We start from the raw sequence: 72,089 nt of genomic DNA, 5'->3' as shown, positions 1-72,089 counted from the left end.
ACAATAAATCTCAAAAGACTTACTTGGATTTGGGATAATCAATATTGGTGCATTTGTCAACCTTTGCTTCAATTCCAGGAACCTTTTCTCACACTTATCCGTCCAAACAAACGGTTGATCTTTGCGAGTTAGATGTGTTAAAGGCGCTACTATTTTAGAAAAACCTTCTATAAATCTTCTATAGTATCCAGCTAAGCCCACAAAGCTCCGTATTTCCATTATAGTCTTTGGTCTCTACCACCGTAGCAGTACAACTTTGGTTAGATCCACCGCTATGCCTTGAGCTGATATAACATGTCCCAAGAATTGCACCTTTTGTATCCAGAGCTCACACTTTGACAACTTTGCATACAGTTTCTTTTCTCTCAAGAACCCAAGCACAATTCTTAAATGCCCACCATCTTCTTCTCGACTTTTGGAATAAATGAGTATGTCATCTATAAAGACTACGACAAACTTATCTAAGAAAGGTCAAAAGATTTTGTTCATGTAATCCATGAACAAAGCTGGAGCATTAGTTACCCCGAAAGACATAACTACATACTCGTAATGCCCGTATCTCGATCTAAAAGCAGTCTTCTGTACATCTTCAGCTTTAACCAAAATTTGATGATATCTAGACCTTAGATCTATCTTTGAAAATACTTGAGCTCCATAAAACTGATCCATCAAATCGTCAATCCTAGGCAGAGGGTACTTGTTCTTGACGGTTAGCTTGTTCAACTACCTGTAGTCGACACACAATCTAGAGCTACCATTTTTCTTCTTCACCAGCAGTACCGGTGCCCCCCATGGTGATACGCTTGGTCGGATGAATTGTTTTTCTAACAGCTCTTCAATTTGCTTCTTTAGCTCTGCCAACTCTGCTGCGGCCATTCGGTATGGAGCTATCGATACTGGTCCAGCTCCAGGTATTAAATCGATGGAGAATTCTACTTCTCGTTGAGGTGGAAATCCTGGTACTTCTTTGGGAATACATCACTAAACTCATTAACTATGGGAATATCAAGATTTTGTTCATTTTTCTCAACTTCCACATGAGTCAAGATAATGAAACACGAAGATCCTTCTTTTACTTCTTTTAACACTTGTTGTAATGACAACAACTCCGCTTCTTCAGGATCAGGGAAAATCAACTCTTTCTTGTTACAATCTATAAGGATATGATTGGCAGATAACCAAACCATTCCTAAGATTACATCTAAACCTTGTAGAGGTAAAGATATAAGATGTACTTTGAACCTACGTCCTTCTACAACTATTGGACATTGAGGACACATCCCCGATGTTTTTATCAATTTAGAGGTCGGTGTAGATACCATAAGATCATATTGCAGCTCTTTCACGGGTAGATTCAACTCTTGAATAAGAGTTTCAGACAAAAAGGAGTGTGTCGCTCTAGAATCAAACAACACATTTAAGTCTCTACTAGCTATTATACAACATCCAATGATGAGGTTACCTGATTTGGCAGCTTCTGCTCCCGTCAAAGCATAGACTCTTCCAGTCGCTTGTGGCCTATCGTCAGTCCTTCTCTGTTGAGGTGGTTGTTGAGGTTGAGTTGTTTCTCTTCTGTTAGAGGGACAATCTCTGGCAAAATGTCCTTATGCTTCGCAAAGAAAACATTTGTTGCGCACAGTAACTTGTGGACAACCGTTCTTCAAATGAGGTCCTCCGCAGATGTAACATCGGATTATTTTCTGTTGGGGTTATTGCTGATGAGAATTCCTCTGAGGTTGCGGTCTTTCATAAGGTCAGATCCTTACATTCTATCCAACTCGTGACCCAGATGGTCCTCCCACCCTTTGTGACTTCTGTTGTACTTCAATCTCACTTGTTAACCTTTCCGCAACTTTGGCATGTTCCACTAAAGCAGAAAACTCTTTAATAGCTAAAGGGTTCACGGCTAATTGTATGTCTGCTCTCAAGCTCTCAATCCATTTTTAAATTTCCTACACCTCCATTCTTCATTTGCTGGTTGGGTGTAGAAATGTCCCAAATGTTTGAATTTGTCTGCATACTCAGCTACCGACTTGTTACCTTGCATGAGCTGCAAGAACTCCACCTTTTTTGCGTATCTTACACTGTCCGGAAAGTACTCAGCATAAAACTTATTCTTAAAAAGTTCCCAGGTAATAATCTCACCACCTTCCTTTAATACTAGCTTCATGTTGTCTCATCAGTGTTCTGCTTCTCCAAACAGCTGATACTCGGAGTATGCCAACCTAGTTTCTGATGAACAATTTTTCGCATAAAAAATCTTTTCCATATTTCTTATCCATAGATCAGCCTCATCCGGACTTGTCCTCCCATTAAAAGTAGGTGGACGGTGTTGTAGAAAGTTTTTTAAGGTCCATTCCTGAATCCTATGAGGTTGAGCTTCCACAGACGTGCCATTCTCATATAGTTGTCTTAAGGCTTCCACATGTTTTCTTTGGCAGGCTTCAGAATTCAGCCTGGCCGCTTCTAATTATTGCACAGTCGTTTCGTGCTGTTGCACTAAAGCAGCGCCCTGTTGTTGAAGAGCAGATGTGATAGCCTCCAAAGCCCTTGCATAGCTAGGCATATTAGAGGTTTCACAGTTGGGTTGTGTGCATGTCATTTCTCTGTTCACACAGAGAATTATTGTCATTATGATTCATAATATGAGTTCGTAGGATAAATCCACAACTCTTAGGTCGTCTTAAGGACGAACCGCTCTGATACAATTAATGTAACATCCCATAATCTCATACTCGACATTTAATAGATTTTATAAATATTGTAACATTTCTACACTCGATCACACGGTAATATACATACTTCACACTTGATAATTCATAGTTGATATATTGTAGCATTACACCACCACTCATAATGAATATAAAGGAGTTCATACAAGATATATATATATATATATATATATATATATATATATATATGTTTTAAACTCAGATTTCAACTAAAAACTCATAAATATAACTCGAGCTCTTCTAATTTATTCTTCTATCTCTTTCTTCATTGGCACTGAATGGGACGATATTCCTTCATCTGCTCCCGTATAACGAATTATACGATCATCGCACAAACACAAACACAAACAAGTAGGGATGAGCTAACATGAAGCAAATCATTTGTAAAACATGCATAATTACATTGATACACTTAACAAACATCATACAATAATTATGTCATACACCCTTATACTATCATACAACAATCGCACCATAGACACTCGTCCCCTCATACCACAATCCCTAATAGACACTCATCCCACAATACCCAATGGACACTCATCCGAATGATACGTTGATGAGCGGTCACGGGAGGTTATGCACTTGTGATGACTTCTACTTATTCTTACAAATACACGTCCAAAATATTTTATATCATCCACAAGGTTAGTCCTCAACACTATGTCCAAAACCGGCACGTAGACCAGGACCTCCTGCCCCTCTCACCACATAATTCATCCTTCTCTACTTAAGACTGGATGATTATTTGAGTATCAGGATAACCTCCAACAACAGGACCCTCAACATCAACATATACACTAATACGATATCATTACAGAATCTCTCCACGCGACTCATATCATGTTCATATTCATCAACTCATACCATGCTCAAATTCATAATTCCATATCCACCACAATAACATGAATTCATCAGAAATTTTCATTCCAACAAGATATGTTGCACAATAATTTAACATTACATAATATGTTCAATAAGATTTAAGTTAAAAACTTGTTGAGTAGACTTCCAGGAAAGAGAGGTGCGTCACAATCGACAACTTAAGTACCAAGTCTTTCCTTAGCCAAAGTGTTCCTCAACTAGTTTTTAACAAATTTCTTATTTACAGATTCAAAACAACAACATATAATATTAACACAGAAATTCAATATAGATAGATATATAACAAGCACATATGTTTTTCATTAACAGTATTCACACAAAATTTCAAGACATGAATAGTAATAAAACAATACTAAATCATAATATAAAAGCTTAGAAAGGTTAGCTCCCCCTACCTCTATTCCAGACTTAATCTCTTGCTCATAATTTGTTTCCCCGAAAACCCTCCAGAACCTCTACTCTTCTTGCAACTAATAATTTCTTCCTAACTCTTTCTTCTCTATTTCTTAAGATTTCTCACTTGATTCTTCCTCTCTTTGTGCACAATAACCTCCTCTCTCATGGCTATTTATAGTCCAAAAATTTTACTATTTAACAATTTTTTAATATTATTTATTATTTTAATATTATTTTATTATATTAATATTTTAATCACCACTATGATCCCTCAATAAATGACTTCAAACGTGGAGTGTTTATCCACTATCATTATTTTTTAATTTTTTTTTACAAAACCTTCTAAAATAAGTTCTCAAAACTTCGAACCCTTCGTTTTAAAATTACTATAATTTTATATCAAAAATTTTAATTTTTCTACCATAATTTTTTATTTTATTATATTTGCGATCCATTAAAATTATTATTACTAATAAAATGCTAAAATTTACTACTATAGATATTTTCATGGGTCTTACAATATACTTAATATAGTAAGAAATTTGTTATCAAAAACCTAGTGATGGAGAGAATGCAAAAAAGAGAAAAATTTTCTAAAATTAAAATTTTAGAATAAACTAAGAAATAAACCTCGATATTTTATTTACATAATTTAGTATCTACTAATTTTAAAATTTATTATTAAAACATTCTGCACCTTACATTTATTATTTATCAGAATTTTTTAACTGCTTTTCTTACGTATTTATATATAAAACTGTTTTATAAATACTTCTTATTGTTTTTCTCTTTTGAACTTAATTAAATTTCCTTTATTAATTTCACTATATATCGCTAAAAAAAACTACCAAAATGAAGTTATACAAATTAATGAAATTAATTTATTTTTATAACAGTCTTTTATGATCAATTTTTTGAACGTTAATAAACTTTAAAAATATTTTTATTTTAATAACTATTGTAATTATGTTTTTTAATTTCTTATTATCATAAATAAAATCACAACTTTCACTTGTAATTATAATAAATCTACTTATCAACCATTCTCTTTATTTCTTTATTCACTTTCTGTTTTTTCTTTTTTTTCTCTACCTTAGTATTCATTATAGTTACATCGTTCAAAACTATTCATGTTATCGATTTCATTTTATCAATAATACATAATTAATATAATATAAGAAACACTTAGAGTTCCAACCTTCTTACATTCCTACAAGTATACACATTACATTTACAAAACAAATATTATATTAAACATATACAATTTGAGTATGTGTATAAATGCAAAATATCAGAATCACCAAAACCATATCAAACATAAATATCATCTTAATATCCACTAAAATCTATGAAAAAAAAAATTATTTGATTTTATGACGTTCAACACAATAATCCCATATCCTGAAATTGTTTATCTTCCATTTTGCAGGCACCTTGTAGAACTTGTTTTGTCTCAGCAACACCATGTTGAGGCCCCCAAAAGGACTTCGTTCGCTTACAAACGAAATCATGTTCTTCATATGTTTTCTATGTATCGCTTACAAACTACCTTCCTACTAACCTACTTCTCACTCTCTCCTACAGTTTTCAGGTCATGGGTTTTAAACAGATGATAGGATTCAGACACCCGCAAGAATAAGAAAAATTAGCCTTTAACCTTTTTCCATAGCTAGACCTTATAGTTGAGTATTAGAAAAATCTCTTGGACATCAATCCTTCAACCTGAAAATTTAGACTCAATTGTATTTCCAACAATTTTTTTTTTAAGAATAAGTTTTTTTATGTTTCTATGCTCCTCTTTAAGTAAAAATATTTTCAACCATGCGTATTTATTCTGTATCATTGTTCATTTTAATAACACACTTGTTTAAATCAGAGTTCAATTATGTAAGGAATTAATATAACATCTAACTTAAAATTTTAAGATAATTATGTAAGGAATTAATATAACATCTAACTTAAAATTTTAAGATAATGAGTTTGAGATATATTTATTTAACTTTCTCGTTTTTATTCCATATGAGACTTAAATTCATATTTAGATTCCAACAATTGAGTCAAAATAATATATTTGAGCAAAGATCAAAATTCCTATACACTTTGTCTTACGATTTTGAGTTTGAAATGATATTAATCTATTATATGGATTGGACTCATGTTTCATTGTTGTTAATTCTTTCTAGTAAAATATTCTCTCGATATATTTGTCACTATGTAACACTAATTTAGTTGTAATATTTGTCTCAAACATTAAATTCAACAAATCTTCCATCATATATCTCTTATATTTTATTTTTTAAAATGTTTAGAATCAATTCTAATAATGATCTTTTCTGTTAGCATTCAAAAAATAGGTTGAAAATTAGCCAAATCAACTAACATAATTCGAAACTCGATTTACTAAATTAATTCGTTGAAATTAATTCATCGAACAAAACGGATATTGAACTTCGAGTTAAAAATGAATGAGTATATTAAAAGAAGGTTAAATTTAGGGCATGCATAGTTTAATTTGATCGGTTCAAGAATCAACGTAATATTCATATATACTTTATATATATTAGTATTAAATTTATGTAACTAATTTCATATTAGTAAAAGAAAATTATGCCTAAAATAATTAATAGTTTTAAATAAAGTTGAAATACCAAACTCAATGAAATCCTTTGCGAACTTAAACTAAAACAAAAATCAAAGTTAAAATTATGTTTCAAATCGAGTCCAACTAAATCAAAGTGGACTTATTTTGAATCCTTCTCCCAAAGATAATCATAAAAGGGTGAGCAACTCCATGAATTGCCCTTGGGATAGCTTCACTCGTTTCCCCATGGTGGCTTTGTCATTGTTTTCCCAATGGTAATGAATACACTTTCTTCATCACCTTATTTGCATGCGGTAGATGCGTTCATTAATTTATTATTGCAAGTTTCCAAACACACCTTAATCATTATTCTAATACCCAATGCAAATTGCAAAGGATAACTACGACAAAAATGGCAACGCCAGAGAATCTTTACTGGTCAAAAGTGAAACACTTGAGTTAACATCAATATTTTAAGAGCATATGATATTGTTGATATGGACGACCTAATTTATGTGATATCATTATAGTTTTCTTGTACGACTCAAACTCATACATGAGTTACAATATTCTTACACCTTACTCGTGAGTTACACTCCTTATTACTCTTTCCCAAGTAGATATATTACAATATTAGTGTCTATCACCTACCCTAGACATTATTAAATACACTTTTTATTCTCCCAAAATATGTAAAATTTAATTTTTAGGTTTTATGTTATTGTTGGTCCCCTGATTGGTCTAGATATTTAGCTATTTATAACAATATTTTAATGTTTGCATGTTGTTGTTGGGAAGCACTTGGGTAATGAAAGAGTTATTAGCAAAATAATATGAAATATGTTGGCATCAATGTCAGTCAGAACTTTGTGTCTTTTTGCCATCAATGTTGTCAAGGAATCCTTTCATGTCATCTACACAGTACACTATAATACTCAGATAAAAGTTGGAATCTTTTATACTCTTAGATCAACCCTAAAAGAAAAAGCTTCACTTTGAGAACTTAATCATGGATACTATAGCTTTTCTTTGTCGATGAAGGAAATCATATGATCTTTCAGTTCCAAGATCATCTCATACCAATATTTTAAATATTCTTTAATCAATATCTTGTTTAAAACATATAAAAATAATCAATCATAGTCCAAAGTATGGACTTATATATATTTATTTATTGATTTTAATATAGTAACGTATTTTTAACACATGTACTTCACAACATATTTGCAAAGTAACTAGGGTTTCTGAATTGTTATAACTTGAACTGCAACATAATAATGATATGTAGGTGGAAGATTTCATAGTCAAAACCCAAAGCCAAAGAAAGGTTAGGTTTCCCCATAAAAGTCATTGAGATGCAACACGAGGCAGGAACAAAGCACCAATTATTTTATTTATTTGTTTATTTATTTATAATATACGGTGCAAGTAATCGAGAAAAATAAAAAGGAACAGTGTGCGAGTGCGAGATTAACCTGTCACGTGCACACGTGCCATGCCAGAGTCGGTGCATCGTTTCTCATAAACAACAAGGAACAGCACAAATTACGGGGTTGCTCCACCTATTTCTCTCACGCGCCTTTTTCTTACGCGCCGCTGATCAAGCCACACGGACACACCCTGAACGGTATCTGAAACTTGAAGTCGGTCACACGGGGTGTTGTTAACACGCGCCTTGCTTAGTACGTGGATTGACAAATTGATGCATCAGTCTAAATCCTCGGTGTCTCTCTCCTCCGTATTGGACGGCTCAGGCTTCGGTCTGGTCCCCACGACCGTAATTTTGGTGGGACCTGCTTTAGAAATGCTTAAATTAAACCCCTTCTTAATAAACCCTAACCCTAATTATTATGACCCAAGAGAAACAATTCACTGAATTCACGTTATTAAGTGTACCAGTGGAAAGTCCATATTTTTTTAAAGAAAAATACACTGAATATAATGTAAATTTTTGTATACGATTATTATTACATTAAAAATAGTCAGGAAATTGTTTTGTATTTTTTATTTTTAATTCTTTAAAAATGGTTAAATCATTAAAAAATAATCATTATTATCTATATTAATAAATAATTTTTTTGTATTTTAATTTAATTATTTATTTTAATTCTTTAAAAATATTTATCTTATTAAAAAATGACCATTATTATTTATATTAATAAATAAAAACTATTATATCTTCACAGTTTATATATCTCTTTATTTATTGTCAAAAGTAATTACAAAAGTATACTAATTGTCAATGGTAAAATACTCAAAAAAAATATGTTTACATTAAAAATGTAATTACAAAATTGTCAAAACTAATTAATTTGACAGTTAGAGTTTGACCTTCTCAAGCAAAGCAAACTCGTAATAAAGGAAATTTAATTATCAGTACACGCACGAATCAATTGTATAACATTATTTAAACTCAGTCGATAATTTCAATAATAATTAAATAATGTTATGATTACATTAAATAAATTTTTTTATTATATTTATATAGATTTTACTTTACTCGAATGGAGTTATTTGCTTTACAAAAAACTCATGATCTCATTAATAAAATATAAGAGATATTATTATTTTTATTTAAAAACACACACGCACATAATAATTTTAACCATTATATTTTTATTAATTAAATCTCTAAAATTAATATATATATATATATATATATATATATATATATATACACACACACACGTATTTATTATTAATACATATATTAATTCAGCATTGTGTACTTTTCATTGTTAAATTACGATTGATTTGATGCTATTTTAATAAGCTGGAATTTTAATTACGCCACTTATATCTGTGCTTATAAAATATTAAACCTGCCTTATTATTATAAGTTGTGAGTAAAGTATGATCAGTCATAATTTATATTATAGTTTGCTTCAATCGATCAGCCTCTGCTATGTTCAGTCTTTTGTTTGTTTGATAGTGTTGGTTGAGATTTACATTTTGAAAGAAAACAAATTGTTCTTTGACAATATACATAGTTTGTAAAATAAATAAATAAAAAATAAATAAATGTGCATGCAGTCTTAGTTTGGAGATTGTGATGTGAGCAATGTTAGAAGAAGCCAAAGTCTAAGATATAATAATTATGAAGTAAATCTTTTGAGATTTTGATTTATATCTTGTCTTTAAGTTAGGTTGCGTATGGGACAAAATCAGCAACTCATATGCATATGTCTTAGCTCACTCACAACATCAATTTCCCTAATTTTTTCCTTTTCTGTGTTCCAATTCACTCACAATTGTTGAATTCTGCTGTCGACTCAAATAGGGGTATTATGAATTCGGTTTCTCCAAACTTTCTATTTCAAAATAAACAAAAGGCAAACTAGTATTTTTATAATTTATGTTTAAATATTGAAAATATCACTAGTATTTTTATATTGATTGAATACAATATTTTAAACCGATTTTGAAATTAGTACAGAAATAAGAATATAAAAAGTATTAAACTTTTTAAACTAGTTATGAAATTGGTTTAAAAAGTTTATTTTCTATGCTGATATAGAAACTGGTTTAAAAGTTTACTTGAAAAATAAAATTTTATATATATGTCCAGATTTTTTAAACTGGTTAAGATTTTAATTGGTTTAAAAAGAGCACATTTTATATATATATATATATATATATATATATATATATATATATATATATATATATATATATATATATATATATATATATATAAAAGACATTTAAACCGATTGAGATTTTAACTTATCAAAAAAATTCACTCCATATATCTATTAATAAATTAATTAGTATAAAAACTCACAAATTTTTTTCAAATGACAAGTTTGTAAGTATTTTCTACCACGAACAAACTTTCATACAATACAATCCATAACAACTAAATTATGTATATGGGTGGGCAAAATGAAATGCACGGTTAAATATTCTACTAAATCAAAAATTAGTTAGCTTGAATTCAAATAAACTAAAAATTAGTTCAGACGAACTGAATTGAATTATTTTTTTTTTCTATCAAACTACACTACATTAAACAACACTAAACTGAACTACTATGTACTTTAACCTATTTTCGAACTTCACTAATTTTGAACCAAATTGTAATATTTTTGAACCGAATTATACTAATTTTGAACCGAACTACAATACTTTTGAATTAAAAAACTAAAAGAGACACTATTTACCCACTTCATTCATAATATAGGTTCCTTATAAACAAAAAAAAAAAGACATCAAACTAAGTAGATAGAAAATATTTGTCTCTACTCAAGAACATAGGTTCTCCCAAAACAAATTTCTTAATAATTCTATAACAATTTATTTTCCTATAAAGCTCTGTTAATAAAAATTAAGAAAATGATTTTTTTCTTTATATACATTAAAGTTTAGAACCAAAAAATAGTTCGTATGAACTGAACTAAACTACTTTTTGTTCTAACAAACTAAACTGAATTATCATTTAAAAACTTTGAAAAAAAATTAATTAAGAAGATGAGAAATATTTCTCTTCACTCAAAAAAATAGGTTCTTCCATAAACAACAAAATTAAAAAGTTGAGATGAGTCCGGTCAGACTAAAGGATGAGACGGGCCAAGTCGGGCAAAATGTCGAAAGAGGCCGAGGTCAAAATTCGGTCGAATTCGACCGAGACGGGCACAGTAAAAACTCAGTCGTGTCAGCTCAGCCTAAAATTAACCGAGTTAGGCCAAGAAGGCCACAGACGGAACTCAGTCAAGTTGATCTCGACCGAAATTTGACCGAGCTAACCTTGGTAAAAAAATCAGACAAATTCAGTTGGAACGACTACGGTCGAAACTCACTCGATTTAGTCTTTATCTAAAATCAATCGAATTTGGCCGAGTTCGCCCTAGCCGAAAATCGACCAAATTCGGCTGGGGGCTGCCATGACCAAAACTTGGTCAAGTTGATCTTGATTGAAATTTTCCAAATTCGATCGAGCCAGCCCCAACCAAAAATTGGCCGAATTTTGCTGAGTCGAGTACGACCAAAACTCGATCGAGTTAGTCTCAACCTAAATTTGACTAAGTCAGCCCTTGCCAAAAACTGGCCGAATTCGACTAGTCAGCTTTGGCTAAAAATCGACCGAATTCAGATACTTTCAAAGTTTGGTCTAATCGGTAGTAGCCAAACTAAACTGCAACTTTAGATACTTTCAAACAAGTAAAAAGTATAAAAAGAATTAGTTTTAAGTTAATGAATAGTTAACTGAAGGTTTAATAGCCAATTTTGTCCCTAGTTTCGTTGATAAATCTCAATTTAGTCCCTCGTTTTAAAAGTGTTTGAAATAGGTCCTTACTTTCAAATTTTTGATTCAAATTAGTTCCTTCTGTTAAATATGACCAAACGACGTTAATGGATTGATGATCTGGCACAATGCAATGGTGACGTGTCGTTTTTAAATTATAAGCGTGGTGACGTGTTACGAAGTTAGAGTTGAGCTGGATATTAAAGATTGGGTATTTGAAATTGGGGGAAAATTGATTTTAGGGCATTTTCATTTCTGCGAGATTAGGGCATAGTTTTTCACCTACATTGCATAGAGTTGTTCACCTCCATTGCGAACACAGTACAATTGCTCTTCTTGTTTATCTTCTTTTCGTTTCTGTTGTTGTTTTGGGTTTCGATTTGAGTGCTTTCTGTTGGCAGTAGTGTGGTTGGCGAAGAGGTGTTCCCTCTTTCGGAGTTGCTTGAGGAAGTGTTTAACGACCCGAGACGAAACTAGCAAACACGCCACCACTGATTGTGCCTCTGCCATCGTGAGAGCGAGGACCACCGTGACGTAGCGTCGTCGTGACGCAACGTGACTCCTTTCTCGAGCAACCCAATAGGTGCAAAGCACCAGATCTCGCAAACGCATCTGAGTCGCTGTCATTCACGAGCGAAGTTGTTTCTGCGTTGGCAACGAAAGACGTTGCCAATCGAAGGAGTCATGTCTTCACCAGAGGAAACTATCGCAACTCTGACAACCATTGTTGCACGAGAACCCCATCGCAGACGAAACAGGCCAGCTTGAAAACCCAAACCACCACGACCCAGTTCTCCTCCGTGACAAAAAACGTGAATGGAGAAGAACAAAACCATCGAACCAAAAATCAGAATGCAAAGGCCATAAGCGTGGTGAATAACACCGAAGAAGATGAAGTGAGTTTCGCAAAACAGAGGTGCGACGCACCAAAAGGCCAAGAATCATTCCCAATTTTAGGGTTCATAAGCTTAGGGTTTCAAATTGGCAATTTCCCTTTCTGGTTTTAATTAGGATTCTTAATTTAAGGTTTTTTGAATAATTAAAATTGCATAAACATAAATGGATTCTTAATAAAAAAAATCCAGATTTCCTTAATTAAAATCAATGAAAGAGCATTTATGAAACATTTATGAAATTGATTACATAAGCGATATCAGAAAAAAGGGTAACTTTTATTAGGATTAGAAAAATCCTACAATTCATAACCTAATATCCCACAAATCAAAATGTCCTAAATAAAAAACGACATGTCACCACTGCATTGTGCCAGATCATCACTTCATTAACGTCGTTTGGTTATATTTAACGGAAGGGAGTAATTTAATTCAAAATTTTGAAAGTGAGGACCTATTTCAAACACTTTTAAAACAAGGGACTAAATTGAGATTTTTCAACGAAACTGGGGACAAAATTGACTATTAAACCTTAACTGAACTATAACTTTAGAGGTTCAATTTTCTGAAATTGAACTATAAAATAGTACATTTTAGTTTTTATTATAAATAGCTCAATATTTTTAGTTAATATAGTGCAATTAATTAATAATTCAATGCAGTTCAGTTAATTTTGTGCACCCCTAATTATGTATAATAATCCAAAACAACCAACCAAGATATATATATATATATATATATATATATATATATATATATATATATATATATGTATATATATATATATATTCATTAAATGTGGTAATAATTAAATAAAAAATAATACAATTTTAACCTCATAAAATCACCTAACATAATCTATTATAAACACTTAAAATAAACGAAGCCCACTGCTCACGAAATTCCTTTCAGACCTCTTTCTCCAATGGAAATGTGTCACCGAAAATCTGTACAATGAATAGTTTGAGTTAACTTATAATGATAAATACTAAAAATGTTAATTATAAATTGTACACATTACCAAATCCCATGAGTCAACAACATTTGCAGATATGATCTTCTGCATGCTTCTTATCACATAAAGCTTCATTGGAATTGAGTTTCATGAATCACATCATGATAAAACTTTTTACAACATATCACTGTTTCATTCAAACATTCACATCAAGGTATACTAATTCTATTTCCTTAAGAACAAGTTATAAATATATATGCTAAATTACTAATTCCTTGGTTCATTCAACATACAATTTGCAGTAGATTCAGATGTATAGAAATGACCAAGAAGAATTAATACCATCTCTAGAACCAATTCTCTTAGGTATTATATCTATGTCCATGTTCAAAGTTACCTTCTAGTAATCAGAGACATTCAAATTGCATTATATTTTCATACAATGACATTAAACTTAAGACAAAGCATATGAACGAACAAAGATTTTATTGCACAGGAAATTTACACCAAAATAAGTTCACTACATCCAAGTTTGATGAAAATTGGTGGAAGAACAACGTCTTGATGCTTTGAAGTAGCCTTTGACAATTTCCATGAGTTTCCTCTTGTTTCCACAACCAAAATTGCCACTATTTCTTTCTTTCTCAACTAAATAATCACTCCCAAAATTAAAAAATTCGTGCAGCGAGCAAATATGCATTCGTTGGGCGAGAACTTAACTGCTTCACTGTTAATTGATCTCACTCGCTGAGCGAGCTACTATACTCAATGAGGGAATGTCCTTCTTTATTGAGCGAATTAGCTGTGGTTGAGCGAGAAGATTCTGACAGCAAACTCTCATTCTCAATGATTCTTTATTTTCCTTGTTGAGAGGGGGAGCTCTCTCAAGTTTGGTAAAATGTGTTTTTGATGATGAACTTGTTAAATGTTCTTTCTTAGGTGATTAGATTGTTATATTAGGATTAAATTCAGTTAAGATAAAATATTGGTTGAATAGAATAGCAAAACTGCATAAATATGGTGTGGTGCTACTAACTTAATCGATTAAGTTAGTTCAAAATCAACTAAAGTGAGTCAAGGGCACACCAGGATTGTGTTGTCTATTTTAATCGATTAGTATATTAACATAATCGATTAAAATAGAGAATTGAGCCTAATGGATTAAGGAATTAACTTAATCGTTTAATTGTATCAGTTTTGCATCTTTTGCTATATATATTTGTGTAATTCTATTTGAAGTCACGAGAAACATTCTCAGAGTTATCATTTGTGAAACAAAAACACTTTGTGAGAATTCTTGGAGAATTCTTGGAGGAGCCAACATAAATTGTGAAGATTCAAAGGTTCAAGCTTTCAAGAGTGATAGGAAAGATCAAGGAAGTGTCTAGATCCTGAATTCTTTGTAAGATCTGCACAAGGGGTGTACTAGGTTTTGTTTTTCTATAATTCTTTGTGAATTGTGATTACCTTTGTTGTGTAGGCAAGGTTCCTAGAGTGAGTGTGTGTAGCCTCACTCTTAGGAGTGTGTTCTTGGTTCCTAGAGTGAGTGTGGGTAGCCTTACCCTTAAGAGTTTATTCTTGTTGTGATTTGAGATTTAGAGTGCATAAGTGAATCTTGTATTCTGCAAATCTTAACATCTTTATTAGTGGATTTCTTTCCAACTAAGGCTGTTGGAAGAAGACTAAATGTAGACTCTTGAAGAGTCAAACCAGTATAAATCTTATGTTGATTTTTTTCATTGTTCTAGCTTATTAATCTGTTAATTCTTTAAAAGGTTGAAAAGTTCATCTTTAACATATTTTATACACCTAATCTTTCCAATAAGGGTAAAGTCAGTTTTAAACCAATTCATCCCTTTCTTGATTGAGATATAAGGGCCTTTATTTCTACATTCTTGTACATTGAACTAACACAAACGTACCTAACTACATAACAAAAGAAGAAAATATTACATCTTTCTATGAGGAAAACACATAACCCTTGAATAAATACAAATTTGAGAGTATTAATAAGCAAGAATAATAAGTATTGTTCACACTTATCATAGGTTCAAGCAATATTAGATACAATTAAGTTTTACTTAAATATAATTTAATTTATTAAAAGCTACTTACTGTTGCAAATAAGGTGTTAAGTATAATTTTCTTTTTCCTTTTCAAAGGCCTCTAATAGGAACTTTTCACTTCTTTACCGTTATTCCTAACTCCTTGAATGATAATAGGATCAATAAATCCATATATGTAGTCATTCTTCCTCTCAATGCATGCACGATGTAAATACCTTAAACATTGAAAATGAATATTGTTAGAACAACCTATTGAATATATTCAAACTTTATAAAAGTAAAAATTTACTTATAACAACCAAAGTTGTAATACTGATATACATAACATATCAGTGTTAAAGAGAACTTTAAAAAATCCTTCTTATATATAAAAAAATGGAGGCTAGATATCTGGTTTGTGACTTCAGAGACATTTAACTCTATAGGTGTCAAAAGATATTTGCTGCTATTGCACCAAGTTCTTCTAGAATTTTTTGTTGTGGCGGCTGTGACAAACAATGATTCATTCACATCTTCCTCTCCTTATGCTCCAGCCTGGTATACATATTTAAAGACTTAAATAATATTAATATACACCAATAAAAACATAAAAGAAAGTGTATAATTAAAATAACCAAGGACAATTACCTTCTTTGTAATTTTTTTTCCAATTTAATTGGCCAAAAGAAAAAAATGTGGTGGTAGTTTTGGCTCATTCAAACAATTAATACACAGGCAATAAAATCTTGCATTATTATCTAGAACATTCATCTTTACAAATTCAAGAAATTGATTTACTCCAGTCTCATACTCATTTGTTGTGCGTAAAAAAATTAACCAACTTCGATCCATTGTTGTGCTTATAAACCAACACCTCTACCTTTAGGTGAAGCTAAGAAACAAACAAACACACAGTCCACTTTGTAAACTCAACTCTACCACCAAACCACAACACACACAATTAATCAATCCATTTGGTGTTTACACATCAAAATCAATGTTGTGTATTACTTACCTCTTTTATTTTGTCTCATGAAAGGATATTAGGTTCGCATACCCTTTTTTGAGGCCAGTGAGAACTGACTAGGGTTCAAGGAGGTTATCTTTGAAATCAAAGTAGGGTCCTCCTCCTTATATTATTTTGCATTCATCGTTAGAAAGGTCGAAGCAAGCTCAAGGAGGTCACATAGAGGAAAATGGTCTCTTTTGTGCCCAATCCCTAATCCTAAACCAAAAATGAACCATAAAAACAATGGTGTGTCGTGAGTGACGAATGTGATCGTCAGTCTCATTGTTGTCAGTCTCATACGAAGTGGGAAGAAAGATTATGTTTTAGTGTAGTAACCTAGGTTAAGTTGTGCCTGCCATGTTGGTTGTGGTTAAATGAAGAAACAAAACATTTAAAAGTAAAATGGGTTGCGAGTTGGCTTGCCTTGTGGCTTGGTGAGCCAGGCAGGGTGGGTTAAGCGGGCTGGCTGGCTCAGATATGCAACTCGACCCACCTTTTTCTTGGCAGACTAGTAGGTTGACCCGTCAAGCTTAACTCGCTTTAACATTCCTACTTCTAACACACCTCCATCATGATAAGGTATATACATCTTGAGTGTGATACTAGATATTAATGAGTGATCTAGTAGCAGTTTAATAGCAAGTAGAACAATAGATCCAACCAACAACAAACTTCAATAAGATAGATTCTAACTCATGGCTTTGATACCATGTTAAGTCGTAATCACTATTTTTCTTATACAATCAATTAGTAAAAAGAGAAAAAATTTTAAAAGGCACAGTTTTTATCAAGTAATCAATTCCCCCCCCCTATTGGTTTTTGTCCGTCCATGAACATTTCACTGCGTATTTCTAACAAAGAAGTAGACTTTAAGTCTAACTCAACTTTACAAAATTCTTAAACATAGTAGTAGTTAGCTAACACGTGAAATAATAGATCTAACAAACAACAAACTTCAATAGATAGACTCTAGCTCATGGTTTTGATACCATGTTAAAAAGTATATTTTAAGCCTAACTCAATCTTACAAAATTTGCTTGTAATGTGGAGTTTGCATCTACTTATTTATTATAAATTAATCTTATCATCAGTCGATGTGGAACTTTCAAACCTAAAAATATTTCTACATATGTTATTATTTAAAAATTGTTTTTAATTTTTGTGTAATACTTCAAATATTTTTTATTAATTAATAATAATTTTATGTTTTAATTATTAATGTTTATTCTATAAATTCCAAAACAAACCATGTATTTATTTATGAAATAAATATAAATGATTATCTAATTATCCGTTAAAGAATATTTTTGAAGTAATAGATGGTTTTAACATTTTCTTTCAAGCGAAAATGGATTATGTATCATTGTTTTTTTTCTTTTAATCTAAAATGTAATCAATGATTAATCTTCGTGATATTTAAATTAATTAAAAATTAACTTTAATTTCTCATCATGTCATATATACTTAAAAAAGTATGAAATTGTCTAATAATCATATAGTACCGTGTAGATAAAAATATATAAAGCAAAATATTAAAAAAATAATTAAAATACATTGATAATATTAACAAGTAAACTTTAAGTCAAATTCAATTTTACATAACCGACTTATATTATAAGATTTGCATTCACTTATATATTATAAATTTGTTTTATCTTTAACACACTCCATTATGCTGAGTACATTTCGAATGTGAGACTAAACATTAATAAGAAATCTAATAACGAATGACACGATAGGTCAACAAACAACAAATTTTGATATGACAGATTATGTTTGTGGTCTAAATCAACTCTACAAAATTTGTTTGCAAAATAAGGTTTGTATATCCACTTACATACTGTAAACTTGTCTAATAATGTCATTATTTTGGCTATTTATTTTCTTTTTACAAAATTGTAAAAACAAAACAAGTGTCACTTTTTATACAATAATACACAATAACAATTGTTTTGAAATTTATACAATACTTTAATTAGTTGATTATGTAACAATTAAAATTCATAAATAAATATGTTACTATGTAAATGCATGACTTAAAAGAGTAATTGATGACAGATAGTACCTAACTGCGAAGATAAGTCTAAATTGTTGCTTTGAAAAGCCATTTTTTAGGTAAGAAAATGATGAAAATGGTTAAAGTATAATTAATCTGCATGAAATCACATTGTCGGCAGCGCTAGTGACCTATATGGCAACTACACATATTCATGCAGTAATTATGTTTATCATAATAATTGCATTCCTAATTATAGTTTTCATACTGTTTTTAAGGAAACATTAGTGAGGCTAATGCCCCACAAATTATACTATTTGAATGTTATATATTCTGTTCATAAATTATCCATGTTAATTATTTAAAGAATATTTTTTACTAATAAATGTACACGTTAGTTTTTCTAATTAAAACAAAATTAGTGCATTTTTAGTAAAAAATTTAAAAAATCATATAACTTTATATTTGAACAGAGTTTTTCCATAAAAAGTTTAAGGAAACAAGAATGAGAAGAAATTAATTTTTTTATGTGTAAACTAATTAAAGAAGTTATATTTCTTATAGAATTAAAAAAAATAACTTGTATATATATATATATAACTTAATTTATAGAGAGGTGTACTATTTATTTATATATTTTTCTCCTCTGATAAATACGTTTGGCAGATGAACTGTTTTAAAACAAACTAAAAAAGTGCAATTAAAATATGTTTTTTTTATGTTTGAACTAAATACTGTTTTTAGCGACTTGATGAGGAAGAATATTATGAAAAAGAAAAGCAAAGAAACACAAAATTAAAAACGGTGCTGGTCCAAAAATGAATGCATATATTTGTAGAAGTGCGTTTTTGACTCTTTGACTTGTTTAATCGCACAAGTTTTTGCGTTTCAACGTACTTCCATATTTTGACCTAAAGCAAAATGAAGGAACATAAAAGCTGGTCCACCTAACAATTATGACCACTAAAAGCTACTTCTTTTGGGTAAATTTTGTTATAAATAATTTTGCAACATGAAATTAAAAAAATAATAATTTACACAGAAATTAAAAATATAATAATTTACACAGAAATTAAAATATAAATTTTTAAAAAATAAAATGAGAAAATTTTACAAATTAGTTAATACAATATTAATTTCAATTTTTGAAGAGTTTGTTTTCTTGTTTTTTCGAGAGTGCTTGTGGAAAGTATTGACCTATAGCTTGGTTTACAAAATCACTTAATATATGTATGTATATACATAACCATATATATATACATAACCATATACATATATATATATATATATATATATATATATTTAGAGTTGTCAAAATGGGTCACAATCCGCGGGTCAATTTGGCCCACTACGGGTTTGAACTGGGTTGGGTTTGAAAAAATTATATTTTTTTTATGCGGGTCAGATTTAAACCCGACTCATTTAAACCCGGCTCATGCGGGTTGAATTCATGGTGGATCGGGTTGGCCCACCAACCCACCTACCTAATTTTATTTTATTAAAATTTAATTTTAATTTTATAAAGTGAAATTTTTTTAGATTTGAATTATAAAAAGTTTGCAATTTTTTTTATTTAAAAAAATTGTAATTAAGTGAGCTAGTGAGCTAACCCGTTTACCCACCAACCCGTGGTGGGTCGGACCGGGTTCGAATTTTTCTAGCTCACTAATAAATGAGTCGGGTTGGGTTGGTTCACTAAATGACCAACCCGTGGTGGGTCGGGTCGGATCCGTTTTGACAGCTCTATATGTGTGTGTGTGTATATATATATATATATATATATATATATATATATATATATATATATATATATATATATATATATATATAATGAAGTTTGAAATGTGAAAGTTATGATACATATTTAGAGACGAAAATTAAATATTTTTTTCATATTTTAATTGAAGAAGTATGTTTTTAATAAATTTTTATTAAAAAAATTATTTTATTTAGTGTTTAATACTTTTTTAAAATTTTTAATTTAAGTATTTATTTATTTTATTATTAATGAATTGACATAATCATTATTTTTCTTTTATCTTAACTTATTTATTAATTTATTTGTTAACTTGTTCTTTTCCTTTAAAAAAATTATATAAGTTGAAGATAAAAAGAATGAAAATAATATTTATAATATTTTGTTAATGGATAAAATTAAAAAATATCATATTTAAATAAAAAATATTTTGAACATTTAATAAAACAAATTATTTTAATAAAAAATAATTTATTAAATATTTAAAATTTAATTAAGTTTTAAATTATAAAATTTATTATTTTTTTATAATCACATCAATTATCCTAGTTATCTCTTTTTAGTTTATTTTAAAAGAAAAACATTATATTATGTTACTTACCTAGCTAGGTATTATGAAAACTCCTATTCTATCTAATGAACTAATCAATAGTTGGTCAAACTTTTAACTAAAAACAAGTTAAAGTATTTTTTAGGTCAACACTGTGGTAAATGTTCTTTTTCTAAGGTCATGCTCATGCATGTGCATCACAGAAATTGGAACCAACTTAGAGGCAATGCATTATTTTTCTCTCATTCTTTTGGAACCCAAATTCAGGAATTTTTAGGTTCAACGGTTTTTTTTATTAAGTAATAGATTATGGTTGAAAATAACCTTTTATAAAAATTTAAATTATGTATGATAAATTGAAATTATACTTTTACATTTCAATATAAATATGATTAAAGGTAGTAAGTCAATTTTTTGTGTAAAGATTAGTATTAATGAAACAGTAATTACTACTACCAATAACATGATAATAGAAAAATATAAAGAGTTTTCGAGAGAGATGATATTTAAGTTATAATATTACTAATGGATAGGGGTAGATATATAGATTGAAATTTTAAAGATCCAATTCAGATCAATATAGATCCAGATAATTAAATCTAATTTTGGATCTAAATTTATTTCTTCTGAAAAATTAGTTTGGATTTTTTCTTTTTAAATCTAGATTCAAATGCTTACTTAAATAGTAAAATTGATAAAATCATTATTCTAAATTTTTAAAAGAATTATTTAAAGGATTAAATTGAAAAATAAATATGGATACCAAAAAAAGAATCTCCTTTGTATATACTATACAAATGATGTTGCACTGTGTATTTGCATTTTTTAGTATCTATAATATATTATATCATGAATGACAAGTATATGCATTTTTTAAATATCTATAACATATTATATTAGAAGTTGATAATATTTATAATTTTATGAGAATATTCAAGTCATACAAAATTTAAAGGTGAATAAGTAAATTTCTAAAATAATATAAATATTAAGAATTATATATAGGTATAGATAAAGATGATAAATTCTTCTTCAAAACTCAGTTACAATTAATAAGTGAAGAAAATGTTAAACTAAAACATAAATTTTAAATTATTGTTTTAAAGTTAAATATAAAAATAATTTAATGACTAATTTAAATTAATGTTAAGAATAAGTTTCCAATACAGGAGAATATTGAAATGAAATAAAAAAAAATTACATTATTACGTACATATTTTTTAAATATCTATAAATCATTTAAATTTCAAAAATTGTAATATAAAATAGTAGAATTAGGAAAACAAAAAGTGTATATATTTATAGATATAATTATAGATAAAATAAATTTTAGTTATTAAAATAAAAAATATTATTGATAATATTGTGTAAATAATATTATGAGTAATTATTTGAATGCAAGAAGTTAGTTACTAAAATGATAAAATTGAAAAAAAAAGTATTATAAATAATTATTTAAATTTAAAAAGTAGTAAAGAGAAGAAAAAAATCAAAGAGGTGTATCTTCTTTATATATAGTTATAGATATAAATATTGTGTAAATAATATTATGAGTAATTATTTAAATTTGAGAAGGTAGCTATTAAAATGATAAAAAAGTAAATAATTATTTCATAATAAGTAATTATTTGAATTGTAAAAGTAGTTACTAAAATGATAAAATTGTTTTTTATTAGGAATAATTATTTAAATTTAAAAAGTAGCAATTGAGAGGTAAAATTGGAAAAATAAAAGAAGACAAATCATCTTTATATATATATATATATATATATATATATATATATATATATATATATATATATATATATATATATATATATGGGTTTGCTAACGCGCGTACGCCTGTTTTTCAGTTGGTACATTTTAGCAATGTGTACCGGATTTTAGTAGACAAAAATATCCTTATATATTATGGATTCCAAGTTTTAAGGTTAAGGGTATTTTAATAATTTTCATTTTCAAAACTTAAAAAAAAGAAACCCCCAAACCCTTACTCACCTCTCTCATTCCTCTCAATCGTTTCTCTTTCATCTCTCTCACTCCAACCTTTTCTCTGTCATCCCTACTGTAGCCCCAATTGAAAAAAATCAAAAACACATGCCTTTAAAAAATTTCCTTTGTAAAGAGTTGAGTCATTGACATATTCACCTTCAAGGCAAAGGTTCATTCAAGATCTCTTCAATTTCACCATCTTCAGTAACCTCTCTAATTTCATCATCTCTAATTTCATCATCTGTATTTGTTGAATCATCATCTCTAAAAAAACCCTCCAGGCCAATTACCAATTCTTTCTGATGTCATTATGCTTGTGAAAATTAGATAAAATTATATACGACAAAAATTATAAAATGAAAACTCATTATAAAGTCATTTTTTTGTAAGAAATTGTTTAACAACGGAGTGTTTCTGATTTTTTTTCCAAACCAATTACCAATTCCTTTGATGTCATTATGCTTGTGAAAATTAGATAAAATTAAATAAGACAAAAATTATAAAATAAAAACTCATTATAAAATCATTTTTTGTAAGAAATTGTTTAACAGCGAGTATTTCTGAATTTTTTCCACGTCAATTACCAATTCCTTTATGCTTGTGAAAATTGGATAAAATTAGATGAGACAAAAATTATAAGATGAAAACTCATTATAAAATCATTTTTTTGTAAGATTGTTTAACAGCAAGTGTTTCTGATTTTTTCAATTGAGGCTACAGTAGGGATGACAGAGAAAAGATTGGAGTGAGAAAGAGGAAAGAGAAAGGGTTGAGAGGAATGAGAGATGTGAGTAAGGGTTTGGGGGTTTCTTTTTAGTTTTGAGAATGAAAATTATTAAAATACCCTTAACCTTAAAACTTAGAATCCATGATATATAAGGATATTTTTGTCTACTAAAACCCGGTTCACATTGCTAAAATGTACCAACTGAAAAACAGGCGTACGCGCGTTAGCAAACCCCATATATATATATATATATATATATATATATATATATATATATATATATATATATATATATATATATATATATATATATATATATATATATATATATATATATATATATATATATATATATATATATATATATATATATATATATATATATATATATATATATATATATATATATATATATATATATATATATATATATCGTGTAAATAATATTATGAGTAATTATTTAATGAAAAAGTAGCTAATAAAATGATAAAAAAGTAAATAATTTTTTATAATGACTAATTATGTGAATTAAAACATGTAATTACTGAAATGATAAAACTGAAAAATTATTTTCTATTATGAATAATTATTTAAATTTAAAAAATAGTAATTAATAGTGTAAAATTGAAAAAACAAAAAAAAACACACTAAAAGATAGGGTTAAATATGTTTTTAGTCCCTAAACTATTGACCGTTTCTGGTTTTCGTCCCTCTTCCAAACTAAGGTACAATTTGGTCCTCAATCTTTAAAAAACGTTCGTTTTAGTCGAAAAAACGAACGTTTTGAGGACTAAAACGAGGACTAAAAACAAAATTTTGAGGACTAAAACGAACGTTTTTCTAAAGAATGAGGACCAAATTGTACCTTAGTTTGGAAGAGGGACGAAAACCAGAAACGGCCAATAGTTTAGGGACTAAAAACATATTTAAACCTAAAAGATATATATATATATATATATATATGTATATGTATATATATATGTATATATAATCATATTTTATAATTTATTGTCAAACACCTAATAAAATATATATAGTATATTGAACTTTGATCTAAAAATATTTAACAAACAATTAATACACATTGTATAAGGGTGGTTGGATTTTAGAAAATTCAATCTAAATTTAAATATTTAATCATCTAAATACCAATATAATGTCCAAACAAATTTAAATATTCACGTAATATCTCCTTTCAATTACAGAACTATTAAATTAAAACTAATTATTATGTTCAATTATATATAGCTATACCCTCAAACAGGATTTACCATCACTCATACATTATATCATTGGAAAAGAGCAAAATTGCATTTACAGGATCCAAATTGCAGTTCTTTTAATATCACCTGCCCATTCATTCTTAAAGCAATACTGAAAAGCAAAGCTGAGCCGGCTCCCAATTAAGATTGGAAATTTGGATTTTCCTGTTTTGAAAATCCATATAAACAAAGCGGAAATCTAATCTGAAAAATGGACTAAAATGTGGATAAAATAAAAATCAAATTTAAGGGAATGGATCTTTAATGGAAAACAGAATTAGGAATTCTGAGAAAAAATTTACAAAAGAGATAAATACGAGTTTAATCCACATGAATTAATATTAATTTTCAATTCAAAAATTTTAAGAAAATAAATTTATATGCTTGTTTGCTTATATAATATTTATTTAAATATTTCAATAAAATCAAATAAGGAACACTTCAGTATGAATTGGTTAACTAAATTTCAAATATTCTTAAAGAAAGTCAAATTGTAATAATAATTCAAAGTTGAATAAAATTTAAAGTGTTGATTAATGAATAAATAGCCTACTTTCTAACCGAAAAAAGATGTGAAATTTCTTTGTTGATGCACGAGGCATGTATGCCAGCTAGAGCTAGCTATAGCTTGTGCTGTTATATGCAACCATGTTGATGAACATTTTGACCAACAAACACTGTTTCATATTCATCTGAATCTGGAATCGTGAAGAGTTTATAGTAGGTGGAAATGGTGAATATATTCAAACTTTAAACCCTTTGGATGGTGTGTATGCCAGACTTATTTTAGTCGCAAAGCATCCATACATCACTGCAACATACTGTATAGTGTAACATATACATGTGTTAAACCAAAATTCTGCTTTCCAATTTGTTCATATAGGTAAGAAATATAACTAAATTTATATTATAAAAGTGATGCAATCTTAACTTAAATTTAAAATTTATTTGTTTAATATCGATAGGATAATTATTACATATAAAGTAGCGCTTGCTTTGATATTTGAAACTTGTATGTGACAATTTTATTAAAAATGTATTTTGAAATTTACCAAAGTTAAAAAACATGAAAAGACAAGGTTATCTCAACACCATCATTCAACAGATATTGCAAAATAGGACAATATCTCATAATGATTACATAATAGTCAATTAAACAGAAAAAGATTCAATGACAAGTATTAAAGTATTCATTAAAGACGATCACCAAGGTCAAAAAATTAATGACCAAGAATTGAACAAAAGACAACTCAATTTATTCTTATAGAAGATGCTTGTAAAAAAGAAGATATGTTACACTTCTTCTAAAGTGCGTAACAAACGACCAGACCAAATACATAATGAATGAGTACAATGGCAACCAAGGTACTCCGTTCCGAATACTTATGGTTGACCATTCAAAAAGATTACTAGGATTTTGCTAAAAGAAGTGCAAGTAGTGTTAGCAGTATGGCCCAAACATACAAATGTTGACCACTAAACTACAAGTAATATGTTTGCCTTGACCTTTCTTTATGTTGGAAATGGACATAGTAGGACCATTCCCACTTGCACAAGGGTAAAAGAAATTTTTTCTTGTCGGAGTTGATTACTTTACAAAGTGATAAAAGCGAAACCTTTGGCCAGAATCTTAGTGAAGCAAGTACAGTATGAAAAAATTTGATCAACTGATTCAACTTACCTTACATAATATTCACCAACAATGGAAAAAAATTCATAGAAACTAAATTAAAAAGGTTATATGAAGATCTATGAATAAATCATGTCATTAGTTTGGTCAAACACTTGCAAACGAACAACCAAGCAAAAAGGGAAAACAAGGTCATTTAGGCTAAGCTTAAGCGACAACTCGAGATTGCTAAAGGAAAGTGGGTGAAAGAATTACATGAAGTATTGTTGGCATAATAATGCACTCTACAAACAACCGATCATAAAAAAATTCTTAATGTTTCTTGAAGTTACTTCTCAAGCCTCTGCCTTGGCATCATCATGTTGGCCCTTTCCACGCGGCGTAGTTGCCTACTCATTCAAAATGTCATCAATATTCATCAATCCGCTATTATAAAAATCCTTGTTGACATCAAAGTTGTCCTTACTGATGAGGATGTTGTACAAGTAAGTGGCATGTCGAAAAGCCTTAGAAAATATAAGTTCATGTTGTTTTAAGACGAAATGTTGGGCATCAACAAATGCCTTTTCCAACTTCTCTTGCTTGTTGTCTTTGTTTGGAAAATTAAGGTCATGTGGTCAAGCTTTCGCTGAACTTGACGAATTTCATCCCTTGGTTTCTTCACTTTAGACCTGAGCTACCTATTCTCGTCAATAGCTTTTTCTTTTCAGCATCGTTAACTGCATGTGCATTCTCAAACGCCTTCGATTTGCTACTAAGGACCCTAGTGCCTCGTCAAGGGATTGTCGAGTACCGTTTAACTTTTGCTTCAATTTCTTAACCTCAATCAGATCTTCTTCATTGATCAATGCAAACCTTCGGCCAAGCAAGGCAGCTCAAGTACTCATCTCAAACAATGTAGGGTTGGAAACATATGTAGGGTTGGAAACATGAACTTGTTGCAAGGGGGTCACTACGAATATAACCGTGTTGATGTTGTCTCGGTCACAAAAAGTTTTGTTGGCCAACAATTTCTTTCGGACGTCCTTGAAGTATATTGCACCTTTTGGATTTAAAGAACCCATAATAGTTGAAACATAAGAATAAGTTCAACAAAGTTAACAACTTGACAAAAGGATTACTTTTGTAAAACAAAACATACCAACAAAATCATCTTGAAGATTGTGAGATAGGTCAAGATCGAGGAGTTGTCGAGTTGATAGCTATCGATAGTTGCTTTAATATATCCAAGGCAATTGTCTCCTTCGATGACATCATGGACATAACCAATGACAAAAACATGAAAGATTTTTGGATCTAGTAGAATGGAAACTTGTGCTTGTCACCATCCTAATGGTACTTGTGACACCTTCCTTTATAACCACTTTAAAAAAAGTACCTTTAAAACCTTTGTAAGACAATATTCGACATCGACAAATTGTACAAATCACTCAACATAACACAAACATTTCACATTCCGATATACATACCCTTACTCGTAATTGAAGCTCTTAGAAATTAGCGTAACAACATAAGAAAAACATTAACCACCCACATGAAATATTAGAGATAACTCTTAATTATGACATATCAAAGATTAATTAATATGTTAAACACCACATATTAATGGTAAAAACCAAATTAGACACAATTGGACCTATACAAGAACCTAAGTAAGGCCCTTGCCCAACACCACCTGTATAAATATATGTTCCATTTTTTGGTTCTTTTATTTAATTTGGTCTTTTTATTTTATTTTTTTAATTAATTCATAGTTTTTGTTAAAAAGATTCTATCAGGTCCTTTTCATTAAATTTGTATAAACGACATTAACACCGTCTTTGTACATGCCACGTGTCAGTTCGTAACATTTTTGTTTTTTTTCAATTTCTAATTTATAAGTGTCAGGTTTATGTCGTTTCATGTGATAGTATAGTGTCATGTGACAGTGTCAGTGTTATGTGACAATGCCAACGTCAATACCATAATATCAATATTAACGTCATGTGTCAATACCACATGATAGTGTTTTCACCATGTCACAATGTCTTGTATTTAATTTAGTCTTTATATTATTTTTTTACTAAATTGAATTCCATTTTTTTCTTTAAATTGAACAATGTTGTCCATCTCCAAAATTGAACCAAATTAGTAATTAAGCCTAATTACAACTTATATATCATGTTAAAATTATTTTTTTAGAATTTATTTTTTATTTGAAAGTAAACAATTGTTTTTGAAACAAGGGCTCCAAGCATAGAATGTGTTTGAAAAAAATTTAAGAAAAAAATATTTATAAAAGTAAGTTATGATTATTATATTTTTTAAAAATTTTATCCTAATGAGTTATTTTAACTTGTTTCGACAAATTTTGTAGTTAAATTTATAATATTATCATCGTATTGTAAAAAACCATTACATAAGAACTTAATTAAGTTATTTATTCAAGTCACTCTTAGAATTTCTTTATAAATATTTTATTTGTTTGGATACTCTATAAAACAATCTAAGATTGTGTGTTTGGCCAAATAGATTAACATGCTATAAACACTTAGGAAAAGAAAATACAAATTAAATTTATTTTATAAGTTTAAAACATTTATTTACATCAAGTTAAAATCAAATTATACACTCAATTTCTTGTAATAATAGAACGTAATAATAGAACTTAAAATGAGTAAATTAAATTTAACTGATTAACGAAACCAATTTATTTATTTATTTCTTATATTTAAGTAGTAAAAAAAATATTTTCATTACTAACTCTAGTAATTCCTTTACATGTCAGTGGCTTCCAATTAACTCTTTTTTTCTTTGAATTTCTATTCATTTATCCAAAGTTGTTTTTTTTCAAAAACATATTAAGTTAATCTATGAACCTATCACAGTTACTATAGAAATTATATGATTTAACAGGTTAATAATTACAAATTGTGGACCATCTTTGTAAGGCATCCTATGTGTCCCCAAAAAAATATTTTGATTCTTATATATATATATATATATATATATATATATATATATATATATATATATATATATATATATATATATAAATTGATCAATTTTTCTCCTAATAACTTTAAAGAATGCATTTTTCTTACGGTCCTTCATGAAAAAAAATGAAAAAGATTATATTTTTCAAAATTATTAAAGAAGTAACTTAGCTTTGATATTTTCATACTAGTTTTTCTTCTTCTTTTTTGTCATTAATTGAAAGCATATTTGATGTCTAATTAATGAGAGTTACTTCCTCCACATATCTTAGGTTAAAATTTTTTATCTTTTACCATTTAACTTTACTTTTCTCTTTCTCTAATTACACACAAACCCCACCCCCCCCCCCCCCCCCCCACTTTCTCTCTTCCTCCCTTCTTCACACAGAGAGCCCCACCCCCTCACTTTCTCTTTTCCTCTCTTTTTCGCACACATAGAGCGCCCACCCCCTCCCTCTTTCTCTACGTTTATTTTTCCCTTGCACATTTTTGTGATTAAAGCTTCATTCTTTTTGTTCTTTTTGTATATGTGCTCTGTAAATGGATGTATGTGGTGTGTAGTGTAAGAGGAAGAAGAGAAACACGAAGGCTTGAACGGATGTAGAAAATATGTTAAGCCTTCAACGGATGTTGAGATCCGTCCACGAATATCGAGATCTATTGAAGGCTGAACAGATTTCCTACATCCGTTCAAGCCTTCGCGTTTAAACTCTTTTAACTTTTTTTTTGTTTTTAGTTTATTAAGCTTTTTTTTATATTTTAATTTCTGAACATTACAAATGTTTATTTATGTAGATTTTATATAATTTAATAATTTTTGTAATATTTTTTATGTATAAAAAAATTGTTAAAAAATAAAACAAATCGTTGAAAGAGAAAGAGGAGGTGGGAGATGCGGTGTTTAATAGATTTTGATTTACATCAACTCTCATGAGAAAAGACTTTTAACATGGCAAAATGAAAATAGAGAGGTACGGAACAACCTGTGGTGGTAGAGTGAGTAACCCTCCTCATTAATGGACCTTGAAGCCATGTTAGAATGGAGTGATGAGAAGCAAGGAAATCCCTGTGGACCAAAAAAAACAAAAAGGCCTAAAAATTATGAGTTTCTATTTTTCTTTTAGTGCTTTACCTTTATGGGCCTTTTGAATGTACTTTTTCGAATCCAAATGTTCATAAGGAAAGACTATAGAAAATGTTGGTGTCGTTATTAGCTGGAGAAATAATCATGGTGAAGTTTATGATTTCTTGCACCTATGTACAATAATGTTAATAGGCATCATTTTTTTCACATCAACAAAAATAAAAGACATGATTTTTTCAGTTGTTGTTTCCTACCTAGGCAACAGGGAATGAAAAGAGCACTGAAAAAAAGTCGTTTGCGATTCCTTTTCGTCACGTAAAAGGTCTAACAAACAAAATGGATAGAAAAAAATGCAACACCTTACATTCAATTACATTCACACCTTATTCATCATTGTAGTTAGGTTTAATTCATTTTTAGATATATCTGTAAAACATAAATTTGAATATTTTTAATTGGACTTTTATGAAACTTTTTGTTTTTATTGTTCACTCAAAAAAATATTTTTTAATTCTCTTCATATATATATATATATATATATATATATATATATATATATATATATATATATATATATATATATAATTAAGTGATGTTATTGTTATCTTGACCATCGTCTTATTTTTTCCTCCATTGACTTAATAGGTTTTTATTTTCGTCAGTTTAAAGTATTTCTCGAGTTTTTGTAAAATTTGTTCAATTTTGTCTTTTTGCCTGACCGCATCTAAATTACTAACGTGCTAATGTCCATTTAATCCAATATTAAACAAAAGTGGTTTCTGTGAAAAAAGGTTGGGGTTGTTCTGGTTTCCTTTTCTTTTTTCAGTATGTTCCTTTTTTTTTTTTCAGTATGTTCCTTTTTTTTGTAGTGGGTTTAGGGTTTTTGTCGCATTGTCTTGAATTTTGTTTTGTTTTCCAATTTTGTGTGTTGATGTTTTGAACAAATGAGTAAAATGTTGTTTTTCGTGTGAGTGGGCAACGCTTTGTTGTGTAAAATGTTGTTTCTGGGATTTAGGTTCCTTTTTTTTTTGTAGGATGTTATGGTTGCTCAAGAGATTTGGGGCTTTATGGGTTTTTGATTTGCAGGTGTAGTGAACCTCGTGAATTGCAACAAAGGGTTTTCTCAATCTCACTTCTAGACTCGTGATGATGGCCTAAGGGAGATGATGGTGGTTGCTAGTTCGTCATAGTGGCGCAAATATGGAAGCTCGCGAATCGCGTTTGGGTTCAACGGTACAACGATGGTTTGTTGTGGCTTCGAACCTGGTGAATTTTGCATGGATTCATGGTGGTTCGAAAATGGTAATGGTGGCTTGCGGTTGCTGCAGTGGTGGATGACAATGGTCCAATTTGGGTACTAGGGTTTCCGACCCACCCTTCGAAAGCAAAGTCAATTTCCCCACTTTCATAGAAACCACTTTTTACGTCATATTAGTTTAATTTGCCACGTACATGAAAATCTGACACCTCACTCAATATTTACTAATATGGAAACTACGTCGTTGACTATTTAGACGCCGTCAATGAAAAGATCAAATTGAACAAAAAGATCGCTTTGAACGCCGAAAAAACTCAATGACCACTTTGAATTAAAGTGACAAATATAGAGACCAAAAAGAGGTATTAAGCCTAAAAATATTGAAAACACAAATAAAATAACTGAGGTAATATAATAGTTATCTCCCCCATAAACATAAATGACATTGACTCAATTAAAAATTATAATTTTTTTAATATCTTACAAATATTATTTTTAAAAAAAATTAATTAAAAATTTAAATACATAAAACATTTAAAACTTAATTATATTTTGTAATATAGTAACATATGATTATAGTAAAGAAAATCATTTCTAAACCATAAATTTTCACCAACGTGTTACATCATAAGCAAAAGAGAAAAGAGTAAAGTATAACTATGAGAACCTAGAAATGAGCTTAAAGAGTAGTAGTTTTAAAGAGATGACACTATAATATTTTTAAATATAAATTCAAACTATAAAACAAATTTCTAAGGAAGAAGAAACAACATGACTAATGAAAATGACTATTGTCACAGAGAATCATGCAGAGAACAAATCCTTATCAAAAGGTAGAGGATGATGACAAACGTCCTAGTCATGACCAAGTGCATACAAGAAGAATGATTTGAGCTTAGTGGACCAAAACTCTTATTCTCATGTGTCAATGGTGATTGTAAATAGTTATAGTAGGTTATTTTGGGTATTGTATTTTAGGTCAAGTAGTATAAGATCTTCTTTAGGTCTTGTATTTAGGCCAATAGTTTAGTTTTGGGCCTAGAGAGTTAGGCTTTTGGCATGGAGCGAGAAATTAAAGCTAATTTAACCTAATTACATGCTAGTTTGCTCTCCATGGTAGGATTAACCTTCTTCCCTTACATCTCTAAGCATGGAAAGCATGACCTTTCCACATGGGAAGTCACATTAGAAGCATGACTCTTTTGGCTCTCAAATTTAAGAGTTTGAGTTTGAATTTTCTCTCTCCTTTTTGTAGACACATATAGGGTTTCTTGGCCTATAAATAAAGGTCATCACCTCTTGTATTTTATCTTTTATAATAGTAAAGAAATGTTGCCAAAATTATGCCGTTAAACTTGCCTTGAAGTTCTTCCTAGACTGGTTTTCTCTTCTAAACTACTCTAGGCTTCCTTTCTCAGCCGTTGACCTCACCTTTCCCTAGGAAACTCTCCATAACTGAATCAAACACCATCAATCCTTCTACATTTCACAGCTTCCACACTGTGCTTCATCCATTTCTCACTTTGATTGCAAGCTTGCTTAGAGAAAGGCTATCATTTGGTATCTAAAGCAAATTTTCTTGATGGTTTTTACAAGAGATAAGTGTTTATCCTCTAAGTCTTTAATTTCCATGTTGTTTATTGAATGATTTTCATGTTTGAAGTTGATTCCATCGATTCTATATGTGTAACCATGTATGTTTTTGTATTTTCTTGAGTTTTTATCATTCTATTCGGTTGAAATGCTTTATATTTTTCATTTTGATTTTAAAATCCATATTTTTTGTTTAAAGTCTTGTTTAGTCCTTATCTTGTTTCATCTTATTGTTTAACCAATTGAAAACTTGAAAAACATATTGTGTTAGTATTATCTTGAAAATTGCATATTATATGTGCTCTTAAGTGCATTTGTTTTTCATTTTTGAGTTCATACTTGTTAGTAGATTATTAATGAGTTTTTAGAGTTAGGTTTCCATTATATTTTTTTGAAATTCCATTCATCTTTTTTTGAAGTTCAATTCATCTTTTGTTGAATCCTTTAGGTTTCCATGTGAGATTTACTACTTGTTGTTTTAGGTTGAATGCAATATTTGTCATATCATTTTCAGTGGTGTAGCGGCTTGACCGAATAGATTGAAAAGAAACTGGTGAATAAAAGAGTTTAAAAAGAAAAATACAAGTGATAGTGGCAAACAAAAAAATAATTGAAAAGAGAAGTATGAAAATCATGTGTGTGATAGCCACTACATCTAGTAGATTTGATTTGTGAAAGCATTTTGTCATTTGAGGTTTTGATTCTTGAGTTTCACTACTTTTAGCTCATAGACTTATGCATATTTGGTACCTCGAATTCATTGATTTGTTTCGCCCTTGGGGATAATTAGATAGTTTGCATCTTAATCTAATTGTTTTTGGTTTTTGAATTTATTCTAGTGAAATTCTTAGGTAAATTTGCTTTGTATGCTTCCTCTTTGTTTTACTCTTTAATTTCTTGTTGTCTTGTTTGAATCTCCTCGAGTATGTCTTGGCAATTCTTAGTTTGAGTTTAACATTCCTTAATTTTTGCTTTTCTTGCTTTGATTCTTTGATGTCTTGGTTTGGCTATCAACGATTAGTGTTGTTTCCTACTTAAAGGTGTACTAATTTCCTAAGGTTGCATCCTAGAAAGTGGAGTATCTTGATCAAAAGGAACTCATCTTTGGAGAACTCAACAAGTGGAAGTGCAAGAGAATTGAAACACTTGGAGAGAAAAGCAAAAGAAAGGAGCAAGAGAGAAGAAGATTGAAATACCTTAGAGAGGAGTTGTCTTGTTTTTGTTGTAATTCCTTGGGGAAGTCATTAATTAGAACCTTAATCAATTAATAAAATTCCTTAGGTAGTGAGTGTCTCTTGAAGGTTCACAAGTGCCAACAAGTCTCACCTTAAGACACACTTAGTTTTAGGTGCTTTAATTTCTTAGTTTTAGGTGCTTTAATTTCTCCATTTGCTTTGCTTGTTTTTGTTTTATAGCTTAGTTTGATTCAACTTTCTCTTTCACTTAATTCTACTCGAAAAGTTGTGTAAGAAGTATTGAGATAAATTTTGGCTAGGAAAGACTTGGTACTTAAACAATCCAAGTGATTCACCTCTCTTTCCTGAAAGTAAACTTGAGAAATTTGCTATCTATTTCTCCTTTGGAATTTCTTTTAAAGACAAAGCAAAACATAAAAGAAAAAAAATCATGTATAGGAGAAAATTATCAAACTAGTACTAACTCTAGTGATGAAGCTTCAAAAAGTTTGACAAAATTACTAAAGAGCTAAAGTCATTATAAATTTGAAAAAAGTAAAAAGATAGTAGGAGAAAATTAAGAGTAGGGACAAATTAAGCAAGATCTCCAAGACTCAAACACGCAAACTCACACTTTGAGGAGGATAGTAAACTAATGGAAGATTTTTATCTAGCTCCTCCTCTTCCATAAAGGATAAATAAAAGAGAACATGACCTAAGAGAGATTACGGTAGATCTTCCTCACTTCCATGGGAAGGATGATGTTGAAGTGGAATAACTATTTTCTTGCCACCAAGTGAGTGAGAAAATAAAAGTATCATTAACCACCCTTAGCTTTCAGGATATGCCATGAATTGGTGGACATCCCTAGAGAGGGAGTGGAGAATCAACAATGCTCTCATAGTGCAATATTGAAACGATTTAAAAAGTGTCCTTAGGAGGAGAGACATTCCCTCCTACTACCATAAAGAGTTTATGGATAAGCCACAACGAATCTATCAAAAGAACATGAAGGTAGTATAGACAAAATATGGAGTTGTACATGATGGGGGTTGGGATAAGGTAGCATGAGGATACCATCATATCTAGGTTCCTAAGTGGTTTTAATCTTGACAATAGGGATAAAATGAAATTGTTGTCCTACCAAGACTTAAATGACTTGGTATAATTTTTCATAAAGGTAGAACATCAAAAATTGAAAAAGGTTTGAAAGACAACCGCTCTAGCTTTTATGGGAAGAAAGACTACAATAGGGAGGGGAAATAAGTCAAAGAAGAATCCTCTAGGAACTTAGAAAGAGAAACAAAAAAACCAAGAGAGGGATCATCATCACATACTCACACTAGTTATATTAAATGCTTTAAGTATCTTGGTAGAGGTTACATTGCATCACACTGTCCACAAAGAAGGCCATGATACTTCAGAAGTAAACATCTATAACAACCAAGATGAGGAGAGTGGGAGTTAGAGTGAGGAGTCCATGGAGTCTAAAAGTGAGGATGCCTACCCTTGTGATGAAGACCTTCTTATGATGAGAAGGGTCCTTAACAATCAACCTAGTCACTACGCAAAAAATGTCTAATATATAGTGTTTTTAGGCACTCTATTAGAGCGATGTCTATTAATATGAGTGTTTATAGACAACATTTGCAGATAAAAGCATTCTCTATGTACTCTTCAAATTCTACAAAATATGCTCTCTATCAATCTACCTATAGACAACACTTGTATCTTCAAGAGCTCTCTATTTATGGTTAAAAAAGTCATTGCTTCCTATAAAAATTACTCTAGATCAGTCATTAATTGTACTTCAATAAAAAATGTTTTCTCAAACAAGTGCTCTCTATTGGTTCAATTTTTTTTATAATTTATTTAATTTTTCATTCATTCCTTCTTATTTTAGTGTTTTATCTGCAAAAAAGCATCTATGACAGTTATACTAATATAGAGCAAGATGGGTAAAATTTTGTTACACAAGAGAATTTATGTACATAAGCATACTAATTTATAGATATCACAAGGAGAATTTGCATTGCACTATTCAGACTAGCGGTTAGAATAAAAATAAATGAAGAAAAAATCAATGCCCTCAGATTTCATAATTTCATAAAAAAAAAGATCAAAAACTTTTATCACAGATTCACAAATCAAATCACATTCATCCTCTAACGTTCCAACAAAAAACACAAACACAATACTTATGTACTTTTAAAAACACCAACATAGTGGAATGAAAAGAGAAAAGAAAAAAGGGATAGAGATGCATATTAGGTTTCGATCCAAAATCGTGAAGGCTCATTAACTACTACACAAAGGTTAATGAGAATCAAAGAACTCCTAAATTAACGTATGAATATGAGAACCTTAAATAATACCAAAGGCTCTGAGAAAAAAAAAATGTTTATAGAAAACATCAAATATTAGGAAGAGTATAAAAAAAAGGTCACAAAAAGAATGATCATTACTTTAGTATATCAATCATAAATTATTATCATAATAGTATTTCGAAAAACATCAAAATGTGACAAAGTTAACAAATATAACTTTCCAACATGTTGCCAATAAATTTTTGAATAAGTTGCTCTTTTTAACATGTTGGTAGTCAAACATAACTTTGTAGGTTGTGCAATTCCATCAAAAGTGTAATTTAAACCACTCAAAGGCTAGTGTGTACCATTAAAGTTAAGACAAAATCGTATATAACACTAATATGTCTAAACACTCTCATATGTTTTGAAGTTTAACAAAACAACATTAAATGAAATAAGAATATGAAGATGCCATCACCAAAATATCAGGATAGCAAAAACTTAGTGTTAAGCTCAAAATCTCTAAATACCTAATAACATAGGAAAGCCTTAGAAAAACACTTAGGCCTAAACGAGACGATATACTAAACGATTCCCAAAGTTAAAATGTCTATGAGAGTTATGCTAAAAGCGAAAGCTATATTGTTCCAAACGATAACCAGTCAAACTCTCAAATGAATGTAAACGTGTTAAGACAATGTTTTTGGTAAAAAGCCCTTTAAGAGTGTCAATCAATATTCACAAAATTTGTAAAGGACAAACTTGCTAAACATTCAGGCGGAAGGAAGTAGAATATTAAAGCGTTTACAACACACTAGACGATACCATGAGCTAAAATGCATACTTCGTCCAACTTTGAAGTTCTTAATATGATTACTAGTATATTAAGAGAAAAGCTTAAATAATAAAATGCTACATGAATGGTAGAAAACATAAAAAAACACTGTGTTGTTCTAAACAAGCATTAAATGTAATTAAATGCTCAATGTTCAAAAACAACAAAAGTGGTAAGAGATAAGACATATTTGTTGTATGCATATCTACTTTATTTTGTGCAGATCACCTACTACAACGCATCCACCTGCTCTATTCGAAATATATCAGAAGTGAACGTTAGACACAAAGAAAGCATTCACGAAATGTCCTCTCCTTCAGAAGTCGTACCAAGAAAATAATACAACCTACTTCTATCAAAGTACTGAAAAAACAAGCCTTCTCTGACAAGTTGACTTTAACCAATGATTGATTCACACGACAAGACAAAGAAGACACAAGATTCAGGGAAAAAGCTCAAGTGTAATGGATATCTTTTGAGAAGGCTTTAAATAAAGAATATTTGAAGAAAAAATCAAGAGAATGACTTACAAAGAAAAGCAATATCGTCGAGAGAAAAAACACATAAGAGCTGAAGATAAAAAAGAGAATATCTAAGAAGAGAAAAAGAAAAAGTCAAGAAACACTTTCAAGCTTCATTGTAATATCAGCTTACTATTTGTGAATAGAAAAAAAGAGAAAGAAAAACACCTAGCGAGTCTGTATACAATATTGTATTGAACATATATCCTCTTTGTGAGAGTAATCGTCTAACGACTTGTATTGCAAAATCTGAAGAGAATTCAAACACTTATTGTTTAACTCAAGAGAGTTAAGGATTACTAGGTAGTGTATAAGAGAATACCAAGATGATCTACTAGAAACCAGGAGTGAGTGAAACTCATCTAGTTATGGTAACATGTGTTATTTGTTGACTAAGGATACCAGAAGTGGTGAAGAATACTGCATAACTAGAAGTGGGTGAAACTCAACTAGGCAGCGTATAAGGGGATACAAGATTGTCTAGGGATACCAGGAGTGATGACAATACTTAGTTGTAATCTAGTTGAAGATTATAGTGGAATCCTCTATGATTAGAGGATACTGAATGTAGCTAGGTTGTAGTGAACCAATATAAAATATTTGTGCACTTACAATTTTTATTCTCTCTCAACGCTTCTCTTATAAAAACCTGCAGTTGCATTTTCGTTTCAAATATAAGAGCTTCTCATATTAAACGACTATTCATTAAAGAGGAAGTTTCATTAAAATACTGCAGTAAATATTCTGAATAACACTTGAAAAGAAGTTATCGTTTAAACTAATCGCAAGTTCGAGCATTTAACAATTTACATAAAATTCTTTATACTCGATGAAAGTCCTATATTAGATAGGTTGCGAAAAAGTTTTTCATTAATTCAAACCTCATTCTATTGTTTTCAGGTACTTCAATGACTTCATTGCTGAACTCAGTCCTACTCAAAGTCCAATACAGTTTTGTAAAGGAATATACAAGCATTAAAATTAAATGTAGAGATTTAAATAAGCATGAACAATGACATAGTTTTATAAGACAATATATGAGCATAATATACTAACCTATAATAAGCATTTACTAATAAGATAAAAACACTATTCTTCCATAACTTCAATGATTTGATTGTTAGAATATTATTGACATCTGCAACTAGGAAAATACTATAATAAAGAAAAATAAAATAAAATTAGTGTTTTAGTGTAGAGTCGAGGATCACAATCAAACACTCCTTCACACTTTTCTCCAAGTTTCTTTGTGTCGTCTTAGGTATCTGTAGTTAAATTCCTTTTAGATTTTTGATGTCCAAGTTCCAAACCGTGCAGATGGGTACCTGTGAAAGACACTTCAACGCTCAAGTCAGTATATTGACCGATCAATTATCACGGTAATGTCTTAATTTTACAATAAATACAATCACCAACCTCCTTACCTCAAACTCGTATTTATAGGTTTCGAGATGGGTTATGATTAACACAACCATAATCGCAACCCAATACCTAGTGATGGACAAATTTATGAACACCAAAATATGATGTCACAAACTTGTTTTTCAATCGGCAAGTATGACCGAATCGTTCAAGTAATAAACTTGGTAAGACCAAGTATCGTTCTTCCCAAAGGACTCACGACCTAGTTTAGTTGTGTGGTTTATTGATTAGCTAAGACTTAAAGACGAAATATTTGGATTTTTATATGCAAAAGACGAAAATTAAATATGTATGCATGAAGTTTTGATCAATCGCAAAAAGTAAAAGATAAACACTTTCAATGAAATATATGTATGAATATGTTGTTGGGGGTCAATTTCATCTTATCCACTCTCATATATTTTAGGAATTCAACATTCAAATCATCATTGTTAATGCCACTCTCTAAAGTACCTTTCAAGAAGGCTTCTCCCTAATTACGAGTTCATACAATTCCTAGCATTCCTAATAATTAGTTCATAAGTGCAGGAGCTTAACGACAACCAATATAATATTGGGAGAAATTCCCCGGATCTAGACTTCCCCGTACGTGCCCGTATCGACAAAACCAATAATCATGCATCGAATGAGTTAAACAACGCAAGCATTAAGCAAAGAGGAAAAACCCTAACTAATAATGAAAGAAAGCATAGGTCTTAAATAAAAGATGTAAAAACAAATTCCATATATGAGAGCTTCAAAAGATTACATTGATTCCCCAACAAACATACAGAATTTAGTTCACCATATTCATGGTGAACCTAGATGAATAACAATGAAAGAATGAAAGATAAAACCCTAAAAAGGTGAAGAGGAAGCCTGAGCATCCAAGATCCTCCTTCAAAGGGGTGGAAGAGAGAGTGTTTGCTTCATTCCAGCCAAAGATACCTAACCCTAGGAAACCCTAAAGCTTATATATTATTCGTAAATTACAGAAAATTAGGTCCAAGCCCATAAAAGTGCCGCTCAGCGGTAAAGTACCGCTCAGCGGTAAGTGCGTGAGTCGTTTCTTCCCCTCAGCGGCCATTTTGCCCCTCAACGGACCTCCCGTAAGCTCCTGAGTGCCGCTCAGCGGTAAACTGCCGCTGAGCGGTGACTTCGGCTTCTCCTTTTGCACTTTTTGATGTCTTTTCTGATTTCATCTCTCTCCTTCTTCACTTCTTTCACTAAATTCACCTTAAAACTTGCACAAAAACACTGAAATCAAGCATAAACCTGTCCAGCTCTCTTATTTATGAAAATATGAAGAAAAGCATGATTTCAAGCTAGTTTCTAAGTGTAAAGGTTGCTTTTAGTGTCAATTTTAAGCATGAAAATAACAGTTTTTCAACTGTTATCACCTAGTAAGTATGTCTGGCATGTAAACTTAATTATGTATTGTACTTAAGGCTTTCTAAGGGTCTAGGATTGAGTGGTCGCCTGTACGTCTACCTATTTGGTCGGAGGATCATGTTTCAACCTTTCATCTGCACGGTCTGTGGCTAGCCGTGCAGACATATGGTACACAGGTCCCCCCAAGCCTGAGCAATAAATTTCTGGCATTGGGGTTTCTTGTTGAAGTTCTTTTAATTGATGGATTGTATTCGTTGGAGTTCGCCCTTTATCTACTCATGTATATCGTCGTTCGGATGGATTTCAAAATGTGGTCGTGGGTGGTCGTTGGCGGAAAAATTTGAACCCTGCCTCGTGCTTCGCGCCTTGGGTAAGTGGTAGAGGCGCTTAATCTGGATTGTTGTACGTGGCTAGATCTAACGGTGGTTGGTTGATGGCGGTTACGGTCACTTCTCGTATAGTGGATTTTTCCTGCCATTTTCACTATTTTTCCTTAATTGCTCTGCCTACCGCATGATCATCTCTTAATTTCAGGTAATAAAATGTCGATTATTCAATTGTCTATGTTTGAGAAGGCATCGAGAAGGGGTGGCAAGGGTTTCATTGGTGATGATTCACAGTCCTTGTCTTCGTGATTTGTGTCTTCCTCGATCTTAGAGACAACCGAGCGGCATAACAACTCGATTGGTGGTTCGGTTGGTGTAAATAACAATAAGGCTAGTCATGGCCTAGCGCTCGATCTGCACTATGGAGGGGTGGAGATTGATGCCCAAAATGAGGGAGAGGATTTTCAGGAGGTCTTACTAATGATCTCGAGCTATGATTTGGTGTCTCGTGAATTAGGTGAATTCGTCACCTACTTTCGTTTGAAGAAGGTCTTGGAAGAATAAGTCGAACGAGTCTGCATTGTGCGAAATGAAGGGGACGCCACTTTGATCAAACTAACGGTTTGTAAAAGGAACACACGGGTTTATCATGGGAAAAGGAACAACGCAGAAGATTTTTCTTCATGTACACTTTTCTCTTTACTCAAATGTACGTTTGGATCCCATTCACCGACTTCTAAGCGGTCATGTTGAGGGAACTGAATTTGGCACCCACCAAGCTACATCTGAACGGTTGGGCATGTATGTAGGTGTTCGTAGTGATATGTGTCGGCCTGGATTTAAATCCTACCCAGCCATCTTCCTTCATTACTTCTGGGTTCGACCGATCGTTGGGCGAGGTTAGGTGTCGTTGATCTCCATTGAGGGAAAGTGATTGTTTAAGCCATACACAACCTCCTTCAAGGGGTTTAAAACCAAGTACTTTAAGGTCATAATAAAGGAGACCGATCGTTTAGAATTCTTTAACAATGTCGGGTGTCCCAAGTTCCCTTTATATGGGACAAAGAATCCTCAGAAAGTGACTTCTTGGTCTAAGTCCTCTATGACATTGGCCGAGGCTGATGCGGTCAGGGTCATTGACAGCATGCATCGATGTCTCCCCTCCAATAACCTCATTGAGTACCTCGGCTATGAGGATCTCAACGTTGAGGTGTTCGGTATGATGTTTTCCTTTTGTAAAACTTGTTATATGATTGGTCTTAACTTGGCTAAGTTTTGGTTTTCTTTCGGTTATCATGTATGCCCTATCGTAGAAAAAGAAGAGTCTCTTCAAGGAAGCTATAAATTAAAATTAAAATTTTTAATTATATTTAACTTAAATCCCAATTTGCAAGAACAAAATTGCAAGCATAGAACTCCAAGATGAGGAATGCAAAGATAACCCTAAAACACTACAAGACCAAGAATTCCAAAAATTCTCAAATCCGAAAAGAAGATCATAAACTCCAAACCCGCTACAAGGTTAGGAAAAACCCTAATCGCAGGAACCTTAACCCTAAATTGAGAGAAAGAACAACCCTAAATTCCCAATTTAAAAATTCTTAATCCCAAATAAGACCCCCCTATATTTGGCCACCACCTGTAGAGGAAAAATAAAGAAAACTTAATCCCGAAATCGTGAGACAAACGCGAGAATCAGACCCTTATGCTACGAAGTCACCGCGAAACATTGAAGCCCCTTCCCTCTGCAAGTCAAACCAGAAAAAAGTGAAGGGAGAGGAAATCACCACGAGACCACCTCCTTTGCACGAGCCATAGATGATTTTTCCTAAGCTGAGTTATTCGCGTGAGAACAAAGATATAGAAGAAGCTTGAAGCATCAGGGTTTGCTCGCGAGAAATGTAAAAGAGAAGAGATTGAAGAAAAAAACTCTATTCAGAGTTTTTGAAAGAAACCAACAATTGGACAATTGAGATTTTTAATAAGGGTTATGTAATTTTTAATTGAAAAGGTTTCCCCTTTTTTTAAGAGTAATAAAAAGAAAATTTAATTTTAAAAAATATAAATTAAATTATTATTATTATTTTTTGCGGGTAACGGCTATTTGCGGGTCGAATAATATACTACTTGCACCTAACTCATTTAGAAGCGGGTATTAAAATACCCGTGATCCATTAGCTGCGAGTAATAAATATTTATAGGTAGTAACTACCTGTCACAAATTTTATCCATGGACGCATATGTTTTTGCCATCCCTAGTAGTACCCCTTGCCCCTTAGCCAGTGGGATTTTTGGGACAAAATTCTAGTTTGGGTGTAAGCTCAATTTTCATATGAATGTTGAAAAGAAGTACCATGCAGCGTGCACCGATAGGCCCATAGTACCTTGGGGAATTCGTTCACCTAGGCTCCCTTAGATTCTCCTAGTCATCTCTTGAGCTTGGCGACAATGGTCTTGTTAACGACCTTTATTTGATTGTTCATTTGCGAGTGCTTTACTAAGCTTGTGACGTGTTTAATGCCCAAGCCCGTGTAGAAGTCAGCAAGTTTCTTGCCGATGAATTGCCTCCCATTACCGGTTATGACCATTCGGGGTAACTCAAAACGACATATGAGCTTCCACATGAACTTTTACACCTAATGGGCGGTGATGGTAGCTAGTGCCTCTACTTCGACCCATTTCGTGAAATAATCGATGACCACTAAGAGGAATTTCTTTTAAGCTATGCCGATCGAGAATGGGCCTACTATATCCATCCTCCACTGAGCGAACAGTCAAGAAGATACAATGCTGTGAAGTTTGACTAGGGGAGTATTCAAGTTGTTTGCGAGGCTTAGCAGGCTTTGCTCTTTTGGACAATGTTTTTCCTATACTCCTCCATAGTGGGCCAATAATAATCCGCTCGGACCGTCTTGACTTTATGCATACGACGACCGATATGAAATTCGTATACTCCATTGTGTAGCTCATCCAACACATATTGGACCTCTAACACCGAGAGACATTTAAGCAGTAGGGTAGTAAATCCTCTTTGTACAATTCCTCGCCTATGAGGATGAAACAGGCGATCTTCTTAGCTTCGACCGATCGATCGACCTCTCCTTTGTCTTGTCTTCTCATTAGCTCTTTGATTTTGTTCCTCCAATCTTCTTTGCAAGGGACAATTATTGCCATGCATTCTATAGATGGCTTCAAAAAGACTTGTTTGATCAACATGGACAACTACCCCTTCTCTTTAGCGCTTGTTAACTTGGAAAGCACATATGGCCTCGCATTCTCCTTGCGTGTGATGTGTATGATCTCCATATAATCAAAGGCTTTAACCAACACTGTGACCTTGTGGAAGTATTGGAGAAGGTGTTCGTCCTTGACCTAGAATTCCCCGTTCATCTGTCTGACCACTAGTTGAGAATCTGTTTGACATTCTACGTGCCTTTGCCCCGATGTCCTTGGCGAGCTCCAATCCTTCTACCAAGGCTTCGTACTCTGCCTAGTTGTTTGAGACTTTGAATTTGAAGATTAAGGTGCTCAATATCTAAATCACTTGGCCCCTCCAAGACCGCACCCATTCCTCCTCCCTTTTTGTCAAACTAGCTGTCTACATATAACTTCAAGACAAGACTTGGAAGAACATTTGTTTGTTGGAGCTCAATAGTAAACTCGGTCAGATGCTGCCCCTTGACTAAGCCATGCAGCTCGAAGCTTAAGCAGAACTCTAAGAGCTCCACTACTTAACCTACCATCCGTCCAACTAGGTCAAGTTTTCTCAAGATCTTAGTTACCAAGTGATCTGTTTGAATGACCACCCGATGCCTTTGGAAGTACGATCGAAGTCGCTTGGATGCGATGAGCAATGAGCAATGCTAAAGCCACCTTCTCCACTTGTTGATATATGGTTTCTGGACCCTGTAACACCCTACTGACAACATAGATAGGTTTAGGGTCCAGATTCTCTTGTACCAATGCGACACTGATGGCGTTGTCTAACACGACGAGCTACAATTATAACTCTATTTTTTTTATCATAATCCAATATATATATATATATATATATGTGTGTGTGTGTGTGTGTGTGTGTGTGTGTGTGTGTGTGTTTAATGTGTGACCATAATCCAATATTTCATTACAACACATTTATGCACATTATTGCAAGTATTTCATTGTCTTACACTTAATTAATTTCTCATTACTTCTTTTCGTTTTGGACATTTGACTTAATGGTTATTTTTTTTTGTGAAGATAGATTTGAAGGACAATAAGTGAATGCATTTGAGTGAATTTGATAGTAAAGTTTTTGTATTTCTTTTAAAAGATTTGAAGATTAAAGTGAGTGAATTTAAGGATAAAGTTTGTGAGTGTTTTGATTGATGTGATAGATAACAAAAAAACAATTAATATATAATAAATAAAGATTACCAAATTTCCTTAAATGTTAAAAGTATTTTTAAGATGTCAAATATATCAAAAACCTATTTGTGAAGGAGTTTATTTAAATCTAGTTTTTCATGAGTATTAATGAATAATGTGTTTGAAAATAAAAACTTGTAAGTTTATTTTTATCATAATTATAAAACAAGATTATTATTTTAATGAATATTCAAGCTTGTTTGATTCATGAGTGACAAACACATGTGAAAAGAAATAACTATATAAACGTGAGTCCCACACACATAACACTTCATGTAATTTGTTCCTCTTATTTTAGAATAAATTCCTTTTCTCATGGTGAAGTCCATAATTAGTTCCACCCTCCGAGAACTGATTCCACCATTACAAATCCAATTTGAACTACCTTGTTCCTTAACCACCATAGACGTGAAATAAATGTGTGATTTTAACCAAGATAGTTTGGTCATTGCAGTATTAACACCCTCAAATCACCCTATTTCATGTGAGATTGCAAAAACACTACATCGTGCAAATCCACTTCTATCCTCACTATGAAATCTCTCAAAATGAATACAATAATTCATTGCAAATTGACACCTCACAATGCTTTTTGGACAACAAATCCACCCAAAATAATATGTGATAAATAATGATGTAGCAAAAGCAATTGCAACTTATTTCAAGTAGTTGTTTTTAACTATTTTTCATTGTTTTTTACTTCCTTGACTTATGCAATTTAGGATTTGCATCTTTTTTTCAAGAATTTGAATTCCATTAATTTTAAGAGTATGATGGATAATTTGAGTGTTGATAAATGCATTTGTTAATCTTATATCCTTTAATCAAGTTAATATATCACAAGTTGTGTTTTTGTTAATTGGAAAAAGAAAATCCTCACATGCAATTGGTAGTTAATAATTTGCTTCGTTGACCAAGACAATGTCTCTTTTTCAATTTTTCAACCCAATGCTGAAAATTTAAAGTAATGAAACCAATTTGACCTAAATTTTAATCATTAGTACTCTAATTGAATATCTAAGAAAGAAATGAAAAATTCATTAAAATCAATAAAAATGAGTTAAATTAATTAATTCCATAGTTATCTTAAAATTTACTCGGAAAATATAAATATACAATTTAAAATTTAAGGATAAACACTTTTTTGGTTTTATGTTGTATCGGTATAGGATTTTAAAGATTAAAACTAACCATTAATGCACATGAAATATTTGAAGACCAGTCCATTTCTCTTTTATACTTCTTAAACAAGTTAAATATTGCATCATAATTGAAGTAAATTTACATCTTTTCACTACACATCAATCCCTAAATTTTTTAAAAAATCTGGTGACTAAATTAATCTCTAAAACCAAATCTACTAGAAGTTACTCATATATTTATACATATATTTATTATTGCTTTTGTTATTATACATTTTATATAAGCGATGTGGGACATTTGTTAAAAGATTAGCCTCTATTCTTCCTAATCATCAACTATTATACACAAATCACGCACAACCCAAACACAACAAAACCAAAGAAGAGATACAATAACAATCAATGAGCAACAGATCTGTCCCTTAAGCGGTCACTGATAATCGGAATCGTATTAATTTATGGGTGAGTTTCAATCGATTTCGAATGCCGCACTATCGATTTGGGTGTTGCCGTTTCGCTTTCTTTTGTTTCTTTTTTCTCTTTCCACTGCGAACGATATCTCAGTGTCATTCGCCCCATTCCATTTTGTTGCGAAGTCAATTTTGTATCCTAACTTCCACCTAACAATTGTTGCATACTCCACCGAGTTTGCATGCTTTGCTTTAAGTCCACAGCTTTACTGCATTGTGCATCTATTCTTATTTGGTTTGTTTAAGTTTTGATTTGATTCCTTCGTTTAGAAATTGAGTTGCGGTTCAATTGGGGTTGTGCAATTGCGGGTAAATTTTGTTTTTTATTTGATCAATCTATTGTTGTTGTGAAATATGGTATTTTTGAATGTGAATGTTTGTTTTTTTATTTTGTGAATTTGTTGTTGTGAAATATGGTATCTTTGAACGTGAAGTTTATGGTTTTGATTGGTGGAATTTGGAGAATGAGGGATAATTGGGGATATGTGATTTTGACCATGCGTGTCTGAGTTGTGTTTTTTGGATTTTCAGGTGCATGTGGTGTAGTTCTTGTCTAAGGCTTCAAGGAGTTGCTGCTGAGAATGGCTGACGTGGCAGGTCTAGTTGAGGCAGCGGGATCGAGATTCACTTCATTGGAGCTTATTGGGCAGGGATCGTTTGGAGACGTCTATAAAGCGTATGTGTTAGTTTTAGAACTGGTATCATGAGCCCTGCTGACTTAAACTGACTTTGCACATTGAGTTTAAATCATAGTAGTTTTATATGCATATTGCTTGTTCATTGGGGTAATGAATATTTTTTGTGTAGGGATTTCTTTCTTTTTGTTTCTTCTGGTAGAATAATATTAAGTATTATTTTGTTTATAAAATTCTTAAACTTGTTCTTTAGATGCTTATTTGATAAATGGTACTGAGGTGTATGAAATCTAGATTTGATGATTGTGTGAATGAAGTGTCATTAATGGATGCAAACATTAGATAAACATTGCTGTAAAATGAATTGGAGGGAAATTTGGATAATAGTTTTTGTCGTAATGTATACTATGATATCTGATCAAGGGTTAGTTTAAATTCTTTTTCCTGAATTCGTTAAATAAGCATGAAGATAAGCTGTAGAGAATGGACTGTAAGTAAAACTGAGCCTCATTTTTAAGAGAAGAGTCTAATTGCAACTGTTTGCTACTCGAAAGAAGTAAATCAAGTGCTTTGTTCCTTTTTGATAATTGATAAGTGGTTTTAAATATTACTAACAACAACAATGACAGAAGTTTTTTCTATTATGTGGTTGGCTACATGAATCAGATATCCAAAACCAATTCTTTACTCAGGATCTCAGGCTATTTAATTATAGATACTTTTTAATGGCTTCGCTTAGAGCCTTGCTTGGTCTATTGGGCTATCCTCCATTTGATCAACTCTTCTAATTGAAGTTTTTGTTAATCATCTGGTAATAAGTACAAACCACGTTACAGACATTTTTTACCGACTTTTCCTCAATAGATATCTTTCAGATTTCTCTCTAAGGCGTGGGTTCCATATTTTTTTCCCCTATATGATTGCTTTTCAAATACAGCATGTTCATCTATTATCACGTTCTTGTTGACCTTTCATCACCGATTACTGAACATGTAGTATTGTATAGTCTCGCATGTCTATACTTTAAAGCAGCACCCGTTAATCACAATTAAAGCTTGAAGCTTTCATCTGTTTCAACTTCTTAGGTTCTTTGTATGATAGATTTGGGACATCTACACTGTATTACTTACTTGTTGTATATATGATTCCCATCGATAATCTTCAAGGTAATGATAGAGCATGTCTTGCTGAATTTTCATGTACTCTGTTTTTGTTTCCAGTTAAATCAAAACTGAGATTCGAGGGGTTTTCTCCATATCTCTAGTTTACCATTGATTTTCTCTCTTGACCCTTCACTAGAACTAGATCTTATGCAAAAAAATGTGTATGGAGGCATTGTATCCTGGATATGCTGAATATTAATGTCTAAAACTAAGGTAAAAATGCAAGGCTTGTGTAAACCTGTACAACACATAAGCATGGTCTATCCATGCAATGTTACAGACATTTGACAAAGTTTAACAGTTCTTATTTATTGCCTAACTCTATCCTCTTCTTTTATATGGGTTTGTCGTTATCCTTGTGAAAGTTTGCAACAAAGCACAACATAGACTGTTAATACAAAATGAAGGATATATGTCCCTTTCAGATTAGTTTCACTTCTTAACCTTCTCCATTATTATAACAATTTCTTATGTTTGCTTTCATTTTCTTTTTCTTTTTCTGTTTGAGTTGAAAATAGGACCGATTTTATTATATTTAATCATAAAAAATACATTCTCATATCCTCTATTTGTAATAATCAAGGTTGTCAAACTCGAGAGTTTACGTAAACTCGTGAGAGTCTAATAAACTCGACTCGTAAACTCGACTCGTAAACTCGTAAGAGTTTACTTTGTCTGAAAAAAAATATAAATAAAATTTTAATTCAAATAAAATAATAAAATTATATAAATTCAATAAGCTTCTTTGCTACAAACATAAAAATAAATAAAATGCCCAGGAGCTTAAAATATTGTGGCAGCAAAGTTTTTTCAACCCTGCAGTGTATTTTAATTTTTAAAAATAAAATGAATGCTGCAATGACATAAGATTATTAAAATATATGCTACTGTAAAACATAAATTATTAAAATATATGCTGCAGTGCTGTAAAGTTTACTCGTTATAGTACTTGCTCTTAAAACATAAAACCAAGTTAACCATTGAGGGTTTACACGCAACCCGCAAGTTCAAAGACGATACAGCAAGGTTGACGGCGAGGTCGGCAGCGAAGTCGACGGCGAGATCAACGGTGAGGTCGATGGCGAGATCGATGGCAAGATCGATAGACGACGCGAATGATGGGAACGAAGGCGAGATCGAACGACCAGAACGAAGGTGGTGCAACGGACGACGAGTTCGAACGCCGAGATGGACGACGCAACGGAGGGCGAGCCTGATGAACGAGGGCGCGGCGGAGGGCGTGATCGAACACGAGAGCTTGAGAACGAAGATGAACAGTGAGCGAAGATGAATAGTGAAAACGAAGATCCCAAACTCGCAAAATCGGAACCAGACTCGCGATTTCAGGTGAGTTTAGCGAGTCTACCACCGATTCCACCGATTCTACACCAAAAGCGAGTTTGCTTACGAGTTAACTCGAAAGCACCATGTGAACTCGTAAACTCGACCGAGTTAACGAGTTAACTCGCGAGTTTGATAACCTTGGTAATAATCTAATTCTCCTAAAAAGAGAAATAGGGAAACTTTTGGAAAACAAAATAAAATAGAAAATTATATATCTATTTTCTCTAATTAGAAAAATTCTAAAGATATCTTCTCTAATTACAACACTCCACCTCATGTTGGTAAATGAATATCAATCATTCCCAACTTGCCTACAAAATCTTGAAATCTACCCGGAGGAAGCCCTTTTGTAAAAATATCTGCTATTTGAAGTTTTGTAGGAACATGAGTTGTAATCACAAAGCCTTTGTCAAGATTATCTTTGATGAAATGTCTATCAATGTCTATCAATCTCAATGTGTTTGGTTCTGTCATGCTGTACTGAATTATGGGTTATGCTCATGGCAGAGTTATTGTCATAGTGTAGTTGCACCGGGTTCTCCACTTTGACCATCCAACCGACAGGTACCTCCTATATTTGGTAGGTAATTAGGTACCCCCAAAGGAATAAATTTTACTCTAGACATCCAGTAGAACGCAACCAAGAGTCTCCGGTGTCCTTTTCCGAGACGACGACGGCGTGTGGGTCACACCGAGAAAAGGAGCAAAACTTCAAACTCAGATCTACTCAAATATAGGCCAAACGGGTTTTCACCGACCCCAGGAACAAACTCAGGAGGCTCCGGTGACCCTGTCTGTGGCGGCGTCGGCGAGACCCACTCGCTGGAGGTGGGCGCGTGGGCTACACGCGTTGGCGACGGTGGAGGTGCATGGCGGCACGTGACGGCTCCTCTCATGGAGCGACTTCCGGCGTGTCACCGGTGTTGGGCGCACCTTTTTGCCCTATCAACGACCCCAATCGGCGACAACGACAGTGGCAGTGGTCAGACAATGGCGGCGACGCGACTGTGCAACGGAACGGAGCCCCAAGAATGGGAGCTGACACCAAGTTGAAAATAGGACTGATTTTATTATATTTAATCATAAAAAATACATTCTCATATCCTCCATTTGTAATAATATAATTCTCCTAAAAAAAGGGAAATAGGGAAACTAGGAAACTGTTTTCTCTAATTAGGAAGATTCTAAAGATATCTTCTCTAATTACAACAGTTTGTATTTGTTTAGAATTTAAAGTGACATGTAAAGTCTAGAGCATTATTCTCTGCATATATACGTAGAAAATTCATTGCTGGCTTCTTAACATGACATATCTAGTTCTGAGAGAGCTACACCTTGGTGGCTGTGTAGCTAAGTGTTTATGTGTTGCAAGCTTTTGTTCTTAATGGGAGGTAGTAGTTAATAGTTGTGTTTAACTTACTATTTTTTTATGGAGTTAACAGGGTTATTGAAACTGGAATTCACAAGTCATGACCAATGGAAATTCTTATGTTTTACAAACTAAAATCCTGTTTGTGTTTACTTATTTCAGATTTGTTTAGTGAAAATATCTAATAATTGAATTTGACTGGCAATGATATAAAAAATTACTGTTGCAAGCGTGTGGATATGATAGGATATAAGGTGATAAGATATAATGGGTTTAGGATAGAAGGAAGAGGAAATGAGAGAGCAGTTAGGAGGGAAGAGTTGTTTGACAGTTAGTTAGTTAGTGGGAAGGGGAAGGGAGACTTTATAAATAGGGTGTGTGTTCTATACAGGGCGGATTATTCATTTTGTATTCTTTTGGTATAGACTGGATTGTTCTAGTGGAGGGAGAGTGCTCCCTGGGAGGAAGATATTGTTCATTTGTTCATTCTTATATCAATGATACACATTCTATTCAGTTTTGTTTTGTGTGTTCTTGAGAGAATGAGAGAAAGAGAGCAAATATACACTTTTTGACAAAAGAAGCCTATCAATTTGGTTCGACCTGTCGGATCCCTTGGAGAGGAGAACCTGATGAAAGGAAGAATCAATACTTTGGAAGGAAGAGTCAATACTGTGGAGAGGTGGGCCAACGAATAGAAAGGGGTGCTAGCATAATGGAGAAGAAATATCCAAGAAATGATATTGGAAGACCAGAATCAAAAAAGGGACTCAAAAGGAAGGGAGAAATCTCTTGACAGAGCAAGAAAGGGAGGGAAAGAGGTAAAGAAGGGTAGGAATGCTGTGAAAGACAGTATGCAAAATGTCAAGAAAGCCAAGAAATTCTCTGAAGAAGTAGAGTACTTGGTTAATGATGAAGAGAAGAAGGAAGAAAGATACCCACAAAGTAGTGAGAAAGATACCCACAGAGTAGTGCAAAATGGAGAAGAACTACCCAAGAATTAAAAGAAATGCTGCAGAATATCAAGATTCAGATAAAGGACTTGGCAAGAAGTGAGAAACCTGTCATGGAAGGAAAGAAAGAGGGAAAAATGGGGAGGGATGTTGTGAAAGGTAGTCTGCTAGACATCAAGACAACCAATAAACCATCATATGGAGGAGAAAATTCAACCAATGGGGAGAAGAAAAGAGACACGAATATCAGTGAAGAGGGGAATGTTGTTACCATTACATCAGGGAGTAGAGTATTAGAAGCTGCTGTTTTGAGTGTTGATTGCTTTGCAAGAATTAGAGGGCAAGAGAGGAGAGAAGAAAATATATGTGAAGAAAAGGCAATGACGAAAACTGTGATGGAGACATTGGTGTGGCAGCGGCTGAGAAAGTTGCAGAAGTTGCTGCTGTAAGGGTGGATAATGTGACAAATGTTGGCACGAAAAATACATAGGTGAAGACCATGATGGGAAGGTTGTGACTCTTGCTTCTCCAAGTAAAGTTGCAAAAGCTGTTGTTTTTAGTGGAGATAGAGTGGTAGGTTGTGGTGTGAATGTCAAAACAGTAAAGAAAGGGGAAGAATTGTTGAGGCCTATGGTTAAAACAGTGGTGTTAAGGAACAACCCAGTTGAGTCTATTTACAGAGCAAGAGAGGAAAGAAGAGAGGACTTCTGCAAGACATCAAGAAAGTAAAGAAACACTCAGGTGGAGGAGAAAATTGAATCAATTGGGAGCAAGAAGGAGAAGAGGATGCCATTGACAATAATGGAGCTAGGAAGGGTGAGGAAAAACCAATTTTTCCGTGGGTGAAAAGAGAAGAGTTGACCACTTATGAAGGGATTGACACCCAAGGTCAAACAACAGGGGCAACAAATGCTTCTGACATTCAGAGCACCAAAAGATCAACAAAAGTACACCCAAACAGCAAAGAAAAGGTAGTCCAAGGGTTCAAGACCTGGCATAAAAAATCCAAGAACCTTTCTTGGAAAATTTTGGCAACAACTCTACTAAAGATAGTTGAAGGGAACATGAGAAGCATTCTATGTGAGAGTTGGGCAGCAGTAACATAGATGGGGAGGGTGAAAAGTTTACATGAGAGTTTGCAAGTAGATGGAGCAGCTGTCAAAAGTGTTGTTACTACAAGAGCCGATGAAGTCAGAGATGAGATTTTGAGGATTTAACAAATTTTGGCTAAAAGAATTCAGGAAGAGTGGAAGTCATTGGAGGAGGATTTGCCACCACCCAAGCCTCCAGACCTGAATTAGAGGGCAGTAGCCAGTGGGTTTCCTTCATATGATAACATAATGATGAAGAGGAACCATGAGATCAAGCTTCACGGTTCCAACCTTATAGAAATGAAAAAAAAGCATTCTATTATAATCAGATTCAAATATAAAAAAAAGATGGGGATATGGCGAAATTGGTAGACGCTACGGACTTAATTGGATTGAGTTTTGGTATGGAAACTTACCAAGTAATAATTTTCAAATTCAGAGAAACCCTGGAATTCACAATGGGCAATCCTGAGCCAAATCCTGTTTTCTGAAAACAAAGAAAAATTCAGAAAGTTATAATAAAAAAGGGATAGGTGCAGAGACTCTATGGAAGCTGTTCTAACAAACGAAATTGACGACTTTTTTTATTGCATTAGTAAAAGAATCCTTTCACCAAAATTACAGGAATGGATCACTGAAATACTCTTTCAATTTGTTACTTTTTCTTTATTTTATTAATGAAGATCGATTTGTGATAAAAATATTCACAAATGAAAAATGTGAATCAAATCAATTCGAAGTTGAAGAAACGATGGAATATTTATCGATGAAATTCTTCACTTCATCATAATCGGATAAAACCCTTGAAGAGGACAAGGTTGTTCTGCTGCGGGGTGTAATGATAGGATATAAGGTGATAAGATATAATGGATTTAAGATAGAAGGAAGAGGAAATGAGAGGGCAGTTAGGAGGGAAGAGTTGTTTGATAGTTAGTTAGTTAGTGGGAAGGAGAAGGGAGACTTTATAAATAGGGTGTGTGTTCTGTAAGGGGGGGATTATTCATTTTGTATTCTTTTGGTATAGACTGGATTGTTCAGTGGAGGGAGAGTGCTCCCTAGGAGGGTGATATTGTTCATTTGTTCATACTTACATCAATAATACACATTCTATTCAGTTTTGTTTTGTATGTTCTTGAGAGAAAAAGAGGAAAGATAGACTTCTTGACAAAAGAAGCCTATCAGGATATTGTTTATATAATCAAGAGAAACAAAATAATAATAAATGAATACGTCTAGAAACATTCACGGGGATTGTTTGTTTTTGTTGTCAGTCATCATTGTAACATAACAAAATGTTTAAATGACATGGTCTAACTAGTTTGTTAAACTATAGAAAAGATAGAAACATTGAGCTGAAACCACGTGTCTTTTGAGACAAGCAAGGATGCTTTATTTATATTGAGAAACAGGAGTCAATACAATAAATAGAGGATATTTGACATCCTCTAATAATAAGCATATGGCGCAGGAGTAAATAAAAATGTTCCTAATAAGACAAGTATAATCTAGATATTATTGAGTATATAAGATCAACTACTTATTTCTATAATTATAACAGTTATTATTCTTTGAACATCTTTTATTTACTGCCTTTAAGTTAGACATGGATAATGAGTTGTCTGTCTCTTTGTTGTACTGTCTTATCTCCAGGTTTGATAAGGAGCTCAACAAAGATGTCGCCATCAAAGTGATTGACTTGGAAGAATCGTATGTCTGATGTCCTCCTTCTATTATTTTTTATGAATGCTTTAGTTCTTGGAACTGCTGTATTTGCCGGCCGTATTAGGAATAATTACCAATTTCATAGTAATCAGAACTTTAGAATTTTGAGAACACATTTCATTACATTATAAAAGATTGTCTGTCTATTAGAATTTTATGGTAATAACACCAGGAAAATATAACTAGTCAATCCTGGATAGGGTCACGTAGCAGCCACCCCTAAACACTATTGCTGGATGACAGCAATTGCAAAGTCAAAAAAACAATATACGTAATATGATGAGTACTCAAACACTTGGAGAACTCACCCTTATGAAGCTAGTTATTTAGAGGGGAGAATCAGACACTTAAACACTCTACGGAGCATCTCATTCTACTTGGTTCTTAGGCATCTCATAAAGAACAAAATGACACTTCTTGTTGGCCACTAATTTTTTATCTAACAGCACCTGTAACACCTTAGCTAAGTGTTGCATATGGGTCTCCCGGTCTTTACTCTAGATGAGAATCTCAAAAAAACACTAGAACATACTTCCTCAACATAGACCGAAATAAGTTATTCATTAATGCTTGAAAAGTGGAAGGTGCATTCATAAGACCAAAGAGCATGACTATTCATAGTGACCTTCATGGGTTCGAAAGCAGTCCTATGTATGTCACTAGCCTTAACTCTCACTTGGTGATAACAAGATTTAAGGTCCAGCTTAGAGAAATATTTAGCTCCATGCACTTCATCTAATTGTGAAATAGTAGAGAAGATTAGGAGAAATCTCCCTTATGTGTTTAGCATACACATAGGGTAGTTTATTTATAATGTAAGATAAGGGTTAAACCCTAAATACAGAATGGACTAAGCCCAATTAACATAAACACACAACTTAACATCTAACACTCCCCCTCAAGCTGGAGCATATAAATCATATGTTCCTCCAAGCTTGTTACAAAGATAGTCAATTCTAGGTCCTCGTAAGGACTTGGTGAATATGTCTGCCAACTGGTTGCTTGAGTTAACGAACTCAGTCTTGATATCTCCGGATATGATTTTTTCTCTAATAAAATGACAATCAACTTCAATGTGCTTGGTTCTCTCATGGAAGACAGGGTTAGAGCTAATATGAAGAGCAGCTTGATTATCACATATAAGTGTCATGTGAGTGACATCTCCAAATTTCAATTCACTAAGTAATTGTTTAAGCCACACAAGCTTGCAAGTAGTAGATGCCATAGCTCTATATTCTGCTTCTGCGCTGGACCTTACCACAACACTTTGCTTCTTACTTTTCCAAGATATCAGGTTGCCACCAATAGAGACACAATATCCAGAAGTAGACCTCCTATCAGAAGGGGAACCAGCCCAATCAGCATCTGAATAGCAAACGATTTTTGTATCATTGTTAGGGCCATATAGCAAACCTTTTCCAGGTGATCCTTTAATATACTTCAGTATGCGAACAACTGCGTCCCAATGGTCTTCACATGGGGAGTTTAGAAATTGATTCACCACACTAACTGCAAAAGAAATGTCAGGACGCGTAACAGTAAGATAGTTTAATCTACTAACTAATCTTCTGTACCGTTCAGGATCTGAGAAAGGCTCCCCCTGATTTGGTAGGAGTTTGATGTTAGGGTCTATAGGTGTCTCAACAGATTTACAGTTCATTAACCCTGTTTCCTCCAAGATGTCTAACACATACTTCCTCTGAGATATGACAATACCATCATTGGATTGTGCTACTTCAATACCCAAAAAGTACCGGAGTTTGCCAAGATCTTTGGTTTGAAAATGGTGACAAAGGTGTTGTTTCATCTGAGAGATGCCGAGATAGTCACTTCCTGTGAGAACAATATCATCGACATACACTATTAAGTAAATACATCTAGCACTTGAGTGGCGATAGAACACTGAATGATCCGCTTCACTGCGAGACATACCAAATTGTTGAACAACACAACTGAATTTACCAAACCAGGCCCGAGGAGACTGTTTTAGGCCATATAAGGATTTGCGAAAACGACATACCAATCCAGATGACTCCCCCTGAGCAACAAAGCCAGGCGGTTGCTCCATATAAATTTCTTCATGCAAATCACCATTTAGGAAAGCATTTTTGACATCAAGTTGGTAAAGAGGCCATTGTTGAAGAGCGACCATGGCAATGAATAGGCGAACAGAGGTCATTTTTGCCACTGGAGAAAAAGTATCACCATAATCCAAACCAAAAATCTGTGTGTAGCCTTTGGTAACCAGTCGAGCTTTTAGACGATCAATTGTGCCATCAAGGCCAACCTTGATAGCATACACCCACCTGCAACCAACAACAGACTTTCCAGATGGTAATTGGACAAGCTCCCAAGTTCTCCTTTTCTGTAAAGCACTTAATTCATCCAGCATACCTTGACGCCAACCAGGATGAGTTAAGGCATCACCCACAGATTTAGGAATTGACACAGAAGAAATGGATGAGAGACAAGTGTAAAAAGAAGGAGATAATCTGTGGTAACTAAGAACAGTATAATGGGGGGAAGGCTTACGGGTAGAGCGTATACCTTTATGGAGGGCAATAGGCAAGTCAGACTCATTTGCTGGAGCTGGAGGAGACACAGGAGGCGGCACTGGAAGTGAGTCATGAGGACTATAAACCTGAAGGGGTGGTGGTGAAGGACGATCCTGTGGTGAATAGAGTCTAAAGAAGGAGGAGACAAAATGGGTGGAGCATCACCAGGAGGATCACAGATAAGAGGAATATCAACAGTAACAGGGAGAGGTACAAAACTAGAAGATAGATGTGTAAAGTAAAAAGAAGATTCATCAAAAGTGACATCAGCAGAGATAAAATGACGATTGAGGGAAGGGGAAAAACACTTATAGCCGTTTTGTGACTGTGGAAATCCTAAGAAGACACATTTGTGAGACCTAGGAGATAACTTATCAAAACCAGGAAAAAAATCATGAACAAAACATATGTAGACCCAAAAACTCTAAGAGGTAATGGATGTAGAGGGTCTTGAGGAAATAAGATAAAATGAGGGATTTTGTTATCTAGGACGGAAGATGGCATGCGGTTGATAAGATAACATGCCGTGAGAACAGCATCACCCCAAAAATGTGAGGGTACTTGACCATGAATGAGAAGGGTACGAGTTGTTTCAATAAGGTGTCTATTCTTGCGCTCAGCCACCCCATTTTGTTGAGGGGTATAGGCACATGAGGTTTGGTGAAGAATGCCATGAGAAGCCATGAAATGTTTAAACGGTTGAGAAAGGTATTCACGGCCATTATCACTGCGTAAATTGCGAATAGAAACCTCAAACTGAGTTTTTATTTCATTGAAAAAAGATTGAAAAATAGAAAACAACTCAGAATGATTCTTCATGAGAAACAACCAAGTACATCTGGAATAGTCATCAATAAAGGTAACAAAATACTGAAATCCTAAAGTTGACTTAACACGACTAGGTCCCCAAATATCAGAATGAACCAATGAAAAGGGGGATGACGCTCGTTGTGAAACACTACGAGTATGTTTACCTAACTGACAAGACTCACATCCTGTGCCAATCATGTGTTTCGAACTCCGGTCCTGCAACCAAACAGAATCTTTGGTAAATGAAATAACACAATTAAGGGAACGAGTTAGACGACTTACGGACAATAAGTTAAAAGGAGACCCAGGGACATAAAGTACATTATCAATGGATATGGACGGAAAAATATGAACAGTACCAATACCATGAGATGAGACTCTAGACCCATCAGCCATCGTTACCGAAGGTAAATTATCTGGACATGACAAGGAAGAAAACAAGTACTTGTTACCAGTGATATGATCGGTGGCGCCTGAGTCAAGGACCAAGATCCGAGAGAGTGAGTCAGACCAACAAAAGGAGTACCTGTGTGTATAACAGAAGCAGATGTAGTGGAACTAGGGTGCTGACGGTCCTCATACCATCTGAGAAATTCCTGAAAAAGTACAGGGTTATTTATGGTATTTGATGAAGTAGGATGGTCTGCAGACGGTGATCGGGGAGGACGTCCATGAAGCCCATAACATCTATCAATTTTGTGGCCTAGCTTGCCACAGTGGTCACATTTTGGACATCCTTTACTTGGCTGGCGAGACCGACTCCGATCATCAAGTTGGACAGCCATGGAGAGGGAGAAACCCTAAAAAAAATCCAAAGTGCTCCGATTGATGCAATGACAACAGATCCAGAAAGAGGACGAGGAGGCGAGCACGACGGTCCTGGTCGGCGGCGTATCTCGCCGGCGACGCGCCGGCACGCGTGGCGGGAAGCGGCGGATCTGGTGACCTTTGCGGCGGTGCGTGGAGGCGCGTGGGTGGTCCGTTCACCGCGATCTTTGTACCACGGTGGTCGCCCGGCCGAGACGATTCTGATGGTGTGGTCGTCGATCGATTCTGGAACTCCGACGATGGTGGCGGCGGTAGCAGCGGCAACGGCGGCGGCGATGGGTACCGGAGACTGTGGAACTGGCTGGAACAAAACCTAAGCTCTAGATACCATGTGAAATAGTAGAGAAGATTAGGAGAAATCTCCCTTATGTGTTTAGCATACACATAGGGTAGTTTATTTATAATGTAAGATAAGGGTTAAACCCTAAATACATTATGGGCTAAGCCCAATTAACATAAACACACAACTTAACATCTAACACTAATAATTCATCAATAATTGGCAATGCAACTTTGTTCAAATCTCTGTAGTGCATGCATAACCTCCATGAATTATCTTTCTTTTTAACTAAAAGGACTGGTCTTGAAAAAGCACTTTGGCTGGGCTTGATAATTCCTGATTGCAACATCTCCCTCACTTGCTTTTCTATCTCATCTTAATGGTGGTGAGGGTATCAATAGGACCTCACATTCACTGGGCCCTATCGTTCCAGCAAAGTAACAACATGCTCTTTATTCATCTTAGGAGGTAACCCCTGAGGGTCATTAAACACTTTCCCAAATCTGTCCAATTCTAACTCCTCACACTGATGGGTTCAAAATCCTGCTGCCTTTGTCTACTTGAGCTCGAGGACGAACCTCTGTTGCAAAATATAAATCTTCTTCCACCTTTGTAGATTGAGTTATCACACTCTAAAAAGATACATTTCGAGTCTGTTTGTTGTCATTGTCCTTAATTGTAGCCATGCCTCCCTGCCAACAAATATCCATCTTATGGTTTTTCCAATCAACAGTTGTAATTCCCAATGTGGTAACCATGACATCCCCAATACCAAATCAATATCTTCAAGATCAAATAAAAATGCATCGATTGAAAAATCAGCTTCTGCTAATTTCAGATCTAGGGATTTTCGTACTCTTTTGCTGCCGCTTTATGCCCATCCCCCAACTTAATCTTTGTTTCTTTTGTCTCCTTGACCTCCTAACCCACCTTAGACACCAATCTCTTAGAAACAAAATTATGAGTTGCACCACCGTCAACCAATATAAGGACTAGGATCCCTTTCAAACTCCCTCTCAGTTTCATGGTTTGAGGGCTATCTTGTTGAAGACTATCATGATGATCGTAGATCAAATTCCCCAACAACAACATACTACACCCACAATCAGAGTCTCTTAGGTCACTTAATTCACCCTTTTGAAAATCTCCGTTGTCATCCATAGCTTCATCATCTTCCAACAACATGACCTTCAATTGTTTGTCATGACATTGGTGAAGAGGATGATATTTACCCCCACATTTGGAACATAGTCCTTTCTTCCTGTGTTCATTTAGTTCCTGTAGGGATAAGTGCTTAATTCCTCAATCCATCGTACTTAAATTCTTTGTATTAGGCTCATTTGTCTTATCCTCCTTGGGCCCAAACCCAAAACGCCCTTTATTTAGTCCCTTCTCATTGAACTGATCCTTTCCACGACCCATATGAATCTAGCCCGAATCCCCATTCCTTCTATTTCCCTAGCCTCTAAATCCACTAGAGAACCCGAAGTGCCTCGAATTGGATACTTATCGCCTTACTTCCAACAACTTCTCTTTCAATAGCACGAGCTAGGTTCAAAAAATGTGCCCACGATAGAGGAACCACCGAACAAAAGCTAAGAACACGTCCGTTAATCTCCTTTTTTAGGCCATGCAAGAAATACCAAAAATATTGCTCATCAGGAATACGTTTTACCTGCATGTTAAGACGTTTGAATCATTAAATATAATCATCCACACACCCTTCCTATTTAATTTTGGAGAGTTGCTAAAAAACGTCCCCTGCGCCATTGTCTTCATAATGATCGAGAAGCTCCCTTTGGAATTGTTCCCACGACAACTCTTCTTCATTCTCTAAAAGAGAATTAAAGAAATGGATTGTCAGTCTTTCCATACATAGATGCGTGAAGTTGACGTGAACATCATTTGGCGTTTCTTGCACTCGAAAATACACTTCAGCTTGGGAAATCCACCCAATTGTGTCTTCTCCATCAAACATTGAGTGCTCAGTTTTGTTAACTGATTGACGAAACTCTTCCAACGAACCACCCTGCAATTTCTTGAATCCCTCTGATGAACTCCTCTGTGTCATGGTTCTCTTAGTGGACTTCTTCCTCCTTGTCAATGTAGAATCGTCACCTGTTCTTTTCTTTCTTCACTGATCATTCAAGGCATCTAGCTTCTCCATGATCAACGCATTTTGAGTTTGAATCTCGTGCTATTGCTCCCTGCCCATAACAAACTTCCAATACCCAATGATACCCTTTATCTTCACCCTCCCCAATATATCAGAAAATCTCGTGCGCAACACACTCTCGTGCCAGCTCATCATTCTCTCACCCTTCTATTCCTCATCCCATACACTTTAAATAATGGGCCTGGGCCTACTATCCAATTGCTTGCTTGGGCTGCTATCGGAGGAGTATTTGGATAATGGTGAAGAAGAATTCGTTGATTTTGAACATCAACATATGGGAATTGTCTCTTTCTTCAGGAAGAGGTTTGACCCAATCCCACACTATGAAGCTACAATGAATGATGAAGGGAAGATCAGTGTTGATATTGATAGATAGTTGCTGGTTTGAGAGTGGAAACAACTTCATCCTACGATGTATGATTAAGAGATAAGAATAGGAAATAAAAGAGTGGATGTTGCAGGGATGTAGAGGTGAAGCTGGAGAAGTATGTCGTTTTTCTTATTTGACTTAGGAGGGGTGGATTTGATTTTAGGGGTAGCTTGGTTGGCCACTCTGTGAGATGTTAAGGTGAATTGGAAGACTTTAACTGAGTTTTAGCACACAATGTCAGCTGGTTCAGATGAAAAGTGACCCAGCTCTAGCAAAAACATTAGTAACCCCACAAGCGTTGTTGAAAGAAACAAAAATAGAAGCTATATCAATATTATGGGATGTAGGAGCTGCAAAACAAAACTCAGGTAATGATATGAAAAATGGATTTACGGACAATCAACAAGCAAAACTGAATTTAGTGTTGATGGAATGTGAGGAAGGAACCTCAAGAACTGCCACCTCACAGAGAAATAGATCATAAAATCCCAATCAAGTCTTAGATAGACCCTATAAATGTGAGACCTTATAAATATCCTCACTTGTTGAAAACGGAGATTGAGAAATATGTAGGGGAAATGTTGAGATAAAGGGGTCATCAGGCCTAAAATAGCCCTTATTCCAGCCCAATTATTTTAGTTAAGAAAAAAGATGTGAGTTGGAAGTTTTGTACCGAGGATTGAACAAGGAAACAATTCCTGACAAATTACCTATCCTCAGTCACAGAGGAATTACTTGATGAGTTGCACAAAGTTCTTTTCTTTTCGAAAGTGGATTTGAGGGATATCATCAAATTCACATCAAATTCACATCAAATTCACATGCATGATTCAAATATACAGAAGACGACTTTTTGGACTCACCATGGGCATTATGAATTTTTTGTGATGCCATTTGGAGTAATGAATGCACCAGCCACGTTTCCATGTGCCATGAACACTATTCTGCACCCCCAAGGAAGTTTGTTCTAGTGTTTTTTGGTTAAATACTAGTTTTCTCTCCCTCACAGATCTTATTAACGTTGTATCATTGCTATGCTGCACTCAGAATCTATATTCATTTCTTCCTTACTACTTCCTAATTTGTCTTTCCTCTCTTTTTGTCACTTGGCAGGGAGGATGAAATTGATGATATCCAGAAGGTATAATAATTTTGTAGATTACTTGTACTCTCATTTGCTGTACTCAAATAAACATGTTTTGATTTAGTTTACTATTTTTCAGGAAATTGCTGTTTTGTCTCAATGTCGATGTCCATACATTACTGAGTATTATGGTTCCTATCTCAATCAAACTAAACTTTGGATAATAATGGAATACATGGCTGGTGGTTCAGTTGCTGATCTAGTAGGTTACTTCTGTGTCCTTGCTTCTATATGCTCAGTGCATGAAAATTGAAATTGATATATGTCTGAATCATTCTTTAATGAAACTTCTCCTGCTTATCCGTGAACTGTCCGATATATCTTTTACTTTTTTTATGAACGAAGAGTATCTGAAGACAAAGAAAATTGCCGGGAATTAGGACTTAGGATAAGACACCATCCTTTATAAAAAGCCAACCTAATGCTTTGCAGAGAAGTAAGAGAGAAAAAGATTACTTGAATTCTTGGGGCATAATTTCTAACTAGAAAATAGTTGCAAGCGAGAAACATTCAGCATATATCAGAGTGTCAATGGTTGGGTACTTAGTGTAACATCCCAAAAATATAGTATGAAACTATGTTAATGATACATCACATAATAATAAGGTAGAACAGTTACTATAAAGAAAATTAACTTACAGTTACTCTAAAATAACCAGAAGATTAAAAACTTTACAAAATTTGTATGCTGATACGGAACGATGTACAAGACTGAACAGTCTTATACTAGACAGATGGATCCTCTCCTTCCATTGCTTGCTCCAGACAGAAACTCCTCTCCCTTTGCTCACATCCACAGGATGATCATGGCAAAGGAAAAACTGAACGAACAAACATGACAAGACAGAAAAGAAGGGTAAGCTAGTGTAATTTAATATTCATGTGGGAATACAATTCAAACAAACAACTAAGATACTCATACCACATGTGTACAACATATAAACATATATTGACCGACCACTTTAACTTGACTGTCCGGACGGGTATGAATACGTAGCTTTGGCCATTCGTGCACTCGTAGGTGCAGTAACTGGAAACCCATCAGCTGCCACACGAGGTTAGCCCGCTATACCTCACCTAAGGTCTCCCCCCTTAGACTAGGGCCTCCTGCTATTCTCACGACATGAATTACCCATCTCTACTTGAGACTTGATAACCATTAGAATGTCAGGAGGAACGCCGTGAAAAGATGAACTAAGATTGAAGAAATCTAGAGAGAAGGGAGAGCAAAGGTAGGAAACAGAGGTTTTAGAGAGATAGACAGTTTTAAGATAATGAACCGTATGTTAAAATTTCCTATTTATACTGTTGGTGTATTTTACCACCAAAAGCTTGGTTCCATTATTTTAATACATCTATCTACTTTAATACTTCTATTTTTCAGAGTCCCTACACTCAATACTCCATCCTCGTCCAAGTTTCAGATTCCTTTAGAAGTTTGCTGCAGGGGATATGCACTTTTTAGACTCAAATAGACCAAAGAAAATGATATGCATAAAACTGGACTATAATATATATTTGAATGAAGTTTGATGTTTTCATTGTAATTCTTGTATGATTATAATATAACCTTGTTATTTGTATATGAAAACAGAATTTGTGGATACGCTGGTTGATTTTGTTTGCATGAGTATGGATGTTTATAACATTTTTTGTTTCAATATTTTTTTTCTCTCTTTGGTTATTCTGGGGAACTTTGTTATCCTTCTTTGTACATTTCCGGTTATTAAATTTTCTATCATTAAAAATGAGAAAGAAAACAGTTCATATTTTGAATGGTCAGGTTTTCTGTCGCTGTATATCATATTTATATCCGTTGACAATAATTTCCTATATGGTTTGTTTGTTGTATTTTTTCTGTGAGGTTAATTCTGGTATTGCTTCTGTAGCTCCAAGCAGGTAATCCCCTTGATGAAATGTCAATTGCTTGCATTCTGCGTGACTTGCTGCATGCTGTTGATTATCTACACACTGAAGGGAAAATTCACAGAGACCTTAAAGGTCAGCAGCAACCCCATCCCCTTTGAATTTCTTTCTCCCTGTCCACATGTAGTTATGGGGTTTCTTTTTGCTTTGTATTAGCTTTACAATTGACAGTATTTAAATGTCTATTATACAGCTGCAAACATTTTATTGTCTGAGAATGGTGATGTAAAGGTATGTTATACCGAAAGAGGTTATATCCAATTTTTATTATATAGAACTTCACTGAAAAATGATGCACTTGATAATTTGAGATGGGGACTTACATACAAGTGGAATGTCACCAGGTAGCAGATTTTGGCGTTTCTGCACAGTTAACAAGGACTATATCAAGGAGGAAGGTAAACATATTTCATTGAAGTTAATTCAACATGGATGGGTTATTCATACAGTATTTTTTTCATATTTAGATTAAAATTTATGTAAGTTATTTTATGCTTGATGATCTTAATCTTAACTTCTTAATATCCTTTCAAGAGCACAGAATTGTTCTTTTTTTTCAATTGGATAATCAAATTGAATGTGTAAACTCCCAAAGTGAAGGAATTGTGGTGCATGATATTCTGTGTAATTTGAGTTGGGCAGTCTGAATTTCATGTTGCTAGTTTTTTTAGTATCGGCTGCATGATTCTGTCATAACCCTCACTGCATTTAAGGCTTCTTGTAGTTGAAAAACCACCTGGAATTCTAAATTATTACTCTTCATCTTAGGCTGGATATGCTAACATTTCTTTTATCATAACAGACATTTGTAGGAACGCCATTTTGGATGGCGCCTGAGGTTATTCAGAATACTGATGGATATAATGAGAAGGTTGTAATATATTTATTCTATATATTTTCTGTAATGTTTCTCTTTGGTTATATTTTTCATCTTTATTTTAGTTTCTACTAATTATTGTGTTCTTAGAATTGTAACAGGAGTGTTCTGTTTATGCAGGCAGATATTTGGTCTTTGGGAATCACTGCTATTGAAATGGCAAAGGGGGAGCCTCCACTAGCCGATCTTCACCCTATGAGAGTGCTTTTCATCATACCCCGGGAGAATCCTCCGCAGGTTGTGTTCTTTAGTATCCATCTAGTCAAACTTTCTAGTTTTGAACCATTTAAGTTTCTTGAACTTTTCAAACCCAGATGTTATTTTTTTCATCATAGCAGTTGACATTTAATCTCATTTTCTTCAGCTAGATGATCATTTTTCCCGTCCAATGAAAGAATTTGTCTCATTGTGCTTAAAGAAGGTTCCTGCCGAGGCAAGTGTCAATGCTTTTGATACACTTATTATTTCATTTTCTTTAGTTCTGTTGGGTATAGTTGTAATGAAAAGGTTCTTCTTTATGAGTCCAATTGAGTGAAATGATCAATTTATGGATTGTATGAGAGAACCCATATGATATTCCTTTTTATACTGAATCTGCTTTTCTAGAACATTTAATTTCTTAGGGGAAAAGGTAATAATAAACAGTATTTATTGAAATATTGGGCTTACGATAACAGGAATAACAGAACTATTTGTTTATATTTTTCCTATTGAAATTTGTTGTTGTCAACTTGATGAGATTTATTATTTGGTTTTCCCTAATTAGTAGCTTTTTAGACTAGCTTGAATTCGAACTGGTGAAGTTGATCTCTCTCTGTCAGGCTCTTAATTCCCCCCCTTTTAATGGATTCAATTCCAGAGGCCAAGTGCTAAGGAACTTTTGAAGGACCGTTTTATTCGGAATGCTAGGAGGAGTTCAAAGCTTGTAGAAAGAATAAGGTGCGAATCATTGATAAAGGTCTATGTTTCATATACGTAATTATATAATTTTGCTTTTGCCTATTAATTTCATCCGCCCCTTGTTCTTTCTTTTTATATATTCTGAAGCTATTTCTATATCTCAGAAAAAGTAAATGACGAGACACAATTAATTTCTGAAATCCTTTTTCTATGTAACTTTAGCATGTTGTCCATCAGAAAATGAAAATTACAAGTATTATTCCCAGCTTGTGGTTGACATGATCATGCTTTGTGATTATGTGATAGAGAACGTCCAAAATATCAAATAAAGGAAGAAGATCTGGAAACACCTAGAAATGTCTCAAGAGGGATAGGGGAAGGATCAGATACTGTAAAAGTGGCTAGAGATGTAAGAGGTGAAGAAAATAATCGACCCAGGTAGGTTAACTGTTGGCTACTAGTTTTTAGTTTACAAATTGAATATTTTTACGGACGATTTCTAATTTGCAGTGATCAGGGTAAAACCCTGAAAAGTGCTGGATGGGACTTCAATATTGGTGGATCACAGGGTACTGGAACCTTTCGTAATGTTTCTCGACCACCTCAGTTTAGAGAGAAGAAAGCTGAAGCATCACATAATCAGGTAACCCAAAGAAAAGCTCCTGAGAGTGGTTATCAAGGGGGATCTGCTAATAGAAGGGCACTTAGTGAGTCACTTGAAAGTTCCTCTGGAAGAGATCGAGTTCCCTACCATGATGAGCATCTGGACAATCACACTGAAGATGTAAATGACTCTTACTTTTCGTTCCTGTCTTCGTGAAATAAGTTAACCTGGTCAATTGAATGATATACTTAGCGGCCACATCTTTATAGAGGAACCTTTAGGTGTTTTGGTATTTACAAAACAGTGGATGCATGATCAATGCTTAACCAGTTAACTCTAAATATTTATCTGATGACCTTTCTATACTTGAGCTGAAACTGATAATTTTCTGTACAGCCAATGTTGCTCCTCATTAATCAGACATGAACAGCAGTTAAATTGTCTGTAGTGGTATAATTATTTGGAGAATTCATCTCGATAGTGTTATTTGAAATGTGTCAATCATGAAGTATTGATGGAGTTCCTATGAACTTGTTGAACTATCATTTTGAACAACCTGGGACAGCTTTGATCTTCTGAAATCTTCAATATGCAGGATGAATTATCCGGAAATGGATCAGGAACGATTGTTATTCGATCGCCAAAAGGGTCAAGGTCATCTATATTCGGTGACCAGAGCTCTCAAGTATGATTAAGCTGTGTTACTTTAGAAACTGTTAAGTTCTTCTAGCTGTTCTTAATAATCCCATACTGAGAATTTTATTAAATGTAGTATAGTAGCAGATATTCTTCTTTTGATGATGCTTCTACAAGTGGGACTGTTGTTTTACGTGGCCAGCATGATGAGCCTGATTCACCACAGCCACTAAGGTCTCGACTTGGACTTAGTGACAGAAATTCAAATTCCTCAATGGAAGACAGTGCGGCAAATCTTGCTGAGGTTCTGTTTCTGTGATACAAGTTGTAAATTTTGCTTGCGTGTTGATTAATTTTGCTCACGATGAGCCTCCCCCTTTCTTGTGTATAGGTTTCGTTCCATTATGTAGTAGATTTAGTTGTGGTATAGTATTTTATTATTTTCCGTTGCTATATAATTGACTGAGTTACCCACCCAGTTTGTTTTGTCAGAGTTATATTCTTAGACTATTTCTTGAACAACTGTGTCCGAAAATTTTTCTTTTTGTTCAATTGCAATTTATTATGAAACATGTTTTATTTGTGATTACTTGTTCAAATTGATATTTTTCTTATAAACAGTATTTTCCCACCTGTTTGTCTTCACAGGCAAAGGCTGCTATGCAAGGAGGGCTCAGGAATTCTCGAGAAAGATTGGCCCGAGGAAAAATCAACAATGATAGACAGGAAGACAAGAAAGATGGAAAGGCTAGCAGCTTTGACTCTTCAAGGTACATCCACAATAATAGAGCTAGTAATTTTCTGTTGCTGAGTTAAAAATGTGTGTATACATTCTTAGGGATTTCTTATTCAGACTTTGTGCGAACATGATTCACACAGGGGCATGTCAAGATCACATCATGCTAATAATGATGAAGGAAGTGCTAAAATAATGTTATCCTCAGTGCCATTATCTGCTTTACTTGTTCCTTCTTTAAAAGAGGTAAATTAGTAAATATATTCCATATTTTCGTTCTAAATAAGTTGTAAGTCCAAATAAAGCATCATATACTTTTCGCACTGCTCCTCAATATTCCATAATTAAATGTTTCATATATTTATTATTTATAGTTTTGAGTACAATGTACAAGCTTTAATTTTATTGAAAATTGATTATTACTATTAATTTCCTGCATGACTTTTTGTACTAAGACTTGAGATATTACAACAACAGAGTGAAGTCGTATGTGAAGAATGCTATTCTTTGGGTACTAGAAAAATTTGTTATGGTCTGCGTTTGTTATGCAGGCCATTGCTGATGATCCAGAAGGGGCAGTTGGGCGGGCAGTTATCAATTCTTTAATAAACATGGAGGGCTCAAAACCTAAATCCTGTGAAGCTCTTCTCAAACAGTTGCTTCAGCGATTGGCAAGGTTTGCCTTCTTTTGAAATTTTTTAGAAAAATAAAAAAAAAGAAAAGTATATGTTTCTCATTCTCTTGTGGTGCAGTACAAAGGAAGATTCATTGAAGGACCTGCAGCGGCTAGCAGGGGAACTATTCAGCGAGACCAAGTCCACCGAAGAAACCCGAAACGCACTGGCTGATAACAGGAAAAAACAACAAAACAAGGAACATAATCCTAATAGCAATTTAAGTCCACTAGCAAGATTTCTTCTATCAAGGTTTGTGGAAGTTATCATTTTATCATTTCCCCTTCTAATAACTATTCTTAAAAGTAGTACTAGTTATGTAATGGTCACTTTTTCATAACACTTTCTCTCTTTATACTCACATTATACTGCATTGAATATGCTTGTGAATGATATCTGGTTTTGTTTGACAGATGGCAAGGCCAAACATCACGAGATCTAAACTCATCTTGAGGAGAGTTAGAAGATACCTATTTGTGTTAGTCTCTATTTATGCATTTTTTTTCTGATTAATTGTACATATATTATTGTAAGAAAGTGTTCTTCTATGTTCTTAGTTTTATTAATAATTTATTTATTTTGCTTAATTTTTTGCCCATAGTGATAGTGACAGCAGCAGTGCTGTATAAGTTAGAGGGTTTTCAAAGTTACAAGCAAATATTAAAAGATACATTTGTTTGTATTTTCTAATAGTTGTCTCTTTGCAAACTGGGATACTAAGCAAATACACGGATTATATTGTAAAAATATCTCATTGGTTATCCTAGTTCCCTTTGAACAGTCAACAATTCTGTATTTACTTCAGTGTTAAGGTTTTCATTGGTTGGAGTAATTTCGCCTATTGGAAAGACTTGGCGAATTACCTTAATATAGTCGAACAAATGACAACTCATTCTTTTTAAGAAAACCCCAACATACAAGTAAAATATTTATGGTGAACTTCAATTCAGCAACCATTACTTTGCAAACACTTACTATTATTTTGCTCAGCCTACATGATATGCTTGCAGAGAAATGTATATTTTGAGAAACGCATTATCAAGTGTAGTGAAGTAGAAGTTTTGTTCACCTTTGTGATTGTCATTTCGTTTGTATAACCATTTCAACTAAATATTAATAGAATTTAACTTGAAGAGTAGACATAATCAGTCCCGGCAAAGGGTTTCCTATTTCATTCAACTAGCATCCGGAAAACTCTTCAATCATGGCGTCAAAGGAGGTTTTATTTTTCCTTTGACGAAGAATTTGAGTTAAAAAAAAATTCTTTTATACTTTGTTTAACTGTAGGATGTATAACATAGTGAGTGGTAACTACAGTAGAAACTACAACTGTGCCGAAATAAAAGGTAGGTGACACGCATTGAAGATGTTACTTGGGTGGTGGGATAAAACGTTAGGCTTGGACTTCTAAAATCACTTTGACTTCACTTGTGGCACTTCCCACGCTGACAACTATGTTATAACCAATTCACTTTGCTTTCACTATCTGTGTTTAACTTGAAGAGATAGTGCTGCTGCTTGCTCCTGGTTTTCGTTTCTTCATAGCAGCAAGATATGGAGGCTATAATGCCAGAAAGAGTTCAACTTTTGGAATGGTTGACTTCGGGAAGGTTGATGTCTATGTTGAAGAACCTAAGAGAAAGCTAGAACTTGTTCTGCAACGACCGGATCTTTCATGGACTTGTAAGAGTTTGAGAACAATGTATGTAACTATGTTAAATCCACAGATCAAACTTTGTCAAGCATGATATTTC

At 33.2% G+C, this 72,089-nt stretch overlaps 1 protein-coding gene across 2 annotated transcripts; it reads left to right on the top strand.

Annotated features, from left to right (window-relative positions):
* Positions 1–47,381: 47,381 nt before the first annotated feature.
* Positions 47,382–71,134, top strand: LOC124843771 (uncharacterized). 2 transcript variants are annotated; one of them, XM_088092680.1, is made up of 21 exons: positions 47,382–47,534; positions 48,074–48,218; positions 55,748–55,804; positions 63,952–63,979; positions 64,062–64,184; positions 65,872–65,983; positions 66,102–66,139; positions 66,253–66,306; positions 66,711–66,779; positions 66,906–67,022; positions 67,150–67,218; positions 67,645–67,724; positions 67,992–68,123; positions 68,196–68,469; positions 68,885–68,974; positions 69,062–69,229; positions 69,574–69,695; positions 69,805–69,907; positions 70,213–70,337; positions 70,414–70,587; positions 70,749–71,134. In XM_088092680.1, the coding sequence occupies exons 2-21, from the start codon at positions 48,124–48,126 to the stop codon at positions 70,786–70,788; spliced, it is 2,070 nt and encodes a 689-aa protein (XP_087948806.1). In that variant the 5' UTR covers positions 47,382–47,534; positions 48,074–48,123; the 3' UTR covers positions 70,789–71,134. The 2 variants fall into 2 exon arrangements, with proteins under 2 accessions (XP_087948806.1, XP_047176543.1); XM_047320587.2 differs by lacking the exons at positions 47,382–47,534; positions 48,074–48,218; positions 55,748–55,804; positions 63,952–63,979 and having other exon boundaries at positions 64,073–64,188.
* The last annotated feature ends 955 nt before the right edge of the window (positions 71,135–72,089 follow it).

Source organism: Vigna umbellata, chromosome 6 (assembly GCF_029865625.1).
Source record: "Vigna umbellata cultivar VRB3 chromosome 6, Vumbellata_1.0, whole genome shotgun sequence".
Lineage (NCBI taxonomy): Eukaryota > Viridiplantae > Streptophyta > Magnoliopsida > Fabales > Fabaceae > Vigna > Vigna umbellata.
The sequence above is the reverse complement of the archived record's forward strand: the minus strand, read 5'-3'. Positions and strand labels throughout refer to the sequence as shown.

What these genes read in the sequence shown, in the direction of transcription:
- LOC124843771 (XM_088092680.1), top strand. Translation starts at nt 48,124, where the DNA reads ATGGCTGACGTGGCAGGTCTAGTTGAGGCAGCGGGATCGAGATTCACT. An exon ending in GTGATTGACTTGGAAGAATC is followed by an intron (nt 55,805 to 63,951) that starts GTATGTCTGATG and finishes GTCACTTGGCAG; the next exon opens with GGAGGATGAAATTGATGATA. An exon ending in CTGAGAATGGTGATGTAAAG is followed by an intron (nt 66,140 to 66,252) that starts GTATGTTATACC and finishes GAATGTCACCAG; the next exon opens with GTAGCAGATTTTGGCGTTTC.